Source organism: Phalacrocorax aristotelis, chromosome 4 (assembly GCF_949628215.1).
Source record: "Phalacrocorax aristotelis chromosome 4, bGulAri2.1, whole genome shotgun sequence".
In the NCBI taxonomy this organism is placed as follows: domain Eukaryota; kingdom Metazoa; phylum Chordata; class Aves; order Suliformes; family Phalacrocoracidae; genus Phalacrocorax; species Phalacrocorax aristotelis.
In genome coordinates, this window is record NC_134279.1 from 68,177,946 (window position 1) to 68,250,034 (window position 72,089).

Consider the following 72,089-nt stretch of genomic DNA (forward strand, 5'->3'; position numbering starts at 1 on the left):
GGCTTGAAATTTACAGCAATTTGCAGGCACTAGGGAGTGTGCCTAATAAAGAGAGTGCATTAGCTGCTTCTGCTTTTTGAACTCCAGTCTATAAATACTGTAACATCTTCCTATTTACTTCAGTGTGGGAGGACCAGACTTTGTGAACCTGCTTGCTAAAATCAGCACTGAGTTCAGTCTAACTGACGTTTTTTAGCTATGCCTTGGTATTAATATTGGTCTAATCAGCATCTGACGATTGCTGTTCATGTCCCTGGGGACACTGTAGCTTGTGCATGCTCTAAACACAGCATGAATGTGGAACTGAATCCTTCCAGGAAAAGTAACAGGACCCCAGCAGGTTCCTAACCTCTCCCAGGGGCCACGATGCAATTCACTGGGACTCAATAGCATTACACTAGTTTGGCAGTGGTTATGCTAATGCTTGTGTTAACCCCCCAGGCACAGTCAATGCAAATCAGATATTTCTCAGAGTTAGACAGAGCTGCTTTCCAATGGGAGTTGGGAACACAAAGGCACTTCAGAAAGATCCCACTCAGTATCACCATCTGCATCTTACAGTTCCCAAACACACTTAAAAATCAGGACCTTGGGGCACAGTTCTGACTGAAAGCCATACATTGACATTAGGTAAGATTAAATTCCCAAGGGCCTGACTCACAGAAGACCCTATATGCTTGCTTTTCATGGAATAATTATTCATCAGCAAGGAGAAGAGTCAATGGATAAGTTAGCAGGGGACTGACCTTCAGGGCAAAGTTCCAGTCCCCTTCCCAGTCACTGTTCAAGTATTTTACACAAAGGAGAACAGCCTTACCAAGGAAGACTGACATCCTCTTGTTTCATGTCTAAGCCTGGAGGCCTGGGAGGCTGGGATGCCCGCTGAGGATGTGGGCATCCACCTCCCTCCAGGAGCAGAAGGCTTTGACCCAAGAGTGGGTCTACCCACGAGGCCACTGGTTAAAAGGAGACATTGCCACAGGCAGTGTCCTGCTGGGACCTCTGCCTGTGCTAGCACTGGCAGATGCCCTACAACAGCAGTCAGAAAGAGTGTAAACTCAGCTGAATGGTTTGCATGAAACAGGCACAGAGGATGGCCTGAGGATCAGAGACAGACTGACATTCTCACAAGCAACTACTGTAGGATGGGATGAAAAATTTTTAGGGCACTGTCCTGTCATTCTGGGGGTGTGCTTCCATGGCATTGCTCCTCTCCAACCATGCAGAAAGAAGTTGTCAGTCCACCACTTTTCAGGGGTACTTTGCCCTTTTGTTTTTGTAAAGCTGCATGGAAAGTGGTAGGTAAATGAATGTGTCTCAGAGAAGTTAAATGAAACTACTGTGCATTGGGTTTGTACAGTTTCCTTCCTGTCACATTCAAACGCATCAGCAGCCCAGTCCAAGCACACACTGGGGTAGGTTAGCAAGCTCATCAGGCATGCTATCCTCGCCTTCTGACTTCCTCTTGCAAATAAAAACAGTGGCCCTAATGAGAATTAATTAGGGCTGGGGGTGGAGAGGGGGGGATCCATCGTGGTTTTGTTTGTATTGTTTGTTTTCTGTAAACCCATGGAGAGGAAAAAAATCATATTACTTCTCCATGCAATATAGTAAACGTAATAAAAAATGAACACATGGTAATTAGCTTCTCCATTAAGTATACCAAGCATAGACAATAGCAATTGTGCAGTGCTGATTACAGACATTATCCTTGCCTGGATTTTTTTTTTCCACCATTCAATCAACACTGCTAAATAGAAACTTCAGTGTTCAATATTATAAGACACTAGCTGGCAGTTATACAAAGATGCCTTACACAATGTCATCTGGCTGCTTGCCTGATTCTCATATTACCTTCCTGTCTTGCCTTATACACTAATACGCATGGCTGATTAGAAGAAAAATGCAGAAGCTGCTTCCTTCTTTTCTTGCTTTTTTCTCCAGCTTCATGCCTTGAGGGAAAAAAGGAATCACATTTTCTAATTTCACCAGCAGCACTTAACCTGGGGACGGAACAATTCCCTTTCAATTCTGCATTAGTTATAATTCATACACAGACACTGCCTTGCACCAGACTAATTGGGCAGTGTTTGATTCACTCTGAGAGAAATGTTGATTACTGTTGTTGTACAGAAGTCCTCTAATAGCCTCAGTAAAGAGTCTTGGAGTTCAAAATAAACATTTTTGGGGGTTGTACAGTATGCAGGGGTTAGATGTCTGGAAACAGGATTTCAGACTGAAAGTCCCAGAAGCTCAAATTACTCTGGAAAACATCTAGGAACTCCTTAAGTGACTGCTTTTGGGTGGATTTGCTGATATCAGCAGATCCCTTGGGGAGTCACAGTACAGTTTATGCCATTTTCTTCAGGAGGATAAGCTTTCTTGCAGGAGGAATATTTTCATATGTTGAAAGAATGCAGTTTTCTATATCCTTGTTTATACATATCTGTTTTATTTTATGATTTCTTATGGTAAAGCTATACCAAAGCAGGTGGTATACATCCAGGTTTCTCTGACCAGCCTTCATTTTAACATGGATATTTTAGCCAGGTTGAATTTGAAGTCTGGTCAGGTGTCCAGGATTTCCAGATGACTGGCAGCCATGTCAGAGCTACTTCTATGTATCTGAAAATCCTGGGTCACTGAGCATACATACGCACAGAGTTTATAGCAGAATAATCAGCGCCAATGATGCCTTAGACAGATGTCCAGGTGCAAGTCATCTTCACAGCAAACATATCACAGGTCAAATAATTCCTGGTGATAGCACACCCTCAGTGAACCTTCCAGGGAAAGCATGGGGAAAAACATAAGACTTTTATTTTAGGGATAGGAATCTTTTGACATCCTTAATTGATACAGCTATGCATAGGTATAGATCAAAGTCTACAGGCTGAAATCTTACCTCACACCTTAGCAATCAGTTCTGGAAGCAGACTGGCTTGTGAAAATGTGCGTCTGAGCGCATATGGAGCAGCTGGCCCTGTGTTGGACAGGATGCCCTCTCTGAGGGACTGGACACTGAATGCTGCAACCTGTCAGCAAAAGAAAGCTTGAAAAATAATTTTCCCTATTTACTCCACCACCATAACAAATATGTCTAAAGTTAGTCTAAGAATTTCAGGATGGACCTTCAGATTAACACCTGTATATTTATATATGCATATATAAAAATTTATATACAAATCTATGTTGGTATACATTAAAATATGTGTGTGTTGCACAGATGGGAGAAACCTTAGGCCACCTACAAACCTTCTTCCTTTCTAGCTTTATGACTGCTATATATGAGTTTATGCAAATGGTATGCTACACAGGCAAAGGACTGAAAAATAAGTGCAAGGTGAGTGGAGATTCTCCTTGAAATATCTGTTTCTTCAAAATCTGTGCCTATGAAGGCAAGTTTTCTGTGGCCAGCCAATTGCCAAGCACCACAGCAGACATTTTCAGCTCTTGCTTTAGCCTGCATTTGATGGCATGGGAAAGTCAGGCTGGGGATGCCTCTGTTCATCTGTGATGGCCCAGGGATCCTGTGCGGGAATTGCTCAGGTTTGACTTGACACAAGAGATATAAGCAGCTGCAATTAGGCCCTCTAATGAAAGATGGTGGCAACAGCTCACAGCCCAACAGTATCATACGTCTCTGAAAAATACTTTAAACATCAGAAAACCTTTGTTTTCTGACTAAAACTCAGTTAAGCAAGTCTGTTTTGGCAGAAACATGTTCCTTCGATAAGTTCTCTGCCATTCAAAGTGTACAGAGTGCAGTTTCACTGCTGTTGCTCTTCACTGCTCTTCACACATTATGATTGGGGGGAAAAAAAAAGAAAGAAAAAGGCAAGTCAAATACTGCATTTAAAAATATATTTTAAACTGGCCAAATTATACACCCTTTTTTTTTCTACCTTACTTACACTTCAGAGGGTCGTGCAAAACCCTGCACAGTTGGCAGCATCTGGACTTGTTTTGTTCCCATGAGCCAAGCAATAAGTAGGACCTCAAAAAACCCACCTGCCTCCTACTATTAGAAGACAAACACCTCAGTGCTTAGATAAAGACAGCTTTAAGGGATGCCAATCTGCTTGTGTCAGTCACCAAGTGCTGGCTGTTTTCTTAAGAAGAGATTGAAAGTCGGCTGGGGAAAAGAAAACTCATTATAAAAAAATGAGGTTCACACTATGGTTATGAAACATGTCTTTTTATTAATCTCCTCTCACTTCCTTCAGCAGCTCCACTTCTTGCAAATCAGACTGCTGCACTGATCATAAGTTCAGTCTGGTCCTCCATGCAGGTCATTTTCAGAATTTGGAGACCATTTATTAAATACCAGGCCACTTAGCTAGATGACCTCCTAACCCAGCAAGTGAAAAGCTACTAGTGTCATGTAAGAATGCTTCAGACCTCAAACCCAGCCCCATTCCACTGAAGATGATCAAATGGTATATGAATGCACGAGCAGATTCCTGCAGAGGAAATACCTGGTGCTAAAGTGTTCTTCAGTGCAGAAAAAAGCATCAGGGCCTGTGGTAAAAAGCTAAAGTGAGAAAACTCAAAATTTTTTGCTTTTTTAAAAGCAAAAAAAAAAAAAACAGCTAGGGAAATTCATACATGTCATGGTTTTAGCTGGGACAGAGTAAATTTTCTTCACTGCAGCTGGCATAGCGCTGTGCTTTGGACTTAGTATGAAACTAATGTTGATAACACACTGACATTTTAGTTGTTGCTGGGTAGTGCTTGTACTAGTCAAGGACTTTTCCAGCTTCCTGTGCTTTGCTGGGCACACAAGAAGCCAGGAGGGGAGGGGGCACAGCTAAGAGGGTAGATTCAAACTGTCCAAAGGGATATTCCATATCATGTAACATCATGCCCAGTGTGTTACCTGGGAGGGGCTGGCCGGGGGAGGCAGGCAGCAATAATGGCTCAGGGACTGGCAGTGTTGCTCGGCAGGTAGTGAGCGGTTATATTGCTTATGGGTTTTAGTTTTTCCCCTCTCTTCCTATTATTATTATTAATATTATCATTATCATTATCATTACTATTTTATTTTAGTTATTAAACTGTTCTTATCTCAACCCACAGGTTTTCTTGCTTTTGCTCTTCCAATTCTCTCCCCCATCCCACAGGGGTGGGGGGAGTGAGCGAGCGGCTGCGTTGTGTTTAGCTGCTGACTGGGGCTGAACCATGACATCTCCCTATGTCTGTCTTCAAACCAAAGCTGCATACTGTTATGGAATATATCCATCAGCAAAGCACAAATTACTGATACCAGAGAAAGGGTAACTGAGTAATACTTTGTGATGTGCAGCTTAGAGAAACTGCCATGAAATGATTCTTCCTGTCCAGAAAGATTGGATTCTGTCTGATTTAGAAACCCAGGAATAAAAAATTATGTGTGCATGTGTAAAGCATGAATAAATAAACCCACATTTTCACAGAGGTTGTGGTCTGAGCATCACTTCTGTCCCCTGGACCCTCAGCATGTGTCAGAACTGTTTCCAGCAAAGACCTTGCACTGCGCTCCTCCTGGCTTCTCCAACATCACCACTGCTCACGTCTTCTTGAATGTAGGCACCTACAACGTTAGAGAGTAAAACATCCCTCCTACACCACCAACTGTTCCAAAAATATTTTAAATGAATGTATTTTGAAGGCCAGATCTCACATCACTCAAGTTCCATAAGCAGCTGAGTTCATGGCACCCTGTCCAGCATCCAGCTTTTGATGCTGCTAAATAAGCAGACTTACTGTTCCAGCCATCTACATGACTTACTATGATTTAGATGCCTTGTAGGTACTTGCTTTAGAGTCTTAGGTTTCAGTTCTTCCAATTTAACAGGAAATGAAAGTGAGAAAAAGAAAAGGAAATGAAAGTTTCTCCTAACTAGATCTCTCTGTGACCTCAAATGATTCTTAATTGTGCTTTCCTGTGCAAATCTTTGCATTAGCTAATATTTTGAGCAAATTTCCTCAAAAGGTATTTTAAATGTGCATCAGTATTTACTTCAGTAATGCATTGTGAAGCTTCCTGCAGTCTTTTCATGGTGAAATATCCTGCTCTTGTACATCTTACAGTAATCTTATTAAGTGATTTGCACCTCTGATTTCTTAAGCCAACACATGGCATAATATGACATTGAATTACATCTGACCTTCTGTGTTCCCTCAAAACCACAGTTCAACATAGAGATATGTGCATTTTACAGTAGGTATCTTTTACTTTAAAATGTGGTCACAAGAAGCCAAAGGTTGCCAGTATTACCTCTATTATCTGTAGAGCAGCTGGTAAATGCATGGATAACCAGACTGTTACAGTCATTTTTCATCTCCCTATTTTCAAGCTAAAATAATGTTATAGCTTATAAGCTACAACCAAATAAGGCAATGAACTCAAATAATGCTAAGGGGGGATGATAGATCAGATATCTTGGCACAAATTAAGCACAGTCATTTAGGATCTGTAATAAAATCTGGCATTTTGCCAGTTTGCCAGCCATTAAATTAAGGGTCATTTAAGCCCCAATCGATTTTTTGTTTGTTTGTTTTAAAGAAACAACGAACTAGTTTGAAATCCGCATCTTAAATCCTTAGAAGATTTTTGTCTGTTCAAGAGGTATTTTTGTACTAAGCTGGCATGGGTACTTCACCCTGACAGACTGTTTTCACACTGTGAAGCAGATTCTTCTGGACAAAGTTTAGCACTAGGCTGTAATGTATCAGACCAGAGACAAAAATGCAATGAGGTAATGCTATGGGATAACACTGAAATATTAGTGAGGAGAAAAGCTAAGTGCAGAGCCTCAGTGTATCAGGCTGGGGTTTTATGAACATCTAAGTGGACTGAAAGACTCACCAGTGCCAGCAGGCAAAGCCTGGCCCTTTCTTTCCCCTGCCACACGGTTCTTCCTCTCCTGACACTGAGAAGAAAAGCACTATGAGCCATTTTTACACCTGTCCTTTAGAGAGTGGAACAGTTTTTGCCCTGTGCCCTGTCCTTTGTGTTGGTGGAGCAGAGGCTGTCCCAGCACAGCTGTGAGTGCAGCTGCCTGACTCTTGCCCCAACTAGACCCTGGCTTAGGTTACACCAGCAAAGGGGCCATCCCCTATGTCAGCAGACCCAGAATCATACCTGGTTCAGTCACTTTTCCTCCCTGTCCCAGCACACTCTGAACATAGGGGATTGATGGGAGAAGGGACATAAGGACAATAACTAGCTCTGTGCCAGGCAGGAACTTCTTCACTCTGAGGCAAATGGAGTAAACACAGCATTTATAAGAGGGAGATGCAGCGCTACAGCTGGTAACAATAAAAGAGGCTTCACTGTATGAAAAGATCAAGTTTTACATCTGTATCGTCTAAATCAGGTTGGTTTAAATGCTAATGCCTTCAGTACTGTGACACTTTTTCCCCTTAGTTTAATATTGCCTTGGTAGTGTGACCTTCAGCTTTTTTCACAAAACCCCTTTCTCCAGTCTTTTGGTGAGAGAAAATTAAGAATAAAGCTCCTGTGTAGGAGGAATCGTGGTATGAATAAGCTTGTTCAGAATGTAGTATTGAATTTTGCCCAATTTGCATGAATTTCTCAGTGTATTTTTTATATAGGCCCAGAGCTCTGTGTGTATTTTAACTACATCTCAGTATATAGAGTGCCGGCTCTCATTGTTAATGTTGTCAGAGCCATAAAGTCAATGGTATGCAAAACAAGACTGAAGGAAATTTACCTCAATGTTGTTTTTTCTAGTTTATATATAACTCGCTTGGTTCCTTGCTCTTTCATGAAAGGTCTTTCTTTACCAGCAGGGCTGATAAATCTTATGGCCTGAAAAACTAAATGAAAGAAACTATCACAAATACATTAATTTATTCATTTGAGTAATAAGTTTGATTTTATTTAATCAACATTTCCTCTCATATAGCTTATTTCTCAGATTTTTTTTTGCATAATTGAATAAGTCCAAAGAAAAGAATGGTGAATTGCATAGTTGCTTTTCTTTTGTTATGCCATTTCTTATTCCTTTTCCAACTAATCTACTCAGCTTCTCTCCTTTTGATTTTTTGTTTGGTTGGTTTTGGGTGTTTTTTTAAAAAATTTTTATACCTTTGAGTTCACGTGTTACACTTACCCTGTGACTTCACAGCACCTAACATACCAGGGTACTGACCTAGTAAGTTTGCCTTGTCATTTAAATGCATTATTGCAGCACTTGTGGTTATTGTTGTTTTTATTAAGGAGCAAATACTCTTTGGCAATTATATTCATTTGAAAGATTTTTTTTTTCAGTTGTATAAATGTATTCATGAGTAATGATTATCATTACCATGGTAACCACTCCACTGAGACATTAACAGACATTTTTCCTTTAAGAGTATAGTTTGGTAAGCAACCAACTGTTAATATATGAACTAGAGGAAATGCAGTCGAGAGAACAGAAGCTCCTGTATGGCTAGCAGCTATAGATATACCTTTGAAAGTGAATCTGCAGTTGGACTAGACAATCCATGCAGTTGCTGTAGCCCCAGGCCCAGTGTTTCATCTAAATCATGGTGCTAACTCAGCATTTGCAATAGAGCATGCACGCATGTGGAGTTTCAACAGAAATGTGCCAAGGACTCACCGAAACAGGAGGTGTCAAACTGGATTCAGGCTAAAGCGAATGAAAGCTTGTCATTTTAGCCTTTAATATAGCAGGGAACTAAAAAACATTTCAGGATATGCATCATGTAAATATTTGTTAAAGCCTGGCTAATTACAGATGAACCCAGCGTGGGAGTGGGATGCTACCTTGAACTATGCCTTAGTTAAAATCAAAAATGACAAACGGCAGCCAATGGTATTATCCTTAGCCACCATTACCATGACCATTTAGTCATCATTACCAGCCATAGGAAAAAATCAACTTGCGAGTCAGGAACTGGTCGGGGTTCAAGTCTGGGTTCAGTTCCCAGTTCTGCCACAGGGGCTGCAAGGCACAGGATTAGATGGTAATATCATGGCTAACAATGGCAGGTGATTTTTCTGAAAGAAACAGGTACAGAATAGCAATTCAGTCTACAATGGGCTGATTGCGTGTGAAATGAGGTGCTGGAAGACTTAGTATATGCAAACCCAGTCTTGGCCCCACATGAACCCACATGAATGAAAAGCATTAGCTGTGGTAATAAGAAAAAACCCTTCAGCTCTCTACATATTTCACACCTAAATAAGCAGAATAAGATTATTATACTGCTTCGAATAATAATTATTTTTTCTCTCTTACTAATATGGACACTTTGCGTAGATTGTCTTTTCCAGCTGCAGAAGGAATGACGGTCCACCAGAAGTCATCATTTCATATCAGAGATCCAAGCACTACTAACCTACAGAATAGAATAGAATAGAATAGAATAGAATAGAATAGAATAGAATAGATGTAATTTCTTGTGTTCAGTTGGAATTTCATGGTTTTTCGTTGGTGCCCATTGGTTCTCATCCTGTCAGAGGTGACCACGGAGAAAGGTCTGGCTCCCTTGCCCTCCTTCCCTCCCATCCAGCATGCACGCACCGAGGCGTCTTCCCCTGAAAATGGAAGCAGAGTAGAAAACTGGAAACAAAATGGAAAAAGGGGCCTGGGGAAGCACTCTGGTTCGGTACTACTTACTTACCGCAAAATGCCGCCCTGCTGCTTCTGCACCTGAGCAGGCAGCAACCCGCCGCCTGCCCACGTTCCCCAACAGAGTGTTGCACAGACACTCAGGGGCAGAGGGTTGGTTAAAAGAACCCAATTTATTGTCATCTTTGCACCGCGTAAAAGTCCCAGGTGGGAACAACTCTCTCCAACAGGATGGGTGGTCCCGTCCTGTTACAGGTGGTAACAGGAGCCTCAGTTGCAGCGGCATCTTCAGCTGGCCCGGTGGGGATTCCCCAGACTCTGCTTAGGCTGAGCTCCTCTTGAGCGGTGTCATCTCCGTGCCTAGTGTGCTCAGATCTGCAGCAGAGACTCCCCAGGCAGTCTCTGGGATGAGCAGGTTCTCTGCCCCAGTGTCCAAAATTGTCCTCCGGGCCCCACCAGTGTGAGAGGAAAGTAGGTCCTCAGGGTCACAGGCACGGGTGCAAAAGCCTGTGACCACCAGAGCTGCAGACCTCTGAGGCGGAAACCGTCGCGCCGGGTGTGCCTCGCCACGAGTCTGAAAAGCGGCACCGCAACGAGAGCGCAGCTCTGCGGCCGTGGTGTGCTGCTGGTAAAGCTGGCCTCTGCCTACTCAAGGCTCAGGTAGGCGCCTGAGCTGCCTTGCTGCACGGCAAAGATCATCTCAGTGCAGATGTTCATCTCGGAGGTGCTTGTCAGCTGGAACCTGCAGGACCGGGAGGAGGGCAGCACCGTTAGCTGGCAGTGGTGCGACTGAGGCAAAAGCCGCCAGGCTGATCTCACCAACACCTGGACCCAGCAGGCGATCTTCTCCACGTCTAAGTAGGAGCACGTGCAGAGGGTGCGTAGGAGGCATGAGCTCTCCTCCCTGGGCAGCTTGTCGTCGGGGTGGTGGAGAAAGCACAGAATATCCCCCAGCAGCTGCTCCCTCGAGCACGTGCAGTCCAGCACCACGTGGATGCTGGAGTGCCTTGCTGGCAGCTGCGCCGTGGTGCCCAGCTCCTGGCTGAAAGAGTGCCCGGGGGGTGGCTGCAGGACCACGAGCAGGCAGTAGGTGATACTGTTCTCGTGGACGCGCCAGCCCTCACAGGTGCCGTCCGTCTCGCTGGCTGGGTGCATCTGCGGCATGAAAGTCCTCTTGCAAAGCAGTCGGCAGACCCCAAGGAGGTCACCCACCAGCTCCTTCAGCACTTTGCACGTGTCAGGCAGGCCCTGCGTTGGCGATGGGGTGGACACAGCCAAAGACCTGACACCACTGAGTGCACCACTGAGGTCTTCTGCCTCCGCATCATCCTCCTCCTCGCGGTGGAAGCTGTTCTGCTCCCTGCAGCTGTCAGAGGCAAGCTCCGTTTTCCCGGTAACCCAGCAGACCGCCACAAGCAGGGCCAGGACTCCCGCAACGGTCCAAAACGGCCACTGCTGCAACAGAGAAAGGAGCGTGGCTTCCTCCGCGGCCCTGCTCTGTTCAATCTCCTGCAGCAGCCGAGTCATCTGCTGGTGCAGGTACTCCTCACGCTGCTTCATGTGCTCGACAGCGGCCACATCTATCTGGTGATCGTGCTTCAGCTCGTGCCAGATGGCCAGCACAGCCAGGACGAGCGCGATTGCCGCAGCCATGGCCTGGAGGGGGTGGGAGAAAAGGGGTCTCAGCAGGGCTGTGTGGGAGGGAGCACGGGGCTGGGGGAGTGGGTGGGGAGCCGCCTGGAGCTGGGGGCTGGTGGGAGAGGGAGTGAGGGAGGCGGGAGGGAGCAAGGGCAGGGTTAGTGAGCACTGCACGCATGGGAGCCACGGGCTGTCCCAGGAAAGCGTTTGGGCACTGGTGTCGACAGGCCTGAAGGGGCCGCGGGCCCTGGCTGGAGGCAGCATGGGGCCCATCCTGCCCAAGCCGCCCTGATGGCCAGCCCCTGGCTGGGCTGTGCCCCATGAAAGGGCAAGGGACACCCGAGCAGAGCGTGCCGAGGCCCCATCCCTGCCACCCAACAGCGTCCCGCGGAGCCACGGGCAGCCGGCACATCCCCCAAGCCTCTCTGGGCACCTGCCACCGCCGGGAGCCCCGAGCAGCTCTGGCCCCAGCCCCGAGGGCGGTACCGTGCCCTGCCCTCAGGGGCTCGGCTCTCGCTCTGGGTTAGAAACCCCCTGGCCATCTGCCCCGTCCCCCAGCCAGCCCAGCCTTCCCCCTGCATGCTGCACTCACCGATCGCCCAAGTCCAACAGCAGTGGGGCTGCCTGGTGACGCCCCTAGGGGCAGCTCCCATTGTGACCTGGCCCCTGGGCTGTCACAGCCACCGGGGCAGCATCACCCAGGCGGCAAGCCCCAGCCTTCGTCCCCACCGCCCGCCTCAGCAGCTCCTGGCCACCACACCAAGTACACACCCGCCCTGCAGGAGCGAGCTCCCGGGGGCTCTTGACAAAGCGGGCAGACGCGTGCACAACCGTAACCAAAATGAAACCGGGCACTGGAGGTGGATCCCCCTGACTCACGTAGAATGGTGCAAAGTCTTCTTTTCTGTCTTGAAAGGAAGAGCTACAAGCCCTTGGCCAGAGACAAAACTCCACCTCCCTCTTCTCCTCTAGGATTCCTTCTGCCAGGGCAGGACTTAGCCCTGCAAACCCTGACGGTCAAGCCAAATGCAAATCATGTCCCTGGTGCAAGTGGAAAAGGTCCTATGGCTCCTGTCTCCGGCTACCAGCTTGCCCCCTGCAAGGGCAAGCGAGGGGACCGGAGGGACCACGCCAGGCCCTGCATATCTCTGCTCCCCTGAGGTTTCCCCGGTTCAGGAGAGCTCACTGTACACCGCGCCGGAGCGCTTTGCTGTGGACTGTGCCTCCCAGAAACATGGCCGGTACCGCGTGAGTGCATGCCTTGGGACCCAGGCACCTCAAAAGCTTTCTTAAGCCCTACAGCATATGTGCCAGGACTGACACAGGTGCCATGTTTGTGTCAGTTCAGCATGTGCAGAACTATACATCCAATGCACCTCCTGTCCAAAGCCTTCTGAAGGCAAGAAGTGGGAGGGGATGCCAGGAAGTGGGACGTGCTCTGAAGGCCCTTTCTGTGTTAAGCCTCTTTTGCCGAGGTGGTGGGGACCTGAGCTCCCCAGTGAAGGGAACATATCTTTGCTCTGTCTGCCTGTGACCACAGGCAGGCCACCCAAAGGAATTCAAAGCGTGCCCGTGTGAGAGAAGGTGGCGTGGCCCGTGGACGGTTTGCTCCTTCTCTGCCACCCTGTGAAATGGACTGACTCCCTTGGTGCTGGCCTTTATGCTTGTAGACAAGACGGTGCTCTTGGTGCCTTCGGGACGCTGATGGGGGCTGATGGTGTCTGTCCCTGTGGCGGGATGGGGCCTCTCCGTGGCAGGGTCTCTGTCCTCGCTGTGCTGGTGAGAGATCAGTGTTCCCAAAGATGCATTTCCCAGTGGTGATGAGGGGGTGCAGGACGGGAGGTGCCTCGTGCTGCCGGACACTCCTCCCTCCTGCACCTGCACCTGCCCGAGCTGTGCCTCCAGCTCTCAAGCTGCTGCTCTGCATTGCCTCGTGCCCAAGCCTCCCAGCGGTTACAGCAAGCAGGACATCCAGAGCCCTGCTCCGCACTCATGGTGCTTGTTCCCTCTGCAGAGGGCTCACCACTTGGAGACCGTGATATCCACCTCCTCAGGGGGTCACCCCAGGGCAATGCTGTCGGGCTCCCAGGGGCTGGTGTGCCCCAGGTTCGTGTGGTGCAACCCCACTGCTCAAGCACAGCCACCTACAAGCAGGCTGCCTGGCACCCTGTCCAGACGGCTTTTGAACAGAAGAGAAAAGAGAAGAGAAGAGAAGAGAAGAGAAGAGAAGAGAAGAGAAGAGAAGAGAAGAGAAGAGAAGAGAAGAGAAGAGAAGAGAAGAGAAGAGAAGAGAAGAGAAGAGAGAATCATTTCAGTTGGAAAGGACCTACAACAATCATCTAGTCCAACTGCCTGACCAATTTGGGGCTCACCAAAAGCTAAAGGTGCTACTAAGGGCCTTGTCCCAATGCCTCTGAAACTCTGACAGCGTTCAGGCATCAAACGCCTCTCGAGGAAGCCTGTTCCAGTGTTTGACCACCCTCTCGGTAGAGAAGAGCTTCCTAAAGTCCAGTCCAAACCTCCCCTGGTGCAGCTTTGAACCATTCCCGCGCGTCCTATCACTGGATACCAGGGAGAAGGGACCAGCACCTCCCTCTCCACTTGCCCTCCTCCGGAAGCCGTAGAGAGCAATGAGGTCACCCCTCTGCCTCCTTTTCTCCAAACTAGGCAAGCGCAAAGTCCTGAACTGCTCCTCGTGGGACATTCCTTCCAGCCCTTTAACCAGCTTTGTTGCCCTCCTCTGGACACATCCAAGGACCTGAATATCCTTCTTAAAGTGCGGGGCCCACAACTGCACACAGGCACTTGAGGTGAGGCCGCACCAACGCTGAATAGAGCGGAACAATCACCTCTTTTGACCAGCTGGTTATACTGTGTTCCGTGCAGCCCAGGATGCAGTTTGCCCTCTTGGCTGCCAGGGCCCACTGCTGACTTGTATCGAGCCTGCTGTCGACCACCACCCCCAGACCCCTTTCTGCAGGGCTGCTCTCCAGCCACTCCTCTCCCAGTTCACACTTGTGCTTGGCGTTACTCCATCCGAGGGGCAGAATCCAGCATTTTGACTTATTAAATTTCATCCCATTAATCCATGCTCCATTCTGCCTAGATCCCTCTGCAAGACCTTCTGTCCCTCAAGCGACTCAACAGCACCTGCCGGTTTGGTATCATCGGCTCCTGTGCTTGTGAAAAGCGGGTCTTAAAAGCTGACCAGTGCTCGTGGACTCCTAAGCCCTTAAAAGCAGATTCCCAGGGTACTCAGCTTAAATAGCTCCCTCAACAGCTTAAAGTTTGCTTTCCTGAAGTCCAGGGTAGCAACTCTCATGTCTTGTTTTCTCACAACACTAAAAATTCTAAACTCTACCATTTCATGATCGCTGTGGCCAATACAGACACCTACCATCGCATCTCCCGTGAGTCCTTCACCATTCACAAATGGCAAGTGTAGGAGGGCACCATTCCTAGCGCGCTCACTGAGTGCCTGTGACAAGAAGTTATCTCCTACAGACTTCAAGAATTTCCAAGACTTGCGCGTCCCAGCGGTATGACATTCCCAGCTGATGCCTGGGAAGTTGAAATCTCCCGTAAGGACAAGGACTGCCGATCCAGAAATTTCTCCTAATTGCCTGTAGAATAACCCACTACATTCTGGGTGGGCAATCAGTAGTAAACACCCACTACAACACCTGCTTTGTTTTCCATCCCCATAACCCTCACCCAGAGGCTCCCAACCGTATCATCACTAACTGCAAGGGCAGCACAGTCAAGCCTCTCCCTTGCATATTACAGCGCGACACCTCCACCTCGCCCGGCCTGCCTATCCCTCCAGAACAAACTGTAGCCCTTCCATCCCAGCACTCCGGTCACGGGACTCATTCCACCAAATCTGAGCACCCTCAGAGTCAGGACGCGCTTTCTTGTGCTCAGTTGGAATTTCATGGTTTTTCGTTGGTGCCCATTGGTTCTCATCCTGTCAGAGGTGACCACGGAGAAAGGTCTGGCTCCCTTGCCCTCCTTCCCTCCCATCCAGCATGCACGCACCGAGGCGTCTTCCCCTGAAAATGGAAGCAGAGTAGAAAACTGGAAACAAAATGGAAAAAGGGGTCTGGGGAAGCATTCTGGTTCGGTACTACTTACTTACCACAAAATGCCGCCCTGCTGCTTCTGCACCTGAGCAGGCAGCAACCCGCCGCCTGCCCACGTTCCCCAACAGAGTGTTGCACAGACACTCAGGGGCAGAGGGTTGGTTAAAAGAACCCAATTTATTGTCATCTTTGCACCGCGTAAAAGTCCCAGGTGGGAACAACTCTCTCCAACAGGATGGGTGGTCCCGTCCTGTTACAGGTGGTAACAGGAGCCTCAGTTGCAGCGGCATCTTCAGCTGGCCCGGTGGGGATTCCCCAGACTCTGCTTAGGCTGAGCTCCTCTTGAGCGGTGTCATCTCCGTGCCTAGTGTGCTCAGATCTGCAGCAGAGACTCCCCAGGCAGTCTCTGGGATGAGCAGGTTCTCTGCCCCAGTGTCCAAAATTGTCCTCCGGGCCCCACCAGTGTGAGAGGAAAGTAGGTCCTCAGGGTCACAGGCACGGGTGCAAAAGCCTGTGACCACCAGAGCTGCAGACCTCTGAGGCGGAAACCGTCGCGCCGGGTGTGCCTCGCCACGAGTCTGAAAAGCGGCACCGCAACGAGAGCGCAGCTCTGCGGCCGTGGTGTGCTGCTGGTAAAGCTGGCCTCTGCCTACTCAAGGCTCAGGTAGGCGCCTGAGCTGCCTTGCTGCACGGCAAAGATCATCTCAGTGCAGATGTTCATCTCAGAGGTGCTTGTCAGCTGGAACCTGCAGGACCGGGAGGAGGGCAGCACCGTTAGCTGGCAGTGGTGCGACTGAGGCAAAAGCCGCCAGGCTGATCTCACCAACACCTGGACCCAGCAGGCGATCTTCTCCACGTCTAAGTAGGAGCACGTGCAGAGGGTGCGTAGGAGGCATGAGCTCTCCTCCCTGGGCAGCTTGTCGTCGGGGTGGTGGAGAAAGCACAGAATATCCCCCAGCAGCTGCTCCCTCGAGCACGTGCAGTCCAGCACCACGTGGATGCTGGAGTGCCTTGCTGGCAGCTGCGCCGTGGTGCCCAGCTCCTGGCTGAAAGAGTGCCCGGGGGGTGGCTGCAGGACCACGAGCAGGCAGTAGGTGATACTGTTCTCGTGGACGCGCCAGCCCTCACAGGTGCCGTCCGTCTCGCTGGCTGGGTGCATCTGCGGCATGAAAGTCCTCTTGCAAAGCAGTCGGCAGACCCCAAGGAGGTCACCCACCAGCTCCTTCAGCACTTTGCACGTGTCAGGCAGGCCCTGCGTTGGCGATGGGGTGGACACAGCCAAAGACCTGACACCACTGAGTGCACCACTGAGGTCTTCTGCCTCCGCATCATCCTCCTCCTCGCGGTGGAAGCTGTTCTGCTCCCTGCAGCTGTCAGAGGCAAGCTCCGTTTTCCCGGTAACCCAGCAGACCGCCACAAGCAGGGCCAGGACTCCCGCAACGGTCCAAAACGGCCACTGCTGCAACAGAGAAAGGAGCGTGGCTTCCTCCGCGGCCCTGCTCTGTTCAATCTCCTGCAGCAGCCGAGTCATCTGCTGGTGCAGGTACTCCTCACGCTGCTTCATGTGCTCGACAGCGGCCACATCTATCTGGTGATCGTGCTTCAGCTCGTGCCAGATGGCCAGCACAGCCAGGACGAGCGCGATTGCCGCAGCCATGGCCTGGAGGGGGTGGGAGAAAAGGGGTCTCAGCAGGGCTGTGTGGGAGGGAGCACGGGGCTGGGGGAGTGGGTGGGGAGCCGCCTGGAGCTGGGGGCTGGTGGGAGAGGGAGTGAGGGAGGCGGGAGGGAGCAAGGGCAGGGTTAGTGAGCACTGCACGCATGGGAGCCACGGGCTGTCCCAGGAAAGCGTTTGGGCACTGGTGTCGACAGGCCTGAAGGGGCCGCGGGCCCTGGCTGGAGGCAGCATGGGGCCCATCCTGCCCAAGCCGCCCTGATGGCCAGCCCCTGGCTGGGCTGTGCCCCATGAAAGGGCAAGGGACACCCGAGCAGAGCGTGCCGAGGCCCCATCCCTGCCACCCAACAGCGTCCCGCGGAGCCACGGGCAGCCGGCACATCCCCCAAGCCTCTCTGGGCACCTGCCACCGCCGGGAGCCCCGAGCAGCTCTGGCCCCAGCCCCGAGGGCGGTACCGTGCCCTGCCCTCAGGGGCTCGGCTCTCGCTCTGGGTTAGAAACCCCCTGGCCATCTGCCCCGTCCCCCAGCCAGCCCAGCCTTCCCCCTGCATGCTGCACTCACCGATCGCCCAAGTCCAACAGCAGTGGGGCTGCCTGGTGACGCCCCTAGGGGCAGCTCCCATTGTGACCTGGCCCCTGGGCTGTCACAGCCACCGGGGCAGCATCACCCAGGCGGCAAGCCCCAGCCTTCGTCCCCACCGCCCGCCTCAGCAGCTCCTGGCCACCACACCAAGTACACACCCGCCCTGCAGGAGCGAGCTCCCGGGGGCTCTTGACAAAGCGGGCAGACGCGTGCACAACCGTAACCAAAATGAAACCGGGCACTGGAGGTGGATCCCCCTGACTCACGTAGAATGGTGCAAAGTCTTCTTTTCTGTCTTGAAAGGAAGAGCTACAAGCCCTTGGCCAGAGACAAAACTCCACCTCCCTCTTCTCCTCTAGGATTCCTTCTGCCAGGGCAGGACTTAGCCCTGCAAACCCTGACGGTCAAGCCAAATGCAAATCATGTCCCTGGTGCAAGTGGAAAAGGTCCTATGGCTCCTGTCTCCGGCTACCAGCTTGCCCCCTGCAAGGGCAAGCGAGGGGACCGGAGGGACCACGCCAGGCCCTGCATATCTCTGCTCCCCTGAGGTTTCCCCGGTTCAGGAGAGCTCACTGTACACCGCGCCGGAGCGCTTTGCTGTGGACTGTGCCTCCCAGAAACATGGCCGGTACCGCGTGAGTGCATGCCTTGGGACCCAGGCACCTCAAAAGCTTTCTTAAGCCCTACAGCATATGTGCCAGGACTGACACAGGTGCCATGTTTGTGTCAGTTCAGCATGTGCAGAACTATACATCCAATGCACCTCCTGTCCAAAGCCTTCTGAAGGCAAGAAGTGGGAGGGGATGCCAGGAAGTGGGACGTGCTCTGAAGGCCCTTTCTGTGTTAAGCCTCTTTTGCCTAGGTGGTGGGGACCTGAGCTCCCCAGTGAAGGGAACATATCTTTGCTCTGTCTGCCTGTGACCACAGGCAGGCCACCCAAAGGAATTCAAAGCGTGCCCGTGTGAGAGAAGGTGGCGTGGCCCGTGGACGGTTTGCTCCTTCTCTGCCACCCTGTGAAATGGACTGACTCCCTTGGTGCTGGCCTTTATGCTTGTAGACAAGACGGTGCTCTTGGTGCCTTCGGGACGCTGATGGGGGCTGATGGTGTCTGTCCCTGTGGCGGGATGGGGCCTCTCCGTGGCAGGGTCTCTGTCCTCGCTGTGCTGGTGAGAGATCAGTGTTCCCAAAGATGCATTTCCCAGTGGTGATGAGGGGGTGCAGGACGGGAGGTGCCTCGTGCTGCCGGACACTCCTCCCTCCTGCACCTGCACCTGCCCGAGCTGTGCCTCCAGCTCTCAAGCTGCTGCTCTGCATTGCCTCGTGCCCAAGCCTCCCAGCGGTTACAGCAAGCAGGACATCCAGAGCCCTGCTCCGCACTCATGGTGCTTGTTCCCTCTGCAGAGGGCTCACCACTTGGAGACCGTGATATCCACCTCCTCAGGGGGTCACCCCAGGGCAATGCTGTCGGGCTCCCAGGGGCTGGTGTGCCCCAGGTTCGTGTGGTGCAACCCCACTGCTCAAGCACAGCCACCTACAAGCAGGCTGCCTGGCACCCTGTCCAGACGGCTTTTGAACAGAAGAGAAAAGAGAAGAGAAGAGAAGAGAAGAGAAGAGAAGAGAAGAGAAGAGAAGAGAAGAGAAGAGAAGAGAAGAGAAGAGAAGAGAAGAGAAGAGAAGAGAAGAGAAGAGAGAATCATTTCAGTTGGAAAGGACCTACAACAATCATCTAGTCCAACTGCCTGACCAATTTGGGGCTCACCAAAAGCTAAAGGTGCTACTAAGGGCCTTGTCCCAATGCCTCTGAAACTCTGACAGCGTTCAGGCATCAAACGCCTCTCGAGGAAGCCTGTTCCAGTGTTTGACCACCCTCTCGGTAGAGAAGAGCTTCCTAAAGTCCAGTCCAAACCTCCCCTGGTGCAGCTTTGAACCATTCCCGCGCGTCCTATCACTGGATACCAGGGAGAAGGGACCAGCACCTCCCTCTCCACTTGCCCTCCTCCGGAAGCCGTAGAGAGCAATGAGGTCACCCCTCTGCCTCCTTTTCTCCAAACTAGGCAAGCGCAAAGTCCTGAACTGCTCCTCGTGGGACATTCCTTCCAGCCCTTTAACCAGCTTTGTTGCCCTCCTCTGGACACATCCAAGGACCTGAATATCCTTCTTAAAGTGCGGGGCCCACAACTGCACACAGGCACTTGAGGTGAGGCCGCACCAACGCTGGATAGAGCGGAACAATCACCTCTTTTGACCAGCTGGTTATACTGTGTTCCGTGCAGCCCAGGATGCAGTTTGCCCTCTTGGCTGCCAGGGCCCACTGCTGACTTGTATCGAGCCTGCTGTCGACCACCACCCCCAGACCCCTTTCTGTAGGGCTGACACGGTGTGCTGGTTTTGGCTGAGAAGGGGTTAATTGTCCTCACTGTGGGGGTCGGCTACCTTTCCAGATTCCCGTGCTCTGTGCGTCTTGGTGGGCTGGGAGGGGGAAGACCATGGCGGGGGCAGCGAACCCGGCTGGCCAGTGGCATGTTCATTCCATACCATGTGACACCATCACCAGTATATTAAGGGGGGGGGCAGGTTGCGGCTCGGGGGAGGCACGGTTTCGGTTTGGTACGTGGTGAGTGGCTGCGTCGTGTGCGTTTTGTTTTGGCCTTTAATCCCATCCCTCCTCCCTCCCCCCCCCCCCCCCCCCGGGGCTTTGCACCTCTCGTTGTTCTCTTTTACATTGCATTTCTGTTGTTGTTTATTTTAATTTTAATTATTAAACTGTTCTTATCCCAACGCACGGGCGTTACCCTTCTGATTCTCTCCGCCATCTACCGGCTGGGAAGTGAGCGAGTGACTGTGTGGGGCTGAGCTGTTGGCTAAACCAATCCAAGCTAAATAATAACAGTCGTAGATTATTTCCTCATTCCTTTCAGTGTTTTAGGAGTTATCTTTTGGGAAAAGCCAAGATCAGCCTTTCCCTGGAATTACTGAGTTTTCAGTCAAGTATGGTAACTGCAAAACCATCTGAGAAGCAGCTTTCAGGCAATACATACACAGGCTCCTGATTAACCTCAGGTTGTAAAGTAATATTTGAAATACAATGAAAGAAGGTTTTTTGAACCAATCATCTATATTTTAATTCCCTAAATTAGAACAGGATTCATTAAACCACATACTAACATTCTAGTATAATATATGCTTCCTCCTCCCCATCTCTCAGTCTTCTCAGTCTGCGCGCACCTTCATCTGCTGGTGGAATATAACAAAACTTTTTATAAAATTCATAAACTGGGGAGTAAGGGATTTTGACTTATTTGTGCTTTCCAACTCGGACCACCACAAGAACTGTGAAAATAAAATTGTCAGTGATATAGCTGCAATCCAGAGTGAAAGTGCTTGAAATCTCAGGAGAAAGATCTTCCTTCCAAAATTTCCAACCTGGTTTTCCAGAACTGAGGGCTTCAGTTGAATCTGTTCATATTGGGGGAAACTGCAGCTTTGGGGGCATAACTGTTCTGTCTCTCCTGTACCCCAGTGATCAGCCACAAAGTGTGAACATCTCCCAGTGAATTCATGGAGTTTCTTCTGTCCACAGAAAAGTCTAAATCTTTGAAGACCTTTATTCAACTTGAATCTGAATGCTAGATTTCGGGCAAATTTTTATTTACAAACAGAAACAGTCTCTTTTTTCCTCACAGGCAATATTCTAAGGCTTCAGGGTATTACTTATTATTATTCCTATAATTTTATCTGGAACTCATCAGAATTTTTAGCAAGCTTACAGAACTCTTGACTTTGCACCTAATGATAAATAAATGCTTTTTTTCTGAAGACTAATGAAAATTGCTGTCTACACTTTATCCATTAAAGTTTAAGCAAAGACCCTTTGGCATGTTGCAAGCACTTTTACCTACAGAATAATAACATTTTCTTTGATTAAAGCCTGGCCATCTTACAGATCATTGATTAATAGGAAAAAAGTGTGACAAGATTTTCAAGGAAGGAGTGGATATTGAATGGATGTCAGATTTTGTGAAGGACTCAAATTTTTCTTTCTTTATAAGGAATTGTTTCCTGGTGAAAGATGGAAATGAAATCAATCAATTTTTTTAAAGAAATGTTCTTTCATTCACTGTGATGTGTGTCTTTACATAAATACAAGTTTGTCTAACTCTCATTAATTCTTCTGCTAAATCCAATATCCTTGCAAGCTGGCCACAAGGTTTTTGCATTAATCAGTCATTTCATAACTCCAGAGACATTCCCCTTTTTACCTGATCACTCTTTTCACCCCACTTTTTCCTACTAAATCTCCACGTACATTGCAATTGGCTGTCTCAGTAATGCTTTGTGGTCCTCTGAGACACAACGTTTTTTTGCCCAGAAGTCTTAAACTGACTCACAGGTGAGCATGTACTAGGCTACGAGTATTACACTGACCTACTAGCAGCAACAGAAGGTGCTTATTTTTCATCTTTTTGAGTGGTTAGCCTTTATTCAACTGCTGAAAGAGAGGCTGATGTTTCTTGCCGTTTCTGCAAAAGGGTCCTCCTGAGAGTTCGGGGCACTTAATTTCTTGGTTCAATTATGCACAGCCCTTTTTTGTGGCTGACTAACATACATGTATTTCAGTACTACATGCACTGCAATTCTCTAAAAATTATCTCGAGATTCATTAAATTTAAAGCCAGAAAGCACCGTTAGATTGTCTAGTCTTTATATCACAGGCCAGTTATACGTCACTTTTACATGGAGCCTAAAGACTTGTTTTTGACAAAAGCATAGTTTCTACAAAGGTATCAAATCTTGATGAACATACTACACAATGGAAAAAATCCACCTCTCCTGTGAATAATCTGCTGCAGTGGAAATCACTACTAAAAATCTGTGCTGTTTTTCAGATTAATTTGCCTGCTTTCTGCTTCCAGGCACTGATTCCAGAGGAGCCGTTTAGAAAACCAGATTTTTTCTTCGTTAAGATATTTATACACTGTCACCAAGTCTTTTGTCTGATAAACAGACTGAGGTTGGTGAGTTTTTCTTTGTGAAGCATTTCCTCCAGGCCTCTCATAATTTTTGTGTCTCTCTGTCCCTAATTTCTCAACAACTTTTTAAAATTAAGGTGCCAGAATGAGAGGTGTTATTCTGGCATTAATCTTGTTCTAGCACGTGGAAGTTAAATAATTTCTTCATTTCTCATTAGTGATCTCCAGCATATACATCCCCGGGTGGCACTTCTTGGCATATCGTGAATGCAGTTTTGCAGTCAGGACTTTATAACCCTTAAACCCATAGAAGAATCCCATTCAGTGACATTTCCCTGAGTGCATTTATTCCTTGAGATCTATCATTTAGCTAGTGCTTAATCCCATTTCACTTATTCAATGCTGATGTTGTAAGAAGCAATTTTTTAAATGAGGGTCAAATGTAGTACTAAGTCAAACATCTTAAAGAAGTCTATCCATCTGCCTTGATAAACCAAATTTAAATTAAAAATAAAAAAAAATACATCAGGTTTGTTTCACAAGAGCTCTTTGTCATAAAATCAGTTTCATATTTGCATATTTTATCCTTTATCTTTTATTTCTTTCCAGATTTAACCTTTTCTCAGATTTTCTGGTGTTCCACCTTGTACTGATGACAGGTTAGCCATTCTCTGTGGAATCTATTTTATCCCTCTTACTTTTGAGTATTATCGTAAATTTAGTATTCTTCCAGCCATCTGCCTTTTCCCTGGGTTCCATTATACATTCCTAGCCAGCTCTTTTGGAGATCTTGGAAAAGTTCCCATCTTTTAAACACTTATCTTTAACAGACACTACTATCTTCCTTAGCCACTACTGGACTGGACAGTAATTCCTAGCACTAATGCAGTGAAGTACCTCTTGCTCCTTCTTTCCAAATTCTCCAGAGCCTGTTTGCCTTTAGCAGTCAGAAAAAAGTGTCAAATATTTTATAGGACATTTGCACATTTTGTCAAAATACTCTTCCCATGGTTTTTGTTGCTGGTGGTATTGGACAAGTACATAGAGTTTGGTGGTTCAGTCTCCTGCCAGTACTGGATGAAGGGGTCTTATGTTCCTGTTTATTAACTAAGTTTATTAACCAAAACCACTTTTTATCAAACATTGACTTTCTTGATTTGGAAAAGAAAACTCACAAACCGTGTGACCTAAACTATAAACTCGGACTTCTGTTTCCTACATCCCTCTGAGATTCCCGTCTCCTGGTCAGATGTCCTTGGACTCACACAAGGGTTCGAAGTTATTGGGAGGCTATACACAAGTGTATGCACTGAAGGTTCAACCATCCAGAGTGCTGTTGGGCAGGGAGCTGAGACATACCAGAAGTGACATGAGATTTTGGCTTCTTTTACATTGGCAAAAGAGAGTCTGAAATTAAATATAATAATATTGCATTCAATAAAATCATCTTGGGAGATGGGCCAGTATCTCTGAAGGAGAAAAGCTAGTTAAAGAAGCAATGGGTAAATACTGGCCAGAAAGGGATGTAGGCTAAAGTCTCTAATGTGATATCGCACGCCGCAGTATCCTGGCCCTGGCCCTCGTCCTCAGCAGCTCTTCTCAGTGGTGTGTCCTGTTCTTTCATGGTTCTGCATAAAACCCACACTTTTTGTGAGTTACACCAGTCTACCAACCTCTGTTGTCCTTGAAGAAATAGCCTCAGTCTCAAAGCAAGGGCCACTTTTTGTCACTTTATTTATCAAATGACATAAATAGTGTCCGAACAGAAGATAATTTCTGAGCAAAAATATCAAGAAAGACTACACAATAACCTGCCTGAGTGCTTATGCAATGCAAATAAGGATTTCTTTGGGGAAGGAATCAGGATTGCTTTTCATATTACTTATTTTTGTTTGCTTGTTTGTTTTTTCTTGTTAAACCAAAAATATTTTTCATCTCATTTGAATAATCATGATTACTGCAGTACCACCTGTGACAGCTGTAGATGTTATTTAATAACAAAATAGACAGAAGATAGAAATAATGTGAAAATTCTGTTGCAAGTATAAAGAAAAATAAAGGAGAGTTCCTGTACACTAGATGAATGAAATGAGCAAATGAGTATTTACTGTTCAGACATGTAGTACTCTTCATGCATATTAGAAATGACCTTTCCTCCAAAGTTGTACCTTTTCTCATGGTACCCATCAAGTATCTTATACTGAACCAATTAAAGTATGGGGACATCCAGAAGGCAATATCAAAAAAAGAATAGCTAAATTAAAATAAAATGGGCTTACAAGCAAACAGGAAAAAGCATTCAGGTTTGAAATATATTTCTTTCTTGCTAAGCTAAGCAGGGTTAAAAATTTACATTATCAAAAGGAAGAGAACACGTAACTGCTCCCCATGAGCTATAAAACAAAACTAGATTATCACAAAGCTGTTTATCATTAGTGTGGGAAGGGAAAGGAAAGAAGAAACTTTGAGAAAATTTTGTAAGCAGATTTTAACTTTTTGTAACATATATGCCATTCTTAATCATTCAATGACTAGTTTTCTACTGTAGCTTTTGGTCCATACCTCACTTGGAAGCTGTTAGCTGCAAGTGTTAGAGATTTGAGGCCTTTAGATGAGAAACAACCCCCCATGTAATGAATAAGAGAAGCATAGTCCTTAAATTAAAACCACTCTTAAAAATACTACTCTGATATGAACACTTAAAACCTGGAGGGTTATAATTTTATAGTATTTGTTCTCCACATTTGTTTTCTCAGGTATCTGCAACAGATTAAATTTATCCTGCTCCAGTGATCAAAATGGCCCTGTATTCATCAGCAGCACTTTCTGCAGACAAGAAACAGGACTCACAGCAGCATATTAGGACTTTTTCTTTCCATGTAGGTAACTGCAGATATCCATACTGGATACCTGAAGTCCTGTTTTGACCACTGCCTGTGTGCAAAAGTCAGCATGAGGCCTTCACCTCACTAGCCTCCTGTTTGATGACTGCGGAAAAGCAAAGGCTTTGTAGTATCCTTTGTATGGCTGAACTTCTCTTTCAAAGCAAAGAGCTCAGTAAGGAAATATAGCATCACTTTTTATCTCAAAATAATAATCACACAAGTTACAAGATGTTAAGGTTGTGTCACAGCTCTGAGTAAATCTGAGATGGTTTTGGTGTCTCCTTTCTTCTGCCCATAACAAAAGTCTGGCTGTTACTACTAGTTTTCATAAAGCACCGTATTTCCAAGGTGTGGATATCCCCATATGTCAAACATTTTAGTTGTTATGCTGCCCAAATGCAGTCAGATCATCATGGCTTTTTAATTTAATGGCAGTGACCTTAATTAGATCAGATCATCAGCTAGAAAATTAAGCTACCACAAAATAAACATGTTAACACAGTGGGAAGTATCCTGCTTGCAGAGTGCATCCAGCACTGCTTTGTTCTTGGATTCAGTCTCCAGGTGGCTTCACATGCCCCTGCTTCAAGTTGACAAGGCTGTGGAGCGCTACAAAAGCAAGTTGAATATTCACTAACTGTCCCAGGCACCAAAGATCTTAGTGATGTTCTGACAAGGGAACATATACATGAAGGCTAAAAAGCCCACCAAGCTATAATGCAGCTCAGTAGCAGAGTGCTTACAAATTTGGCATACATACTGACAATTATATTGGCCATCAAGACTTTTTCAGCCAGTGAAAGTGACTCAGTTATTTGTAGATTTTAAGACCAGACGCTATTTCCCTGTTCATTTAGTTGACATCTACAATGTTGATGAGGTCAAGGGGTCTCATGCAGCAACATCTGCATAAAGGCTGTAACTTCCAGGTGACTTCTAGCTATAACACATAATTTAGAAGGACATCTAGCTCTCTTGAAAGACTTGAAATGGGGAAGTCCATCTACCATAGACCAGTCTAAGGTGTTCAAATATGTAAATAAAAGACTACACTGCATACACTATTTCTTCCCTGCAGAGAAGCTGAGAAAAAGAATGAACCATAGGTAATGTATATCATTTGCCTTCCTTAATATGAAGGCAAGTCTCCTGGGCACTGAGCTGCCTTCTGAACAGAGACACAGCAAGCTCCAGCAGGTAAACTGAGAAGTGAAATACGTTAGTGCTCGCATAGCAGCAGACTCTTGTGGTTAAGCTTTCTGCTACCTGTGCATGTCTGCCAGATTTACCTTGGGTACCTATGTACAGTGAGGCCCTGTGCTGTGTAGAGGTAATCTGAGAACAGCATGAGATCTAACAGCAATGCGGAGTTAAAATATATCATCATTGTCAAAGGATTCTATCTTCCTTTTAACTTCTGACTTGTCCAATACCCGCAATTTTTGTTTCTTTCTTCTCCTGAGACGATGTATACTGACATTCAGTGCTCAATCATTCCTCTCTCAATAGGCAGGGTAATTAACAGTCTTTTCCTCCCAATGTACAGGGTTATCTTCATGTATTTGAAAGTTGTTCACCAGGTCAAACGTAAATGGGTGGAATATTGAACACTGTAGCACAAGACACAAAAGTTCCTAATATATTTTCCATTCTCACCCATTCCCCCTTGCCTTCCTAAATCTTATGTCCAGTAACTTGCAGGTAGCAGAATTTAATTACTGAAGCGCATCAATCATTGGTTTTAGGTCCATTGTGAAAAGCAAATTAGATTTCCTTGCGTATTACAAAGGCCCTTCCTTTGTTTTGCAATACGAATGACATAGCCCAGGCATGAAAAATGCAGACAGAAAAAAAGACAAAAGAGAAGAACTGTGAACATAAAGGGCATATTTATACTGACAGACACAAGAACACCTCTGGAATCAGAACTTTACTGGCCTGATACATAAAGGCACATTAGTTAGTATTGTGTTAAATGCCATCTAGCAACTTCATTAATATTAAAAAAAATAGAAAGGCCAAGAATCACAGAATCATTCAGGTTGGAAAAGACCTTTAAGATCATTGAGTCCAACCATTAACCTAGCCTTGCAGAATCCACCAGACTTGAAGAATCCTTACTTCACTAGGGCATTGCTACTCAATGAATGTAAGAATAGCCAAACTGGTGAGAGCCAAGGTTAACAGGAGAGAGGGTTTGAGGTTACAGCCGCCATAAGGGGGTAAACTAGGGAGGACTAAGCAAAAGGCAAGAACAGACTGTCCCTCTATGATACTTTCCCAACCACCACCTATCTTCAGCTCAGGAACTTCCTGGGTTAATTCTGGCTTCTGTGTAGTTGGTATTCCCCAATGTATTTCTCTTACATTAACCTGTCCAGTCTCTCCTCAGTCCCTCCTAAACCTTTAGTATTCACTGCATCCTTTGGCAGGCAATATTACTAATGTATTACCTGCTGCATGAAGAATAACCTACTTCTGTTTGTTTTGAACCCTGTTGCTGCTGTCTTACTTTGAGGATCCCTAGTACTTATAGTGGAAGAGACAGTGAACCATCAACCCCCATCCATCCTCTCCACCTCACTCCTGATTTTATAGCTCTCTAGCACATCCCCTGTAATTTGTCTCTTTTCCAGAAAGAAGAATCTTAGCTTACTTAGTTATTCCTCGCACAGCACACGTCCCATAAATTGATAGCCCTTGACAATCAAGGACAATTGAACCTTTTTCCAGTTCTACTATATTCTTTCTGAGATGAAAAGAACAGAACAGCACAAAGACACAGACGCGCCATGAATTTATATAAAGGCATAATGATGAACTCTCTTTTGTTCTCTATTGCTTTACCAATAGTTCCTAACATTTGCAATTTTGTTGTTGTTGTTGCTGGTGCTGTTGCTGTTGCTCTGTGCTGAGCACTGGGCTGTCATTTTCATGGAATTATCGATTGTATCCCCAAAATCTGTCTCCAAACTGGTAAAAGTAAGGTCAGAACCCCTCATTTTACAAATTAAATTGGGGTGATATCTTTCCTACACGCATCACTTTGCTTTGACATGCATTTAATTTCACCATCTATCCAGGTTGTGCAAAGCCACGTTTTCATTCAGCTCTGACTTTTCAGTTATATTCTGTTCTTAGCAATGTTTCAATAGCTGTTAGGAGCACAGCACACCAAAGCATGCACACAGAAGCTGGTATCTCCATTGCTCCATTCACACACTGAAATATCAGTGTGAGCAAAGATGAGACATGGAGTCCTAGGAAAAAAATTTGGTCAAGGAGATACAAGAATCAAGCTGAAAAAGCTTTCTGTCTGTCAGCCATTAATAACTCACCTCTTTTTGGGAATCAGTCATTTTATAAAGGAAAAAAGTGAAATTCAGCATCTGTGTGTGCACATGGAAGTCTGGAAATCAAAAAGAGGAAAAAACTTATAAAGATTTAGGGTATTTACAGTGAAGTTTCCTCTGGGCTCATGCCACTGCTTTCCTTGTAAAACTTGATAGTGTTTTTATTGAGATTAGAGGAAGTGTTTATTACACCATTATAAACTGGAATTTTTTGCAGCCACAATAAACAAAGGCCAGAAGATCACTAGGGAAACTCTGCTGGTAAGACACAGAACAGAAATCTTGAACTTGTTTATTCTGAGCTTAGGGAAGAGAAATTATACACAGTTTTATAAGTTTGTGTGAACTCACGGCACTTTGCTATCATGGTAATGCAGACCTATCCTATGTTTCAAATTCTGTTTATCTATCTAATCTATCTATCTATCTATATATCTATCTACCTACTTACCTGCTATATTTGAACTGCTGTTTGGAAGCATGATCTGGTTTCTGGTACTTATTTTAGGTGTTGTCTGCAAGGATATTGCCACTTACATATTTTATTCTTTTTTTGCTCATATGCATTACATGTCTTATCCAAAAGACTTGGATGGGTATATTGGAGGCTTATTTTCCACTGTTGTATGTATACTTATTTCCTCTACATTTTGGCTCCAGATAAAGGATTTCCACTATAAAATTCCACCAGACAGCTTTGTGACATAGTTTAAATGTTGACAGCTCGTGCAAAGAAAATTACTTAGCAACAACCGTAGCAAAACTATTTTTTTACCCAGAATAGCTCTCTTAGCCAAATTCGACTGAGCTTTTCTAAATGCCTTCCTCCCTCTGTCCTGTCCCCCACATGCTTCAGAGGGTCACTTAACATTTCATTTGTCCTGAGTTATTGTAGTGCTGCTGCCTGCTGTTACAATTGCTGCATTTCATCTCTCACTGCAGGTTTACTGAACTCTCTGTTATGTTAACATAAGTAGCAACATTTGCAAAGTGCTTAGGGATCCATCTGCTTAGCTTGGTATATATGTAGGATCATTACCATCACTAATAGTTAACAACCTCCTGCATCCTCCCAGAAATACCTGTATTTATTTTGTCTAGAGCCTGTCTTCAGGAAATAAAATGGCACAATTCATCATGGTCCAAGCATGCAATTGTGTTCTTAGGTCAGAAAAAAAAAAGCGATGCAGTCTGGGAAGTCAGCCCAAGAGCTTCTTAAACACAAATAGTGTGAGGGCTCCACTGGGGTGGCAGGGCAGGGTCTTTCCAGCTGGAGCCCATCCCATTGCCTCAGCAGGGAGCAGGGCAGCTGGGGAGCTGCTGAGGGCACCCCCAGCCCAGGGCATCAGGCACGTCCCTGGGGAGAAGGTTGAGGCCAGGCTGATATGTCAGCCTGCAGGTGGGGGTCATCTGGGCTGAAATGGGGTCCTGGGCCACATGCAGGGTTGGGGGCACCCCAGGAGAGGCTGTCAGGGACAGTCCATCCCATTAGTGCCCTCAGGCCATGGCAGTGTGCCCTTGGGTGAACTCCAGCTAAATTCATCCTTCATTCTCTCCATCCTCCACCACCCACACCTCTTTTAAAACTCTTGGAAACTGGTACCAGCAGGTTGTAGCATAACAATATACCTTCTGGGGTGTTGGTAGGCCAAGCTTTAACTGGTGCATGACTGTTTCAGTCCTGGCTGCATGTTTGGATGTTAAATGTGTTTGTCATGCTACGTAAGGGCCATGATCAGCAGCTGGCCTCAGGCAAAGGGAAAGTAATCAGTCTTTTGGAGAACTTTTCCAGTGGCTGCCAAGAATTTTCTGCATGAGGAAGCCTATTAACAAGCATCATGTGAGAGAGTGTTTACAGAAAGCCAGAAAATGCTGACCTGGGATAAGGAAAATGTCCCCTCTGCGTAGTTTCACAGCTGAATAACTCTCTGATATTTCATTGAAGGGATTTATAGATGAGAGTTACAAAATAACTGTACAGAAGGGCTTTCAAAACACGTTTACACCAACAGCGGGGTCCGTATGATAATTTTTGAGCAGAGTTTACATTTCAAGGAGCAAAGGAATGTTCCTGGGGTGTAATATCTGTGCAAAGTAAGATCTCAAAGGTCAGATGGAGCATCTGACCCGATGAGCTTCCTCGCTGCCTCACCTTGTGATTGAGCTGGCATAATGATAGGTCTGCAAAAGCCTTGTGCACAAGTTAACTTGATGTGTTCCTAAAGGAAACTCAATAAAACCTCAAGTCATGTAATGAAAATAAACTACACAATTACCAATGGCAGATATTCTATTATTTATAACCCATAAGGAAAAGGGCATTTTAAAATTCTTTTCCAGGAGCTTTGCCAGAGGAGCGAATATTCACATAAAATATGTCTTTTAATTCTGTTACAATTTTGCTTTTTTTAGGCTATAAAAGTATGTTCAGGCTGAAATGTGGAATTTAAGCATTTAGGCTTTTTCTCAGGCCAAATATTCAGTATTTATATCAATTCAACTATATTCTCAAGCTTGTCTCTATACTTTCCAATGACGGAAGTGTACCAAGTCCTCAGGTGCTTGCCAGTTGCCTGCCCTAAGCCTGTCACCACGGATTTACAAAACCCTTGGTGGAGCCATGCCAGTGATCTGTCATATCATGCTTCTGTCACCTGTGTGATCGTCCTCTTGTGACTGAGCTCGGCAGGGAGGGGCACAGGCTTTGTGCCCCATCTGCTGCTATTTGTGCACAACTGTTGAGACTTTTTTTATTAGCCTGATTTAAACTTAAATGAAAAAAAGAGGAACTAAACCAGTTGTTACAGAACAGATTAGTCTGACTTGTTGCCACATGACATACCTGAAGTTAATACTCAGCATTGCTGCTTTGAAATAGTGACATTTCCATTTAAAAAGCTAGTAATCCAATCACCCCGAACTAAACCTTCTGCCTTTGTAACTGAGATTCTATCTACAATGGCATTTAACGTAAACTGTAAACACAGAAAATGAATTTTCCTTTTATGTATTACCTTGTGCTCTTAGAAGATAAATTTCAAAAGGTTGTATGTTTTATATCTCTTTCAAACTTCTCCACCTTGTGCCTGTCTGTGCCTATGGAGACTGATGCACACGTCCTTAGGTAAGTGTTCTATTTATGCATACGGTGGTGACATTATAAACTCAGTTTCAGAGCAATTTAATACATACCCTTTACCACTGCAGGTGAGCTCTGCCAACTAATTGTGTCTACATCATCTTCTAATGTATCCAGTTTTCATTCCAGCAACAGTCAGAAATAATAAAAAAAAAAAAGACTGATAAATGTTCCTGCTTTTCTCAAAAATGCCAAAGCTGAAATTTCCTCCAAAAATTATACTGGCTTGAATTTTGAAGGATCTTGGTTGGTTTTCATTCCTTGATTTAAGGGAAAAAAAATACTAAAATCAATGATTTATGGTGAGGGGAATAAAATAAATAACAAAACTGCACAGAATTGTGTTTTCTTGACCTTTCTTATGCACCTACTGATGGAAAACAGTATAAATTGCCTATACCCCACACTGCCCATGCAGACACTGAGCAGTGTTTTAGTAGCACTCCTCCTGGAGCTGTGTGCACAGAGATGACAGAGCCGAAGGCTTTTGAGAACATTCCCTTAATGGAAGATGCATCCCTGACCACCTCCTGAAGAAAGGTGTTCACTGAGCGACAGGCTATGTCCCTGGCTCTACTGGGGGCTGCACACCCCGGGGATGCTCCACTTAGAGAGTCGGAGGCAAAGCTGAGCTCAGAGTTATAGCGTTGGCTGTGGATTGAGCAGGCAAAAGGCTGTACCCCAGCAGGTGGTATGAATTCCCTCATATGGGTTTGCAAGCGTGCTAGGCTGCCCCCCCTTCCCCCGCTAAATATTAATGATTAACATTGCTGATGAAAGTGAGGAGGCCAAAGGAGTGATTCTAAATGGCCTGGACAGGTCAGAAATATTGGCAGGAAATATCAGACCCTAGTACAATGTGAAAAAAAATAAACAGGCATGCTTCAAGACAAGCCTGAATGCTGAGTGTCAGAGAGATGGATAAAACTCCACTGACTTCTAGAGATTTTCATGTACGCAGTCAAGGTACAGAAATCTTGAACTCTGACTATATATACAACATATATATGAAGCAACGAGCTTAACGGTAACTAATTAAAGCTTTTGTAGGAAAATTCAAAACATATTTAGTTAAAATACTTGTCAGGTTTAATTCTTCCTACAATAATAATTTTAAATTATTATTTAATATTTTTAATATTAATTTTTTTAATAAATGGAATTATAATGACTACATCTCTACCATTAAAAAACTCTTCATGACAAAAGCTTTGCTTCTGTGAAAACAAAATAGTCTTTTCCAGGAAATATAGTTCAATTTTAAAATGTATAGTTCAATTTAAAAATGGTTGAAAACACACCTGGTTCCTGAAAAATATTTTAACGGAAACCTCTTGTCAGCTATAGGTAAACATTGACTTCAGACTCCTACACTACATATGACAGAGCTAGCTCATTTTTTTGTCCAAGAAACACCTGAACATAACATCAGATATTAATATCTCTGTTATCATCACCTGGATATGAGCACAAAAGTTTTAAATTTAAAAAAAAGAAAACAATACCGACATGAATGTCTATCTAAGAGTTACATGACTGGTTATTCCTAAGAGTCGTAAGTTTTCCATCTGAGCCTACAGACTCTGCAAAATAAGTTCCACATGCATGTTTTGATCTGTGAATGGTGGCCATCATGACCGGCCCCACTTGGAATCAGAGTAATACAAACCATTGCTGCCATCACCGAGGTCTATCAGCTTGGTAGTCACGCTGAAACATGTTTGCCTAGAAGCCTTCTCAGGGACTGCTCTGGCTGTGCCAAGCATAATCTAGTGTTTGCACACTCTGCATGGCATTAAATGGCTCTTGGCAGAGGTGTGCTGGAATCTGGGCCATGCCAACTCATTCCATCACCCACTTTTTACCTCCTGGAGTACATGATTTTCCATCTAAAAATGCCAGCAAAAGCAATCTTCAGCATTGGACTGGTTGACACAGGCAGCTCTTCTGGGATGCAGCATGGATGAGGTCTCAGCACAGATCTCATCATCCCCTTTGCTCCCTATTGTATTTCTCATTGCGAACCAAAGTCCTTTTGCTCCTATTTCCTACACACTTCCCACACATTTCTATGACACCCTCATCTCAATATATACAGCTTCATGGGATCACAGGACAACTCCGGCTGGAAGGGACCTCAGGAAGTCTAACGTCCAATGTCTTGCTTAAAGCAGGATAAACTGGGAGATCAGACCAAGTTGCTCAAGACTTGACCCATCTGGTCAAAAATCTTTGATGGATACTGCACAGTCTCTCTGTCTCTGGAGGGCAACCTCTCTTCCCACTGCTTACCTGTCCACATGGGTATGAAAGCCCTAAACTACAGAGGTTTGTGGCAATGGCTTTCCCTCAGAAGCATTTAGGCACATATGGTCAGAACCCGAGCTCTCATTTCCATCCAGTGTCCTCAAAAGCTGCATACTAAACAGCTCTGGACTGAGCTAATGGCAGTGTGACCCCTGTGCAGCAGCTTTTGTGGATCTGTGGCCAACAGCAGAGCCGTTGCAGTGCTTCTACCTGACACCTAAACATGTCCATTTGGAATGCAAAACTCCATGTCTTCTGTTGCTATTGCTACTTCTCTTTGTTGCTACAGTGATGGCAAGTAAGGACAGGGACAATGGTCATCACATCCTAAAATATCTCTGGGATTTTGGTGCTGAAGCAGTTAAATGAGCAATGGCAAGATCTCTGCACGCGCAGAGGTGGTACTTGAGGAGAACAACTATGAGAGTGATAGAAGTTTGCAGGCTACAAGGCTCAGTGCAGTAGGTATATTTTCACTGCTTTGGAACGACAGTTTAGCACTGTAAGACGAGAGGCTTCCCACAACTATTTATCACAGGCTTGGCAAGATACAACTGAGAGAGATGCACAAAATCTGACTGACCTTTTGCGACTGAGACCACCCGAGCTCATGCAATGCTATTACCTTGTGTTATTGTGATGAGAGAAAAATTCAACACTGGACCCAGACAACAAGTGTTCCAATACCATATTTTTTTCCAGGAATGATGTCTGAGGGAAACTCTGAGTCATTCAGAGAGGGAAGAGATTAATAATATCCACTTTGAACTCTAGACATAGATGAGAGCCTTCCAACATGTTGGGAAGAAAAAGTCTCTCTGCTTCCAATAAAAGGAGGGTCGTATTTTGTGAGAAAAAGCAGAACAGGGGGATACAGAAGCCATCCTCAACCTAACTTCTCAGTTATTGCACAGTTATATCTTCCAGCATCTTCAAGGCCAACCAGTTTCAGCCAGTGTCAGAATACTGGATTAGTAAATCCTCAGCTTGATTCAGTGTAGCTCTTCCTAGAAAGGTTGGACTAGATGATCGCTGAGGTCCCTTCCAACCTGTGATTCTGTGATTCTGTGATCTCTCCTCCATTAGAGACATGCTGCAGGGCAGCCAGATTCATATGAATTTTGGTTACAGCAACACTTTTCTTTGTATATACTCTGTCACAGGAGCTTGAAAGAGAACCACAAAGTAGAACACTGGCTGGCTTGTTTGCAAATATGGGAGCAATTCTGCAGGCAACTTTGCTGTATACCTTCTCCTACAGATTAAGAGCACTGCTATCAGGCACACATTGTGCAGTATGTACAGGTTTGTGCTGAGAGTTTGCTTAGTTCTTTTTTGTTATTTACCTTCCTTCTGATTCTTAGAAGCAACAAAAATCTCCTCAGAAAAGGTGAATTGCTTTAGTTGCTAGATCACAGAGTAAACCAGGTTTGCTCAAGGTCAGTTCCAATAGTCTGTCTGGCTTACCAGTGAATGTCTGACAGTTGCCAGTGAAACAGTTAAATTTGTTGTATTTTTTTAATGGTTGAAGACAGGATTTTCAGAATCGAGAGATCAATTTGCCTGTGGGAAGGACCTCTGCAGCATCCTAGATCAATTGGAGCTCTTGCATGTGTGCAAAAGATCTCAAAATGTGCAGCAAGCATTTTCTGAAGGGCTTGCTTGGATTTCTAAACCCAGAAGTAGCAACTCTGAGGAAAACACAGGTCCAACAAACTATTGACCTGAAAGTCTGTGCCATTTGTGCTATCAGAAGGGATAATAAAAATAAAGAAGGCTTTCCCAAATAAAATTCCTAGACTACTTCTGTAAGTCATGCCAAGATAAATGAGAAAACTGAAATACCAAGTGGTGTCATTTTGTTCTATCCATTTTAGGATCAGAAAATCAAACTTGGCCTGTGGAGGGGACTGTAGGGAGCTTCCCAGGGTGAGAAGGGATGCCCAGCGCTGGGGCTGAACCTGAACTTTGTGGTTGTGGCACTCCCTTCTGCGTCATCCCATGCAAAGCAAGAGGAAGGGTTTCAGCAAAAATGGAGGTAGCCAGAAAACCTGCAACTCAGAAGCTCTCGCTCTCTTCATAAACCCACTTTCTGCAAGATCCTGGAGAATAGTCTTTAGCACATACTCAAGGCCTCGTCTGAGGCTGTTCTTTTAATTCCTCCCCATTAGCACTTACAAACCCTACCAAAGTATGATCTGTCTCATTTGGGTAAGTCTTTAGTGGCTGCCCTTTAGTCACATCACCTGTTATTCCAACAAACACTGCAATCTCAAGCTTTACTTGAGATATTCAGCGGTGGATGCATTCCTTATATGACACAATGATAATATGAAAGCACCAGTCTACGCCTTTATGGTCTTTGGGTTAAACTGATCCACTTCGAATTACATTTAAACAGATTCAAATGCACAGCTTTTGGCTCCAGTACAAATGAATAAAATTGAAATAATGCCTACCATAAAGGTTTTGCCAGCTTCTTAAACAAGGCTCTGGTTGATGCTGATTTCATGCCAGATGTCATGTCAAGATGCATCTATAGGGAATTTAATTTAAAATCCTTTGAGTTTTGAATGGATTGAAGAACAGGAGACTTACACCACCAGAGCCCAGGAACCAGCAATGGCCTGAACTTTCTAAGCACTACACCATCTTGAAGAGTTTTGTAATCTTCATTAAGTCAGCAAGACTGTCAGGGAGCATTTTAGACTAACCAGCTAGACTGCCACAGAGAAGGACAGTGCCTAAGCCTTCGTGGCAGTGATGGCAGTAAGCTGGAGAAGCAGCATGAAGAGGTGACAGCAGAGCGGAGAGGAAAAATGACACCCTAATGCCCTCCTGCCTGTTCCTGGCTGGTAGGCACCAAGTTGTGATATTTCCAATACTAACAGTTATTACTCCACCTATGGACAGACAAAGTAGTCCCTATTAAAAACTGATAAGTCTGTTTTGTCTTTGTCTTTGTGAAACCCTTTACCCTTTTTCTTACTCTGAAAGACAATTAAATAAGATTTTCCCCTTGACACACACAGAGTGAAGCTGTTTCCAGACTATGGAAAGGTTACAAAATTGTTCTACAGGCTTTGAAGAGTGAAGGTAGAATACCAAGAGGCTGGAAAATGTTTATACACTGGTGAACACAGGGCAGAATTAAAGTGAATGAAGAGAATTCCTGGAAGAGTAAATGCACTCTCCCTGAACCGTCAGATATTTCGGTTCACTTAAGCTGTGTGTTTATGTTGCTATTATTTCCTAAGTTCGCCTTGTTAAAAACTAACCGACTCTGTCTTGATACAATGAGAAACAATTGAGCAGGATAAAGTGAAAGAGAATGAACAATGACCTTTCCTTCTGCAGAGCCCATTGCTGAGAGAGGCAGGAAGAGATCTATCTGGTAATATTTATCTGACTAAGGCAATTTACTGGATGATAGCTTTCCCCAGAAGATCTAAGGACAAAAATGGCATAATATCAACTCACAAGGGACCCACTAATATGAGCCCTAAAATGAAGCCCTCTGTGCTGAACCAACTGTATATTTCACATGTAAGCCATGCCATTGAGATGTTTAATGTTCCTCTGGAGAGCAATAGACCAGTGACAAGAAAAATAAACAAGAGCTAAAGATGAAGATGTCCTTGAACTGAAAGTGCTTCACTTTAGGAAGCCCAATAAAGTGAGTGAGAAACTGTGAAGCATGATTGCATTAAAATAGGCAATATTTTTTGTGTCTTCAGTGGGATGACTTGGGTATTTTATACTGTATGTCTCCATGCAATTATGAGGACAGTGTTTTCAGCTCACTGTGGTAGAACTCCAACGCCTGATGGCAAAAATTCATTCATTTCAGTGAGACTGGAGGCTGCACCTGTGGCTGCCTGTATCTACCCAGGTATCCTCAGCATTGGGCAGCAGTGCCCGTCTCTCATTTCCTCCTCATGCATGTGTTCCTTGAATTTCAGCGTGTCAGTAAGTGTGTTGCTGAATCTGACTTTTTCCTTTAGAACATTTGATTTTTAACCAACAATTGCTTGTCAGAAAAATCCCTGCGAGCACCACATGAAATGTACTAACAATCAGGTTAATCTAATAAATACCTGTATTCTCATGCAGTTCATGCCCACAATAACCCAAGCTAAACAATCCAAAAATACACCCAAAGGTTTGTTGACCTTGTTTTCAAATCCCTGCCTAAATGCATCAAGCCACTAGGTCTGGAGTAAATATAATTAAGTGAGCAGAGGTGCAAGGGTATGGCTGGTTTCATAAGGCATGTGCACAAATAGACACATATAATGGTAAATAACCTTTTACCAGGGTGAAACAGGAAGCACAAAATGTCCAAAGGCATAAGATGATACAGTTTATATAATACCAAGATTTTAAGTGCAGTGGTTCCTTTGAGGTTGCTTGCAGAGAGAAAATGCAGTTTCTAAAACTTAGAAATTGTCTAGGAAAAGGGTTTTTTGTCTATATTTTCAGTTTTCCATCAGTTTTTCAGCATTTCTAATCCCAAATTGTTAGAGATCCCTATTCTGTGAGGTAAAATATATTTCCATTTGTCCTCTTCACTTAAAAGTTAAACAGAAGTCAAAGTGTCAGAGTGGTAGAAAATTCAAATTTTTTTCTGTTCTAATTTTAAACTTGGAACTTGTGGCCATTCTTAAAATTAAGGTATTGATCATTATTTCCAATCAGTCATGCTACAGTCCTTATTTTCATGCCAAGGTCTTTTTTTAAGCGTGTCGAAAAGTAAGCTGCACTATTACTTTCAATTACAGCTTAATAATTTATGAAATTACTTAGTATCATACCTGCAATATGTCAGTCAGGCTTCATTACATTGCAATGAGGTCTGATTTAACACAGTCATTATTGCTGCTGTTAAGGGTTTGTGGGGGAAAGATTCCTGCAACTGTATCAATTTTAGCCATTTCAGACTAAAATAAGCAGCTACAGATAAATGACAGTATACAGTGGGGTACTTAAGCATACCTAAGACTATGATGTCTCCTAATTGCAAATACTTGCCTCTTGGAATAGCTCCATGTTTTGCACTCAGTTAGGGAAACGTTCTCCTAATTTCTTACAGCAAATTGTTTTACAAGCAAGGATGAGCTATGAAAACTCATGAGGAAGGCAAAGACCTGCATAGCATTCCCTGGCAGCTAATGTGCAGACAGTTTAACTAGCACAAAAGCTCCTTGGAAGTGTGGATAAGGACATCACCTTTCTACAAAGCATGCTCAGGTCCATCCTTTGCCTTCGGCTGGCCCCTGTGCTGAGGTTATGCTGACAGTGGGTTTGAGTTTATATCCCTGACGTATGATACCATTGGTGGTACAAGGTGAAATAGTGTGCTAAATAATAAGGAAAAACTTTATTCAGTTCAAAGGAACTTTGAATAGGACAGTATCTGGGAAGGAAAAGCATGAGGCTTTCTCCTTGGCATTCGTTCTGAAATATACTTTTAGGGGGCCAGAACTAAAGGTTTGCCAACCTTGAGATCAGGGGTTATTCCAAACTTTTAAATTAACTCAATAGAACACAGGTATTTCTCATCTGGGCTTCTCAGGGCAAGTCCTGATTTGTATTGAAGCACGAAATCCTGCAAACATGTAATTCAACATATGCATCACGCAATGTTTAGAAAGTTGCACTTATTTTTCACTGCTAATATGAAAAACTACTTTCTGGGGTATCAGTCTTTCCACAAAAAGCAATCTAATTTTCTTGATCCCGTGTGTAGTGCCAGGCCAGGGCAAGGACCCACTTTCTTGCCTGTGTATCCTAGATGGAGATAAAGTAGAGGAAACAAAGCAAAGCAAAAATCTTTTTATTTTACCTGGGATTTCAAAAGGAACAGAATTAAACCAAAATTTAACCCTCCCAAACAATTGCAAACAGTCTTTGCTCCAAGGTTAATACTTCTGTCTGTGAGCCCCCGAGGCAATATTTTCTTCTGTTTGTATTTGATACAGCTCCAAGCGCAGCACATTGAAGAAATAATCAGCATAATTCTTTGCTGTTACTTTCATCTTATTAGGAGTTTTTTTCCAACTCAAGCACCAGTGGCTGAAGACAATTTGAGGCATAAATCGGAGGGGCCGTTCGGGTGCTGTGCTGTTTGGGAACCATGACAGCCTGGCAGGATGGGAAAGGTTAACTGAGGCTTCTGCTGGGGAGGGAGACGGCAGACTTGCGTGTAGAATTAGAGTAGGAGCAAATATAATGGGAAAAATGAATCACAGTATTGATGGCTGGAAAGAACAATATTATGACTATATGGATTTAATGACTGCTGATATCTAGTTCAGTGACAGGTAGTCTCATCCACGGGGACAAAAGTACACAGTGTGCTTCGAGGAGACCTGGAGGCAATCCTTCAACTCAAATCCCATGATAGGATAATATGCTATGGCTCCTTTTATGCTGGAGGTGGCATCCTTTCTAGATCCCTTCTGAGTATGTCAGTTGATGATAACAGCATAATTTGCCTTAGAAATTTTAATTCCCCCCACACACCCTTTTCCTTACAAAGAAGAAAAGCGTGAACATTTCCTTTGAGCTGTCCTGAATAAATACTTTAAGAATATTAAAAATGAGAAGTGGATTAAAGCTTTCTGACTGAACTCCAAACCATGTAGGGTGCTTTGTTAATTTTAAAAGGAGGGATGTTATAACCTTCAGTGCTCACACTGTGTGACAGACAGACGTCATCAGTGTTAAAAAGAGGCAGAGTATATCTGTGGCTACAGCCAGATGAATAATCTGTCCTGGAACAACATCTGTCTCTCCCCTTTCACATAGGAAATTTAGTGAGGAGCAGGTAAAGCAGTTTTGTGACATCATGGTTGTTCTACAGGAACTCTTGGATGTCATTAGCTGTTGCACTTTGTTTCCCCGTATTTTATATTCAGCATGCATTAGCGGTTGCTTGTTTTGAAGTTCTCCAGGGTATTCTACAACGAAGTTGCCTGGTAGCAGAACAATCTGTGTTCCTCAGATATGCAAGTGACTAATTTTCCATCAATCAGAGATGAGACTTAAATAAATAAAGGTACTTCATGGGGCTGCTGTGCCTAATGATAAGCAATTATATAAAGTCAAATTAAGGCAGTTCTTTGTGAAGGTCCTGTGAAATTGGTTAAGCAAAAAGAATAACTGCACCATTTCAGTGATTCATCCTATTGCTCATTTCAGTGGGAGCATTATCTCAGTTAACTGATGCAATTAATATGAAAATGAGGAAATCATTGTTTAAGGAGATGAGGAGAGAGAGGGGGTCTTAATGCGGCAGCAGTGAAGAAAAAGAGTCACAGAGATGGAAATTTGCATAGGTCAATGGTAATGTAATGCATTTAGCACATATTCAAAGCTTAACTTGCATAGTAATACAGATCCATTAAATTCTCATTATGATGACCTGTGTCCAACACAATTCAATTTTTCTGAATCTTAATGATAAAAAGTTAATTACGGTAAGGTGAAAACCTTTTGTACTTGGTCTTAAAGCATTGAAAGGGCATTGAGACTATCTTTTAGATATGGCAGGTAGTTTCACTTCTGCTTAATTCAATAGTTTATTAAGCATGACAAGATCTGAAGTTTGGCTTCTGTGTGCACTGCAGATTTTTAATGCAGTCAGTGGCAATAAATAAGCCTTTGTCCGTACAACCACATTCTAGTGGTAGTCATTTTCCTCTTACAGGCTTCAGTTAAAGATCACATTCCCAGTTTATCCTGGTCTTCTTATTTTTAGTAACCAGAAATCCTATCCAAATTTGGGAAAGAGAGGGGAAAAGACATCTTTTCCCTTTCAGCACTGTATATATATATTTCAGCTTTTGTTCACCAGACATGCCTTTGACCCCAATGACTCTTAACATGGTACAGTGTGCGGTCTTCAGCAGCTGTTTCTTGTCATTACCTGATTTTGCTTCTCACCACAGCTACAGGTGGAAGATAAGTGTCTGAGTGCTGCTCAGCCTCACACCATTTCCTTCCACTTATCCTACATTCACAGTTAATGGTCATTCTTTGACTTACTCATCTGAGGCAGGGAGCAAATGTGCCAGTTTCCTAGTGCTCTGAATCATCCTTTGGATTAAGCAGAAGGTGCGGAGATACACCATAATCAGATTCAATAAGGCAGGCTGCCCCGTGAAACAGGTTGTTGTTCTTAAAAGATGAGCATGCCAGAGTGGCACCTTCCTTAGTCCTTTACATTAAAGCCACCATACATCATGCAGGCCATGTCAGGCTTTTTAAAATTGTGATTAATTTGCATTTAATGGATTTGTAAGGCACTTTTATTAACATCTGTGTAATGTAAATTGAGTTTAGTGCAAACAAAAGCCAAGTCCTGCACATACTATTCTCCTTGTCAGATTATTTATCCTGAAATCTGCATTATAGTCACTACAGTACATGACTGGTGTTTGTGGAGGTGATTCAGGTGACAACTTTAGCCAGCTAACGCAGAGCCAGACCTCAGGATTCATTTGACAAAATGCAGACATCTGCAGAGCAGATGCCTGTACCTGAGCTAGTCATGCAGGGCTCTCTGTGCAGGCAGCAAAGGTACCCAGCCTCAACACATCACAGAGCAGACGGCCGCATGTGGTCCTGGGCAACAGCCCAGCCCCAAAGATGCAAAGCTACTTGAAGAAAAAATTACACTAATTCTCTAAACCCAAACCTGACATCCAATCCCTGCATCATTTTAAGGCTACAATTTGTAGTAGTTTAAATTGCCACAGTCCCCTGAATGCTCCTAAGTTCTGCTTTTTTACCTCCTCCAGTGCTTGTCGGAGTCCCCGACGAGCTATTTGACCTCCCAGAGAGCCAGTTCAGCTCTCTCAGCCAGCACAAAACTCATCCAGCCCCTGCCTGTGCATGCACACGTGTACAAAAAATTATTTTTCCCCCCACTGAGCAGGCACGAGTCAGAGCAGCACCAGGGCTGGTGCAAGGCAGGGCACAGGCTCACCTCTCCCAGGCACTGTCCTACGATCCTCCTTTGATCTCTCATCTCCCATGATTCAGTTTCTTAGCACAACACAAAAGCTGTACTTTTATAACTATTTCAATGCTTTTAAATGCAGATAAGCCTCAGCATTTCAAAGTGAGAGTTAGGCAACTAAGTATGTTGTTGGGCCAGAATCCTAGTAGACAATAACTGATCTCAGTAAGAGTTAAATGTCCATTGTGGTCCAGCCTTAGGCATCTAAATACTTTTACAGATTTAAGCATATGAGCTTCAAAGGTCCAGATCTTTACAGACATTTTTCAAATCACAGTTTTATGTTTTAGAAAAGGTGAAAGATAGATATGGCATGTAAGCTGCAAGGTTATACAATCATTCTTCTGGCTGCTCCTGCTGTTTTCATCAGCCTCCTTTCTGGCAGCTTGCTGGCAGTCACTTGCTGTCCCCCACGAGGTGGTTCCATGTGTGGCTGGTCAGTGAACAAAATCTAGTTGAAAAGTAATTTGGAAAAAAAAAAAAGTCACTCATGAATACCTTGTTTTTAATCTTTCCTGGTTTGTCATTTCACAACATAAGAAAAGTAAGAAGCACTGGATGAAACCACATGGTCAGCCTTGGAGTATGTGGAGAATTTTAAGAAATCGTTATATAAAATTAATTGTGATTAAACCTAGTAGGAGAAATAACTTGTAGATCACACTAGTCTTGCTTAAGGGCAGCATATTCACCATGCTACTTCACAAATACCACTCTAATTAATAAGCTCCAGTTAAAGAAGAATAATCAATAAATACTGCTATTCATAGAAAATTGGTATTATGTGAGGAGGAAGATTGGATTTTAAAACAGGTCGGTTTCCCCCAAGCACAAATTAAGATTCTTTTAGGGAAAAGAGAAACACCAGGTAGTGACAACTCAAGGGATAATCCAATTAAAGTTTCATTGGTTTCATTGTTTATGAAGATCTGACAAAGGCATTTTATCCCAAGCATTGATATTTACCAAAAGGGGAATTCAGTTTCTAAAAATAGAGAAAATCCACCTTTCAACACAAACACCGATGTATATTGCTAAAAGAACCTTTAATGTGCTGTATAAACAAAGCAACAAGAAAAAGCAATGCTAGGAAACCCTGATGACTGCAAATGGATATCAAGAAACTCACAGGGCATGCTGTGTGACATGAAATCTTTGAGATTAGATTGATTTCCTTTATTGTCACTACCCAACATTACAAATCAAAGATATCCTGGAATGAGAATCTTTCTTTGGTTGTACAGGTGCTTGGCAACAAACACAGCAACAATTTGCCAACAAAACAAGGGACCTGAAAGACGTTCTGTGATTCGCCAAATTATTTGCAAAAAGTTGTCCAAAAGAGGTATTTTATAAACCATCAAAATCCTTTTCTTTATATCAGGCTTCTGTGAGTTGCTACCATTGAGTGACAACATCATGACACATCACTGTCCAATTTCACTTGCAACCTCCTTGGAAAGTGAGGCTCTGAAGCCAAGTGCTTTGCTGGTATAGATGATCCACTGGGGTCTAAGAAGCTACACTAAGTACACAAGGGGAGTCTCACAGCTGAAAAGCAAACACCCAGCTGCTTCAATACCCTGTCCTAACCAGTCTGTGGCCAGGGATAGAGTATAGGAAACAAGAAATGGTTGGAGTGAACATTTCCCCTTTACAGCTTCTAGGTTTCAGGGCCTTCCTGAGCTGGATTTGGCACCGGACTTCCAGTACAATTCGTTCTGTACGAGAGTTGTCTGACTCTCCATGAATTGGTCTAATCTCCTTGTGAGACACTTTTGGCCCGTGCAACACCTGGTAGTGAGGAATTCCTCAGCATCTGTGTTTTAGGCCCTGTGAAGATGTCTCTCTTTCCACCTCTGTTTTGGAGTTCTTTCCACTTTCTTTTCCATCAAAGAGTTGTCCAGGTATCTTTTCTCTAACCACCATTATGTTACCCAAGCCAATCAAGGAGAATAAACTATTCCTAAATGCCAAAGGATTCAGGAACCTTTTCACAATATGCCCACAGCTCATTGGTTCTTCAGTGCTCACCAGCTTCCACTGTAATCTGCAGTTGTTCTTTGACATCCAGGTCCATCTGTGTTTTCCATGGCTGTTCAATATCTTTGATCATCAATGATCCCAAATGGATTTGTCTCCCCTAACTTCAGAGGTCTGAAATTAAGGCTTTTGTCTACACTCCTTGTCTGTGCTTTGTCTTTTATCAGATCCCTCTAGAGGGGCATTCAGATCACTTATCTTAAGCCCCTATTTTAGAATTAGATTAACTGCTGCCAATGAATGCCTTTCCCTCTCTCCACTGATGAGGTGACTGGCTTAGACCAGATACCCAGGTTTTTCATAGCTAAAATTAGGAGAGATGACTCTCATGTTGGGTGCCTTCCAAAAGCCAACCAAAAAAACCCAAACCAACCCTGCCTTTCATTTGCATATTGCTACAAGTATTAGAAAACTATGTAAAATATTGGCATGGACCCACATTCCCATATTTCCTTAGCTCCTGGTTCTGCAGTACTGAGATCAATAGGGCTCCATGCAGAACACTTTAAAGCAAAAGTTGCAATATCATTATTTCTATTTCAGAACTAATAGGACACACAGACCCCAAGTGTCTAAGCAAACCCTCTGGAACTGACCTCCTGCCAGTCCCTTCAGCATCTGCTCTCTGCAACCCTAACCCCTGCCTATAAATGCAAAAATCTTAATTCAGCCATTAGAACCACATTCAGATTTCAAACCTCCTCAGAGTTGAAAGGGCAGGTCCACAGACTCAGGTGAGACCCATTTCTGTTTCTAATGCCACCAGTAAACTAGGGCTGAAAGACACTGTCTCCCATTTCCTCTCAACAAAGCCAGGCAGATACCCTTGCACAGCTCTGTAACCTCTCCACCTCGCTACCTGCCAATACCAACCCTGGGAAATCAGAGCCTTTGCAATCAGCAATTCTCAGGGCACTGTCCTGCATGTCATAAATAGGATTTCTGGGTTTCTAAAAAAAACCAACTTGCCTCACTACTGAAGTCCTAGAAAATCAAGGGAGACAAAAAATGGCATCTTGCCAGGCTGTCAGTTCCCTTCTCTGTTCATTCCCAAGCTCTTGCTTTTGGCAAGAACACATCCCTCTGCTGCAGTGATCCCTGCATAAAATTTAAGTTATCACCCTGATAGTGTGCTAGACTAAATTTTGCTGGATATGCATACAAAAACTATTTTTGTGCAGCAAATCTTGCTCTGTTCTAACTCAACAACAGAGAGGATGGTAGAGCAATGGGGGGAAAGTTACTGCTGTGAGAGAGGCAAGGGGTCTTATTATTTCACCTACATCAGTATAAGGCAGCTGCCTCCTTTGCTAGCTTTAATGCAGCTTCTTCTAATTTACATCGGTGTAAGTGAAATCAAATAAAGCTCATTACGTCCCTGAACCCCAGTAGGCGATCAATGTAATGCAGACTTTTACAACCCCAATTTCTTTCTGTAATAGCAAAGGAACAATATGGGTTTACAGAAGGGCCAGGCTAAAGATAAACTTTCCCTCCCTTTTCTTTCCTAGGCTGCGATCAGAGGAATCTAAGTGGCCATTTGAGTGTGAAGACTAAGGTCAAGAAGGACAACAAAAGATCAAATGAGAGCCTGGGAGCTGAACCTGGAGATAATCCTGAAACTGAAAAATTCTCACTGCACACAAGATCATCTATCAGTTATGCAAAGATACAGAAAATCAGAACATTAATTAAGATTATTTTATTACTTTAGTAATAATGAAGTCAAATTGAGTTATAATGAGTTAGAATGTGAAGATGATTTCTTTGTATTGTTAAATGTACTTGTTTCAATTTTACTGCTTCAGAATTGCAGTATAAAATGTATTTCAAAAAGAATAAGATACATTTGTATTAATTATAGAATAGGGGCACACTCAAAGCACTTTTAAAATAATGCACTCCGTGGACTTGTTTCAGCATCTCTTCTCTTTGCCTATTTTTCTCTAGTTCTCCTTTCATAGCACTGTCATCTTCACTGTGAGTCGGCAAAACCCCCACCATTTCTGGTGCCAAAACCTCCTCTGCTGCTCTGCAACTTAAAACAGTCTGCTCCCTATTTCAGCACTTTTCTGATGTCCTCAGAAAACAATTAGTAAGATGGACTCTTCACTGGGGAATCTGCAACTCAGGATATTTCCATGGGCTTCAGAGCAGCTGACTGCCAGTTTACTTCAGATGAAAGTTGCCATTCCCCATTCTCTTTTCCTCCTCATTCCTTCCTCCTTTGGTAATTTTTCACTTTGCTGCTCTATTTAATGCAAGAAGTGTTGTAGGGACACTGTTTGTATGAAATACATGATGTGAAACACACTATATGCTAAACAGTCAGGGAGAGACAATGCCCTTCCTTCCATACCTACTTCTGAGTCAGTGAAAGTGGCTATTGTACAGAATATTCAGAAGTCAGCTCTCTAATAATAGCAGTTTGCTTGTGTTGACAGTCACAGATCCAGCTTTCTGGGGCTGGGAGTGACTTGTCATACATTATGAATTTAAATGAGATGAAGGTATCTTAAAAGTAGTGACTTTCACAGGCAGCTTGGACTGTCCTTTTTGACAATGAAGCACAAGAGCGTCCTACATGAAGTGCTTGGCCCCAGCACAACAGCCTGGGCGACAAGTAAGGAAAGAAGGTACCTCAGATGAGGAAAGGGTAGCATTGCGCATGGTCCCATCAGTCCAAAATTTCACTTGCACAAATGGAGAGAGAAAAAAATCCAGCTCCCCAGTGAGACCCAAGCAGGCTGAGGAAAGATATTTCCTGATTCGCAATCTTGAATTTCTTCTGAAATGAAACTCTGTCTACTTCCACAGTCTCCTGCTTCAACCTTTGCATTTCATTTCAGATATTGAAATCACCATTCTGTTTTGACACCTAAAGATGCTCTAATCAATATCACTGGAAATGTCATTTAACTTTTCACTTGGGCGAAAGGTGATGCTGACATTCTACTTTTCCTGAGTTTCCCAGGAGAACATTTAATCTCCCTGACCTTGCAGATATTTAAGGAACCATTCACAAGATAACATTGCATTGTGACAGCCAGCAGGGACTTTCTCACAGACAGCATTTTGCCTACAGGGACCACAGAAAACATCTGGATTCAGATAGTATATAATAATAAAAGAACCCACATTATTGTTGTTCATCACTCGGTGATATATTATTATTTCTGCCCATTGGAAACAACGCTGTTGGGTTTTTAAAGCAAAATGATCATGACCTATGAATACAACAATAAAAAGCTGTGGTGGTAAAAGGATATGAATAAGAGCAACATGCTGCTGAATAGAGACCAGCCCCTGCCATCAGTTCTAAGTTCCTCTTCATGTTTCTCATCCCTTTGGAGGGAATGTGAATGTACTCTGTGGATGTGCTATCAGATTCAGGGGTCAACGAGGATGGCAGTCACTGGCAGCTATATCTAAAGAGTTCTGGCATAAGCCTCAGAGGAAAGCTGTTTGCTTTGCAAATCAACAGGAAGAGATAGAGGGGTTAAAGAGTAGAGATCAGTGGAACCTAAGTGAAGCTGCTTTGGTTGGTCAGGTGTGGGCACAGCAGAAAGCAAAATAAATTAAATTCCTCCAGCTGGAAAATAAATATGAATCAGCAAGTGAATTTGTGCACTTCATGACTGAGTGAGCAAAGCTTAATTCTCTAATTATTACCTCTATTCTACCTACTGAGATAAAGAGCAAGTTTGGAGAGATAATCAGGTTCTAAAATACTGTGCCCTCTTGAATTCAGCCCAAATATAACAGTCAGCAATCATTCAAAAACTGATGTAGTCTTTTGAAAGATCTATAATAACATAATATCTGCTATTTTGCAATTTTATATGTCAGTAGCAAGTGAAGAAAATCTTCATTCTTGTTTATTTTTTAACCCACTTTTCATTGCTTATTCAAATGATTGATTCACAGAATCATGCATCTATTGCACAAAAGTCTGGTTAATTATTCTACGTCACATTATTCTAAATATTCATATTCTTCTAATTTAATATAAATTCTGCTAATACCACTCAGATGTCATCTTGCATTCACAGTCTTTAGTTACATCAACAGCATATCATGTTAGGATTGATCATAAAATTCCCTGATTTCACAAAGGCACTTCTGTGCATGTAGCTACTCTACAATAAAAAAGAAGAGGGGGAGGTTCTTTTCAGTTTTTGCAATATGAAAAGAATAAAAGATATCAATAGATAATTCAAAATGCTACTTGCAGTCAGATTATGCATTAATTATCCCATGACCCGTAAAAGTGCCTGATAGCGAAATAACACTCTAATCATTTGTTTCAGCACTTCAAGATGAAATTCTATTCATTTAGTACCTACACTGGATAAAAGCAAAAAAATGGAAGAGATTTGATTTGGGTCCATACAATTAAGAAGGGTATCAAGGAAGCTGATCAGTTCCTCCTCCTTATCTTTTCCCTTTCTTCACAAAAAAGAAAAGAGCAGTTAAGAAATAAAGGTCTGACTGAATAGCATCTAAACTAAACACAAAGAGGAAGACAGAGAAGTTCACGCAGGATGTAGTCAGCCAGCAGAGCCAGCTGCTGCAGGCAGCCAGACACCAAGTCAGCAGGCGGAGCTCAGTTTTGAAGAGGTGACACAATTCTGACCGTGAACAAACCTGATACCACAGTAGACGCCTTTGCAAAAACAGTTGTTACTGTGTGTTGTGTGTAGGGAAAGGAAACAAGGGAGGGAAGCGTGTTGCCTCAATAGCCATAGGTGACTGCAACAGTGATCGCCACTCTTCCAGATGGCCGTAGTAAGGGGAAAGTGTTCCCAGCTTCCTTAGCACAGCTATGTCAATTAATGGTGCTAAGAGCAGCACAAGGAGCTTCTTGGCTATAGGAAGAATGAAGCCTGAAATGGCTTTATAAGCACAACAGAAGTGGGTCTGCAGAGCAGATTGCTCAGTGGTACACAATGCACATCTCTGTGTTTTACTTCAGGAGGCTCTAGGCTGACCCTATAGATTCAGCTTTAGCATGAGAATGGGCGAGGTGCACTTGTGGAGAGCACCTTCCTGTTTGGTTTCATTTCAAAGGAACCCATTTTTATGCCTCAAGGCTGCTCTGTGATACTAATCAACGTGTATGAAGTAGGAACATGTGGGAAATTCAAGGTGAAAGGATGCATAGGTTCCAGGATAGGCATATTTTAAATTATTTATAATAGGAATTAATCCAAACAGCCAAATAAATGGTCGTGAGTGAGTTAGTGCAGTGTTGGGTAGGAAATACCTCCCATATGCTCTCCTCAGCACAATAACAAAGCTTTTTTTAATTTCACCTTCTTGTTGATTCAAACTGGTTTCCAGACTCTGGTAAGTCTGGAGTCTATATTTGTTCATTCCTCAGGATTTTCCTGAACAAAGACTGAAGCAGGGTTGCCCAGGCTTTCTCCATGTGCTACGTGACATGCTGCCCTGGGGCCTCCAGCGCTGAGCTACAGGCACTGCTGTGTGGCATTTTCAGAGCAACCTACCAACAGGTGAGTTCCAAACTGGACATCAGGAAGCACTTCTTTAGCAAGGGGGTGGTCAAACACTGGAACAGGCTTCCTAGAGAGATGGTTGCTGCCCCAAGCCTGTCAGTATTTAAGAGGCATTTAAACAATGCCCTTAATAGCATGCTTTAACTTTTGTTCAGCCCAGAAGTGGTCAGGCAGTTGGACTAGATGGTCATTGTAGGTCCCTTCCAACTGAAAAATATTATTCTATTCTATTCTATTCTATTCTATTCTATTCTATTCTATTCTATTCTATTCTATTCTATTCTAAAGTAAGATACAGAGGAAAACAGCACAATGTTAACCATCAGCTCCCTCAGTGAGATTTGTGGGGGCTTCTCCTATTATCTGGGATTATGATCCACAAGCCTGGAGCTAATGTTTCTACCCTGTTTGCAGAAAGAAAAGCCGGGGAGATTCCACCTCACAGGATCTGATAATACAATTAGAGCGTCCCTGCAATGCCAAAGAGCCAGGTTCAAACCACTCTTCTGGATGATTTGATTTTTGCCTCTTCTATGCTAGGGATCCCTCCTGTGGGAGCTATTCATTGTGCACACAGCATTAAACATTTAGCAGGGACTGAGACCTCAGCTTCCTAGATCTCAGCTGAGTGCACTTACCTGAGGGGTACAGACTCTGTCAGACCAATTAGCACTTAACTTAGAATTGATCTGAATCGAAGCTAGTCGAACAGCTCCAACAGGATGAATAGCCATAGAGAAGGTCTGATAGCCCAGCATGCCAAGTCATTTTGCTGGGATATGAGACACCAAAGCCTGCTTCGAAAATAGAAATTTGAGTCAGGGCTTTTCCTTTCCCAGAAAGCTCCAGGTCATTTTGGGAGCCAAGGACTGTAACCCATAGGTTACAGGTGATTTGCATCCCTAATACCTCAGGTCACACTGTTAAAAATTGTTGGGAATGGCTATTCTGAGAAAACAGCTCTGGGTCTGCATGGTCAGGGGATGGGCTCCAAGCGAGGTGAAGGAGTGTCTGCACCCAAGTTCACTCTCCCTTTCCACATTTCGGGTGAATCTAGCCCTGCTGTGCAGCCCATACCAGTCCTCTGCTTGACAAATAAATGGGGCAAATGAATTGGACAAAGATCAAATTCTTGCCTCAGTAATGATACAATTTCCCAAGGTTTCTGACGCTGTCAGTCATTTCAGGATTACAGGTTTTCAGGACAAAGCAGGTAGACAAATATGCCATCAGTGTAAAAACGTTGGTCTCCGCTCCCTGCTGTATTGTTGCAGTGACAGATACGCATTTCTGCCATAAGAAGAGTTACAGAAACAGACAGGTCACACTGACAGGGCAATACATATATTTTGTGGGAGAAGTTAACTGTGCCAGAAAAAATGGTCCTGCTATTTCTTTAAATTTGAGTGATTACACAGATAATCTCGTGTCTCTTTGAATCACAGTTTACAGGTCTTCACTGAATCATTTAATCTCAGCAAGCACTGTGTTGTTCTAGCATTCTGATGGCATATGTTGAAATTCAAATTCAGTCCCTGCCCCGTGCCAAAAAAAAATTATCTAGACTATGAACTGGAGCTGTTTATTTGTCATTATCAGCTGACATTTGAGGCATGGTAAGAATTTTCATTGTATGGTGTATAACAATGTACTCACATGTTCGCCCTGCAGTGGAGACAAAACCATTCTGAAAAAAAATAGATTCTCCAAAGATTTGCCTTAAAAAAAACTTTCTGTTAAATTTACGTTTTGTTATTTTAATGGGTTTGTGCTTTTTCCATTTCTCTTCTAAATTTGGAGAGAAAATTATGAAATCACAAAAGGCTGCAGCTTCAAAAATCAGGGAATCTCAGCAGCTAAAAGCAAGAGCTTTGCTGGGTGACATATTCAGCTTCACTTTCAGACCAAGAAGTCTGAAACAGCGTGGGACTTTTCTGGACTTCTGAGTGCTGCTCATTAAAACTTAGCATAAACTTTATCCCATTTTGAGATTCTTCTGTATTAGTGCTGACTGAGGCATTAAGCAGCTGTAAAATCTGCCATATACAAATTTTTGAGTAATATAAACTACTAGCATATAAAACTTTCATTAATGTAACATTCAGGTTACAAACAATAATGCCTGAAAATCAGGAAACAGCAAATTTATGGCAAAGTCAGCCATTAATTCCCTCCCATTTGCTCCATTATATGGATTATAACACAGGATTTTTCTGCCTGTTATTTTATGCCATCTTTATTCCCACTGATTGTTATAAAATAAGACCGTTACAGCAAATTATCTGTAATCATAAGACTAACTATTTTTCCCCTCAAATAAAAGAGTATAATCCCATAAATACAGCTGGGCATGCACTGGATTTCTCTTGTACAGACAATTCTTTAATTAAAAAAATCCTAATCCAAGATAGAATGAAAACCAAAATGATAAGAGAAATTAAATTCTGAAAGAAAATCAAATGGCATGGGTCTTTTAGCATTAATATTAAACCATTTTATCTGGAGTTTGACTTTCTGCAGGATGTTGCAGTTGCTAGAAGTTTGTATGACTGCAAAATGCATTTCAATACATTCACATAAGAAGAATCTGTTGAGGTCTATTCAACACAAAATCCCTGCTCTGCCTCACAAAATTTCTAATCAGAAAACTGTTAGAGGCTGCTAAAATCTTCTGTGAAAGCATACCAAAGTGTTTCCTGGAAGTGGAACAGTTAAATTTTTTTTTCCCTAGATATCTGATATCACTACTGTCGGAGACAAGACAGAAAACTCTAGCATCAATGGTTGGACTGGTGTGCTGGTCCCTTGGAACCAGTAATGCTGGTTTACCATAACTTTCTGTTACTTGGCACTTCATTAAATTAAAACAATAAGAGGGGAAAAGTAATCAAAACATGGAAGTGAGCTGCTCTGTGCTGAAAAGACCAGAACCCTCCCTTCTCAATCAGCTTTCCAGAGCAGAATGACCAAGCACTTTCCAAAGTACGAGGATTACACCAGAAAACATCTTATACCCGATGTTCTCTATCAGCTTTGATCCATAAGCTTTGCAATTAACAGTGCAGAAGCTCTTGGAGCGAGACAAAAATTAACAACCTTTATGTTTGTATGGGACTAGATTTCGTTGGATCAATGTTTGTGAATGGCTGGAAATTACATAGAAAGAAAACCAAACTTAAAATTTCACAAATAAATTGTACATGTTTAAACTTAAAAGTAATCATAGGTCAGGTCTTTCAAGAAAAGAATGCCCAAATATAAGATTCTACTTTCATAGTTAGTCTCCCAAACACATAGCCTCATTTTGCTAAGGTGCTGTAGCTGCCATTCATCTGCACATCCATTCTGCAAGACGAAATTAGAGACCATGGACAGAAGTACATGCACGCAAGTTTGCAGATTTTGCAGTAGTTTGGTTCAATTACAGTTACTACTAGGAACAAACAATATGCTTAACACATTAAAAAAAAAAAAAGAAAGAAAAAAAATGAAAACAAGGCTTATCCAAAAGGTCTTAGAGTAACAAAACTAGGAATCGTTAAGCATCCTAAATGGAGAAACAATTTGGAGTGTTTTCATCATATTCTTATTACTTTTAGCCTTGTGGACCCTCTGGAAGATGTCAGTGTTTAGAGGTCTCTAGTATTATGCTTTAGTCATTATTGATGAGTGTTTACAGTTCTCCAGGTGGAAATAAAATGTTAGAAAATAGTCAGCACCACTGCCACATCACTGGATAAGATATTTTCCATCTCCAGAATTCAAAAGCACTACAAATGGATAACAGCCCAACTTTCCACAGGCAGGAATTTAAGAACTTGCAAAATATGCAGGGTTTTCTCATTGAAGAATAATACCATTACAGCTAATGGAGAAGCAGAATGATTTGTTAGAGCTATTGGGAAAATTATTTCAGCTATAAATGTTGAAGGAAAAGAACAGGAACTAATGAATGTAAAACTGTCTATGCAACTACAGAGTCATGCCTTATAGTGCTATTGGCTTGGCCCCAGCAAATGCCATCTCCAAGAGAGAAATTTACACTCAGCTGTCCAACTATTTTCCTCCAGGAGATGATGACGAGAGAATAAAAATTAATCAAGTTGCAACCAAAACATTACTCAGATGCCGAACTTAAAGAGTTCCTGTTGCAAAATAAAAGAACAAAGCAAAATAGGGTGGTTTTCCATTTCAGCCCTAGCTGCCAGAGTGATCCTGGGCTTGTTTTAATGTCTGTTTCAAATTAAATATATTTTTTAAAGCCTTTGAAAGAGGAAGAGGTACACAAGATTCCTTTTCCCTATGTGTACCATGCTAGTGCAGCTTTTCTATTTCTGACCTAATTAATGTTTAATTAATTTATGTAACTTCAAAGGATGAGGGTGGAAAAGGTTTCATCTCCAGCATTGGATGAACAACATCTCCTCTCTCTACTGCTCTCCAAATCCAGAAGCACACTGGAGCTTTGGTCCCTCTGCCCTGGCACAGGAGGTGGGGTGCTGGGTCTGCTCGTCAGGAGCCTCCTGGGCACTGCGTGAATGCTGAGCACTAGCCTGGTATTTACACAGGAACTGCCAATGAAATAACTGTGGTGGCTTTAGGGAAGGACCATGCCATGATGGTGAGCAATGGAAGAGACAGTGGTATGTAAGTCTGCATTCACAGGAGACAGATAAGTTAAAAGGAAAATTCAGACACCAAGATGATCCCAAGATCTGGGGCTCTGGAGGCAATTGACAAGTCTGGATCTGAAGATTATGGCGTGTAGTGCCTCAGAGAGCAGGGAGTTGAGAAGGAAACACTTTTTCAGGCTTAAAAATAAGTGATACGCTAAAGAGGGGCAAAAATTTATGCAGTCAAGCCTTACACATGAGGTAAGAAGAATAAGAAGAAAATAAATTAGCAGATGACATTTTACAGTTTTGTGGGTCAATCCCCACGTATGGAGCACCCACAAATAAAAGCTTCATATCCATTTTTAACTTCAGATTTTAGGTGGTGAAACTTACTGAAGCAAAAATAAAGTAATGAATTAAAGTAGAAGGAAGCAGACTCAAATTCTTAACAGGCTAACAGCATGGCCATTGCCTAAGGCCAGAAATAGCTGATGGATGATGCGACAACAGTCAACAGACAAATCCTCATTACAATTGTAAATTTTGTGTCCCAAACAATTTACTCTCTTCACTATCATCCCTACACTCATTTTTTGCAGCAGCTGCACTACCACCTTTCAGTGTTGGCATAGCTTGCTTATTCTGTATCCCTGGCACAGACCATAAACTCAGACATTGCCACCATCAAAATAAAATGATAGTTCTGGAGGAACATTGTGGCAGAGGGACCAGAGGAAATGTCCAGGTGTGTACTGGCCAGCCTACAGCATGCTGACAAGAAAGGCTGCCCAGTGGGGGATTTTCGGAGGAAAATAAATAGGGGAAGGGAGCACCCACCGAAGAGCAGATGCAGCGCACAGTCCTTGTCACATGGCAGAGAGAGGACGCACAGCCACAGTGTGTCTGGCTGAACTGTACTGTCAACTCCTCAGTTCACAGCAAAACAAAAATAATACAATAGCATTTGAGTAGAAAAGTGACAGAAAAATTAGGACTCGGAAAAAGCCACAATTAAGTCTGACCGAAAAAATATCTTCTTGCCTTTTGATGCACATAAATATGTAGTTGCATGCTCTTATCCACCCGGCACTTTTTTTACATATGGTCACATAATTATAGACTATATCATAAAGTACACACAAAGGGATAGATGTAAAGATGCCTGGGCAATCTTTATTCCTTCCCTAAGCATCTGGTGGTTTTACTTGCAACCTGCAGAATGCTTTTTATATGTAGCACTGCCGTTGCTCACATTACAAATAGGTGAAACAGAATATAACATGCAGAGCTAACTTCCAGTCTGCTGTAAACTCGCTGGAGTCACTAGACAATCACAGGTTGCAAACGTGGTCCGCATATAAACACAGAATGTTTTTTTCTTGGCTCATGTATATTCTGGTTGGGCATTAAGACAGACCAGCTCTATGGTAGAAACTTAACTTACCTTTCTTTCAAAGTGGTGAGGGTTACTATCTAGCTGCTTGATTAATGAAGATAGTCTTCAGTGTGAAGCCTATGACTAACATGTTCAATAGGTCTCTCTTTATTGATAAATTACCATATATCTCCAAGCATGCTATAATTAGGTAATAGGGCAGAGCTGTAAATCTAATTCAATTTTTATTGATGTATCTCAGCTCTATATCCTATCCTGTGGGACCACTAGAAAACCAAAGGCTTGTTTTTGTACCTTTCTAATTTCAGAGAAATTTATCCACTGCACTCATAGAAATCTTCTGGCTACAAGCTATTGCTGAGTGCATCAAACAGGGAACTTATTACTCTTGCACCATTTTTTGTTACTTCTTCACCTCTTTCTGTTTGTTCCTGCCTTCTAAGCTCACATGAAACAGAGACAAAATGGGAAGGGACTTCCTTACTGCCTAGATGTTGCTGCCTGAGCTTCTGTTTCCCATTTCATCTGAGCTTGGATTCAGCTCACCTATAAATTCATTGATATGTTGAATCTGCCTGAAACAAAGAGAAGTGCCTGTGAAGCAATGGGCTGTCCCAACATATCAAGGTCCTAAACAAAAACGTATCAACCTCCCTGTTCCAGCTGGAAGGATTGAACCTCCTTTTTTGTTTTGGGTTATTAGCCCTTGGTTTATAAGAAGTGCAACAGTTTGCTCATGTGCTCAGCAAGGTAACCTGAAAAGAATTAAAAATTCACCATTGGGATCTAATTATCTCAGCCTGCATGTCATTTTACACAGTTCAGGAGGCGAAATAAATAAATAAATAAAGATCATCAAAATTTGCACATTGGAATAGAAAAGTTACTGATCCAGATACCCCCCAATTTATTTCACATGGAAGAAGTAATGACTGGAATCATTTTAAAGGTAAAATTCAAAAATAAAGCACACTTTTGACTAATCCTAGCTTTATGTATTGTCCTGACCTGTAAACCAAACTGTGTTTGCCATTCAGGTTCCCCCTACCAGTGGCAGAGTTTCAGCTAACAAACATTCTCTTCGTTACCCTCCACAGTTCTGCATTTTTCTGTGCTTGCCTCTGCGCACAGCCTAATCATCTCCCCAGGTTGCTCTGCAGCTAGTTAGGGTCAGACACCTGGGTAATGTAAAGCGATTTATTCTGCAGACATGGAAGAAGCCAGGACAATGCCACACACCTACCAGCTGAGAACCTGGGCACTCTGTACATCTCTCTTTCTCAAGCACTGGGCTCCCGTAGCACACCGGGATTCTTGGGTAATAAGTTCCAAGGGAAACATCAGAAAGGTAGTTTGACTGAATTAGTTTCTCAAATGTTACAATACCTTGATATTTCCTTACAAAGGCAGATTGCAAAATTTAATTTCTGAATGTCTGAGTTCCCTCTGAGAATTGGATGGAAATTATTTTCATCTCTTGTATGAGTGCAGAGAGGCAATTTTTGCAAACTGTATAACACCAGATATTTAACTATTCTTTCATATGACAGTGAGCAAGCTAAAGACTCCTTGACTCTGGATTTCTTTAACAATCTATAGTTAGTCTGCCACTATTTCACTTCAAATATTGATTTATTTATTTTTCTGAGTTGTCCGTTGCCTTTCCATTATTCCTTGCCTATTACTCTTTGGCAGTCTTGCATATTTTTTCCACCAGTCAGTTGAGTTTAAGGGCTGATATACAGATAAATCAGACGCTTCAAAAGTTGTGGCTCTTGGCCATGACTCTCTTCCTCAGAGCCACTAGAACTGCATTCTCTTCTGTTGCTATGTCTAACTGCTTGTGCACAGAAATATACGCTCCTTAAGTTATGAGATGTCGGAAGGCATCAAAGAAAAGGATTGTAGGTATTAATAAGAAGCTGCTGACAAGATGGCCACTGGCAGAAAAAAATCACCCTTTCGTATAAGACATAGGAAGCTGGGATTTTACTTGCTGGATAGAAAGACAAATTATAGATAGGAAATAAATTTTATTTGCCATTTTATGATCTGGATTCTATTATTTCAAGACTTGTAAACTGATAAACAATAGCAATAAGAGAGGACTGGGCATTTTGAATATTACTGCAGGGCTTATGTTATGGCTTTCTTAGTTTGCAGGAATGTATGTTATACTTTCATCACAAGGTAAATCTCAGCCTTTGCCTAATTTATAGAAAGATAAAACCACCACTGGTTAGAACCAGCAAGCTTTTTCAGAACGAAACACAATAAATCCACAAAACTCCATACTTTTCAAATGGCAATACTAGATCATTTGAAAAAAAAATGGCCATTTCTATCTGGTCAGCATCTGTCAAGCTCCATGTCACTACAGAATGTGTAAGGTTTTATTCCTCTAGCATTTGCTAAATTTGACCCAGTTTCATTTCAAAAATTTCAAAACCCAAGCAGATGTAAATAGCGGGGGGGGGGGGGGGGGGGGGGCGGGGGGAGGGGTGGTGTGGGGAGAAAATCTTCTTTATACATGCCCTCAGAGATACCTGTACTGATCACCTCTTGTATTAAATACAGCTGATTTACTTGGCCCCTTCTATGTGCTGAGCCCAAGTCTCTTTATTTCAGTTCTCAGGTATGCTGTCCCTTAATGAAAACCACTATGGAATAGAAGATGTTTTACATCCTTTACTTCTTATTAGCTGAATTCATTGGCCAGTGATTGTGCAAAACATGTAACAATTTCTTTGGTCAAGGACAGCTTCCTAAACTTGTGAGACAAACAAGAGATGACATGGGAAAATTGGCATACCCAGGATCCCATGCTAGGTCAGGAGCAGCGCTAATTCAGCCTGTCCCTATGTCCCAGCTCAGTCCTCTGTCCCCACGCCAGGCATCTCTGCTCATGGTGTGGTACAAGTAAGTGGCCGGCTTACAAGCCACAGTTACTGATCTTACATCTATCACAACAACCACAAAGCCTTTTTGTAATTTGCTTGGTTCTTTTAACATGAAAGCTAATCACAGCAGTGAACAATGCCAGTTTTACCTGTTAGCATCATCTGATTTTAATTCATGTTAAACATCCAGCTTAATCTTTTGCATCTTCAAGTATTGTGAAATTTGCCCTTTGATAAAATACCAGTGACAGAAATACATGTGAAATATATGTCCGTTGTATTAGCAGACATAGCATATTTTTTGGCATCAGTGGGTTGTCAGCAGGGCAAAGCGGCACTTTGTTTATATGAAATGCATTTTCATCCAAAATGCCTTATTATCCTGTTTACTGGGTCACTTTCACCTATTTTGTGCTGTTGCTATTCCCCTTTCCTCAGGGAATCACTACTGATTTGAAGCAGTATTAGATAAAGATGAGGCCGTACCATACCTCAGAATGACTTCAAGTTTCCTTTATTTTGTGAAAGGTTGATTTAACATTAGATCAAGCATCTCTTGAGATCTTTTCATAAAATTGAAGTTCTACTGAAATATCATGTTTTGAGATAATCACATGCCTTAGAAGTCATGGATTATGTGTATCATGTAAGATATTAAACCTGTCAAGATGTTGTTTTTAATATGTCTTTTAGTTAAGACCGTATCTTGACATGAATTATTCCTAGCATAGTTTCTCACACACTGGTTCAGCAAGCAATCATCCACTACATCCATCATTTCTGTTGCTGTCGCACCATATGTCTCAGAGGGGGTGGAGGGGGGAAGTTTCCAGCTAATCATTTTTTGCATTTGGTATGCAAATCACTTATAATTGAATGATGTGGCAATTTCAAACAGTATTGTCCTAAGAAAGGCTGAAGTTTTAGTACAGAGTTAAGTTTGATAGGCTTACTGGGTGGGGGTTTTTTTGCTTGCATCTTAACAAAATTTTATGGCTAGAAAAAATTCTCATTATAATCTCTAGCCTATTTCCTCCTCAGAGATATGTTTGCAAAAATTGGTTTTATATTATCTTAGCGAGAGGCTTCTGCTTGTAATATTTCAAACCTTCATCTGTCCTTGGCTGCCATGACATTCATCCATCTAATGAAATGGAGAAAAAAGAGCCAGCCAACAAGTGAATGCTCCTTTAAGTAAATTTGTTAGCCAGGCATAAAGGGTACTGTGCTCAGTGAGGCTACGTTGGCAGCCACATCCTCAAAGGTCTTGTGACTCCTACAGGCAATGGGTAACACAGGGCAGCAAGACTCACCACGGGACATTAGAACAATAGAGCTTTTGCTTTTAAGAACAATCTGTTTTCATCAGCCGTGAATTAACCCACAGAACAGTGGCACAGCGTAGGTTGCTCTTGGCTCTCTGAAGATGCATATAATGAGATAAACAATGGTTTGTTAAGTTTTGGATTAATTTTCTAACCTCATGAAAAGCTCTGCTTACTGCTTCTCAATATTGGGAATTGTCCAGCCATAAATGCACATCAGTAAAGCACAGAAGGCTAGAATTTAGGAAACAGAGCACAGCCTGAATAAAATCTTTGCACAAAACCAGTGGGGCACTGAGGCCTGAATTTCTTGGCTGCATAAGCCAAGATGTCTGTGCAGTTAGGCCTCAGCTGGACACAGAACAAGACAGAGATGGGGAGAAGGGACATCATGAATTTTTATCCTCCTGAATTTTTTCTGAGGTGTGTGTGCTGTGCATAGACTAGTAGGTAGTGTCTCAGGCTGCCTGCATCTTCCTTCTCTGTAGATAGCACAAGGGATCCATGTAAGCTATCACCACCAACAACAACTGGTTTTGATTTCATACTTTCTCTGCAATTAAGACATATTTTATAAGCAGCTCTTTGTTTTGTGGGATCATCAGGTCAGCTTGGAGCTTAGCTCATGAGACAGATACAGCAGCTTACTGAGCACGTTTTCCTCTTTCCATTCAGCAAGAAAGCTTCATACTGATAAGCGTTCCTCCTACACAGAGCACTTACACACAATCCAATTAAACAAAAAGTGGAAACAAAGAACACAGGGTCAGATAGGGTTTTTTTAATGTTATCTAATGATTTTTCCGTATAAAAGCATGCAGATATTGTAGGAGCAAGGATGGTACACAGACTTCCTTCTGCCAGGTGACTGCACAAACTGCTAGATGATACAGTCGTATTTCTCCTTGGTCCCTCTTTCATTTATTGAATTTTGAAGGTTTTTCTGTGCAGTGGAACAGCTTCAGTCAGAGACACAACAGATGCTCTCTGCCCCCTCACACCCTACCCCAGCTTCGTAGTGGTTGGGCCTCTCATAGGGGGGAGAGGTGAGAGATTTGAGTTTGAACCATCTCCAGCAGGGCAGGAAGCTGAGATGGAGTCTCTAAGACTCTTCACAAGTGATTCAGCTTTCACTGTAAAATAAAAAAAAAAAAACAACAAACCAAACATATAATATCAGGCAGCTGTGGAGTTTAGGTTCCTCCATATGTAAGTGAGAGCTGAGAAAACAACTTCAGAATTACAGTTTTCAATATATGCACTTCAGTTTTGCCTATTTTAGGCATCTACATCATTTGTGCAGGACATTCCTATACTGTGTCCTGAAAAGTAGTCCCACTAATTCCTCAGCAGAAGAGCTACAAATGCTATATTCCCCACTATCGACAGAGAAGTGGCTCTTTCTCAAGCTGCCTGGCTATTACCAGTGACCAAATTTCTCAGCTGAGAGTATTTCTGTTATTCAGAAACAGGAGGTCTTGTGGTTTACTGCCTGTGAGGGCAATTTTGTCCAGCATAAAGTAGTCTTTTGGCTGTGCCATTGTGCCCAGCAATTATTAGGCATTTCCCTTAATACTTTGAAGCTGGGCCTGAATGCTCCTGAGTTACAGTGTTGAGCTCCAAACCTCTGAATCTTCATTAAAATACTACTTTCTGTTTCACACAAAGAATATTTGGTCGTTGAACGGGCAGTCTATGCCTTCCCCATATACCTGCCTGAGTCCTCCCGCCTCTGGTCGCGGAGCCATTAACAGTCCTGTTAGTGAACCACAGCTCAAGAACTGCCAACCAAAGCCTCTGTGGGTCCTGTTGGTATTTGGGTCTCAAAGTATTTGCCTTTCAGGTGTAGACCAGGTAGGTACAGAGCAGCCTGAGGCAGAAATGTTTTCTCCCATGGCATCCCTGTGCTATGTGCAGGAGGATGTACCATCTTTGTCCTAGATCAGTTGGAAAATTACTATTTTGCTTTCCTAAAAGCTATAGCTCTTTTTTATTTTACTGTGAGAGCAGGGCCTGCAGATGTGACCCAAAGCTTGATTCACCTTCTACAAAAAGAACAAAAAAACCCAGATGTGGATGGAAAAGGCAGAATAGTCTTTGGCCAGGAACCTCAGCTGAGGAAGGCCTACAGAGGGCTCCATTTCACACCACTCCTAAGGGGAAAGGACACTTCTTCTTTAGCTGAAAATATAATGACCACTCTCTGAAAACCATATATTTTATTTTCCCTGGGTAACTCACAGACATTTTACAACGGCAATAAAGTTTTATTTAAAGCATCAATGATGCAATCCTTCAAGATGTAATGCTTGGTTTAGCCTCTGGCAGCTCTTCGGTCCAAATCTTTTGGTCTTCACTTTTCATGGGCCATTAATGAAGAGATGAACTGCAGAAGAGAAACTTGATCCATTAAATCCATGCCATTAGTTCTTTTGTCCTCTTTATCAAATGTATCCAGATCCAGGTAGTGACTGGAATTTTCCACAAACACCTATTGCTTGTTCCATTTTTCTTTCCTCTTTGGGCAGTTGTTATTTTAGTCTAAGCATAACTTTTGCCTACAAGATCTCTTGCATGGAGACAAAACTTGCTATGAATGCTGATATTTTATTGACTTATTTTATTTCTCAAAAAAAAAATAATGCTATGACTTTGCATAACTCTTGATCTGGAATGTATTGTTTTGTTGCCTAAAGAAACATTAATCATAAATTCAAGAAAGACAGGGGAACAGAAATAACAAAGATGAAACTGGAACAAGAAATGCATAAAACATTGGAAAGATGTAACTAAATTCACCAAACATGCCTGTTAAATCCTAAGAATATAAATGATTTTATAGAAATAATTGCTTACATGCTAAAGCAAAATGTTTCTGATCGTGACTGTTGTATTCTGTTTTGATAGCCTAAGATATTCCACTGTCTGAAGCATCTGAAGCATTGAAGTAATTTTCCTTTCAAAGTAGAAAAGAAATATCAGATACATAAATAGAACTAACAATAAAGGCTTTTTTCTACCAAAAATCCCCAGTTAGAACAGTTTTGAGTAACTGATTTTAAAGAAAGATAGTAAAAGCAGATTTCCTTTTATTCTGAAAAAAAATGTTATGAACATTTTTAGCATAAATATATATTCATTTTAAAATTTATTTCCTTGACAAGCTATTTTCTTTGAAATACGAACGCAGAAAATTCTAAACCATTTCAGTATCTGAGATCCTAAAAGGCAATACTTTTGCTTGGTGGCAATTTCCCTGTGATAGCCATTTTGCCATGTATAATACTTATCACCTTGGAATTTGAAAGTTCTTTAACAATACTAAAGAAAGACAAAAACCATCTTCCAAATACAATGGGGGACACTAAAACAGACATGGTCGAGCCAAAGTTTCAAAAAGATCTACTCTATTTTGGATGCTCCGTTTGAATTCATCCAAGATACGCCTAGAAAAGATAGAGGATCTGAAATTAACAGGCCTGTGTTAATGTCTTAATCAACAACACCCTGAGGAGAAAACTGCAGAAACACACATGAATCCACTCAATGCAGGACCATTCCCCATCCAAGGCTGCCTTCCCCTTCCCATCACAGTGTGGTGGGAGGGTCAGTCTAAACTGGCACTCATCCTTCTTCACCGCCCTGATGGAGGGTGATTTACCCATACCAATGGCAGGAGGAACCAACAGCTGTTATAAGGGACTGGTCAAAATACCTCAAATCTTGCAAAAACTGGCCAGTTGAGGAACCTCTGTCTAACCACGTGGAGGTATGATGGAAATATCACTCAGAGGCTGTAACCAGGGACATGGCCCTTCTGGCGATGGTCCCCTTCCTTCCTTTCTGGGGCAGCAGGTCCTGGTCATAGGGCTGGGAGAAGCATGACAGAACAGCTTGCAGACCTGTGGTGTTTGACCACACCGGCATCCCACTATGTGGCCAGAGTCACTAGGGCATGTGTAAGGCAGGGAAGGAAGAGCAGTGCCCATTTGCTCTTCTGGTGCCTCTTCTATATTTACACATAGGCAGGGGTTTCGGCATCAGGTCCTTACGTCCATCAGGTTTGTCACTTAAATCTAGGAGGTCTAGCAGTGTTACCCAGCATGGAGGAGTTCAGAAAATGCGCACCAGAAAAAAAGTACGTTTCCAATGTTATGAAAAAGAAAGAGAAAAGGATTACGAGAGCAGTGAAAATGCTATACAAAGGATTTACCTATTCTCTATCTGTGTCACTTGTAGAGGATTTGGATAGATTTTAGCTACAGGGAGTCAACTATTCTGACTGTGTATGCATAAGGACTGCACAGGCAGGCATAGTCTCCATTCAGATAATACAACCTCTTATTTCCTTACATTACACAGCAGCACCAGAGGCATGTGTTATCTCAGTTTGCCTCATAGCCTACCTGCTTCCATGCTTCATCCAACACTCTTCCTCTGTAGGAAATTGAGCCTAGAGTCTTCTTTGGCATATGGTTCTCCTTCTCAGGGGCTGCTAACATCTCATCAGTTACATCAGGCTACCAACCAAAAAACAATACACTTTTTTCTGAAGATAAAGCAAAAAAATCCAGCAGCAATGAAAATTAAATTATGCTTTTTATCCAGTTTATTAACTGCTAAATTTCATTGTAAAGAAGCTTCTAGTGTGTATCACTCTTTCTCTGTCTTTTCTTTCTTTCCTACAAAGACATGGGTAACTCGCATCCTATCTAACATGGCACTGACCTGTAAAAACCACAAAGATCATTTTCAACAGAAAGGAGAGAAACACTAAATAAGTGTATATTTATTTAGTTTTTCTCTCAGAATATGCATGTGCGCACACACACAGGGTTTCCAATGCTGTTTTACTAAAACAAATCTTCAGACCCCCAGCAACAAACAGCCAGTTACTTATTAGTAAGAATCCAAATGGCTATTACAGAGTCTGACTACTTGTGCTTTTGAGCTGTAAATACCAAAATTGCTTTTTGAAGAAGTAAAATGTAAAAGCAGTTAAAGTTCAGGATTCAATTTTTCCTCTTCTTTTGATAAATGCATTTACATTTTAATTTTCAGTGTTTTCAATTTTCATCAGTGAAAGGCTGTATTTCTGAATGAAAAGCACAGTAATATAATGTTCTCTAGCCCATAATTTTATTGTAATTCACAGAAATTATCTGAGGGCATACAGCTCACGACAATATATATTATAGTGTTCAGTGCAGAGAACTCAATTGTTAGGGCTGCAATTTCAAACATATGTATATTAATGAACTGGCTGTGGCTTGATTAGAAATACCTAGAGAGTTTTTTGCTGACATAGAATCATCGTCACTGTAATCTTACAAATCTGCAAAGATTGTCAGAACTGTGCATGTTATTTCATTTATTCAATCAATATAAATGTCAATGCCAATTACACTGCAAAAATCCATATAATAGTCCTACTTTTTTAAGTCCATATGGCACCATAGATTATGAAAGGAACAGAACAATGCAACATGCCATGTCTTACATAATTTGGCAGAGCAGCGTGGCTTTATTTATAAGAAGAACATACTATAAATCCTCTTCTGCTTTTATTGCAATCAGTTTCCTTCCTGCACTTGAAATGATAAAGCAGATTTTCCTAATGTAAAAAACAAAAAAGGTCCAAACAAACACTGGAAGCTGTATTGGTCTTTATCCAGAGCATGGGAGAGATTTTTGCTACACACCTTAATCACCCTGGCTACTAGAAACTGAAGAAAAAATTATTGTAACTTGCCAAACAGACAACAGCACCTACAGTTAACAACTCTTCAATGCGGTACCCATTATAAAATGTAAAATCGGTGTGCAGAGCTATAAAAAACATACAGACTCTATTCTCAAAAAAAAAAAAAGGTACATCAATAAATAACATAAGTTGAGGAACCAGAGGATAAGGCAAAATATGTAGGAGGTCAACAAAAGTCTGGTAGATAAAGCTCAGAAGTGAGGCTGAAAAACAGCACAGAATGGAGAATGCATTCAGCACACTGCTGAAGAATAGAGATGGGCTGCAAGTAATAACAGGCTTCCTTGGGGGAGCCTGTGATTTTATCTCAGCATGGAGAGCTTGCTGCCGTAGGGAAGTGTCCCTCTGCCCATGCTAAGGAAGCCCAGGGAGCCTTTTGAAGGTTTGCTCTTTGGGGAAACTGCATTCTTCTTTATTGCAGATACTGCAACGGGGGGCTTTTTCTGCTTGCAGCAGACACCTTGCTCTGCTCACTCCTTTGTCTTTCCCTCTCTAAAGCTTTATTTCTCCCTGCCTAGGTTTGCAGAAGCTCCCACCAGCACTCCTTGCACCTCATTTATTTATGTCTTCTGGTCAAGTTTCATTTTTCAGGTTTGGTCAGCAACCTCCTCTCCACATGGCTGTCAGGTTTGTTACCCTCTTTCAGTGCAGAGAGATGGGACTAAGATGGACCTATAGCCCTCCCTCCTTCAGCTCTGGTGCTGTAGAAAGCATTTCCCATAGGTGTCCTCCTCCACCTCCACATCATCCCATCTAGGAAGAAGAGAGTCTATTTTAGAATAGGAGGTGAAAAAGCCTGACCTTAGCAAGCCAGTGAGTGAGAGCTGGCTGATTTCTGGAAATACATCTAAGGATAAGCAACGGGAAGATCTATTTAAGCTAAAAGTTAGAATTGGCACTAACATCATGGTTATAAAGAAGGCATGAACCACATCATACTGGAAACAAGCACACACAAAAAAAAGGTTGGTCTAGGAGTCAAACTTGTTTTAAGAGAAAAGTCAATAAACATAGAATAAGATTATTTAACACAATGCTTGCTTGCTTCAATCCGGAGCGTCCCCAGCCCTGATACAAATGATACAATTTCAAACGCGAATATCAAAGGAACAGTGAAGTACTTTAAAAATAGGAAGGAAGCACGTTCACTTCTATAGTACTTATTCCTCATTATATTTGCATAATTACACTTATTATTCTAAACATACATGTATTTATTGACAGAGTGATGTTGTCAATACATTTTTCCTGAGAAAGTATCTACTGAATTAGTGCTGAAATCTCAGCATTTTAGTGGAATTGAAAACATCACACTTGTTCCCTCACAAGATCATGTCCTTCACATTTTTGGAAATTTAGTCAAGATTGTCGTGCGCACTCATCCTAAATTTATTTGACCTTAATCCATGCTTGATGATGTACTGAGAAAGCCAAAAGGGACATAGCAGACATAATAAGAGATGTGCCTCACGGCAGGGAGCAGTTTATTCTAATTATTTATAAACCCCTTCAGTTCCCCAAGATGTAGTTTAGCAGTTGATTATAGCTTTTTTTCAGCATTTTAGAAGCTGTTCCTAATAACATGGCAGATTTTTCTAGCTGTTAGAATTGTTTGAGTTTCTGATTAATTTCCTATCAGTTGTGATAGTAAGAGGAGATACTTGCCCCTAGACACAGCTCGTAGAGCCAAAGAAAGGGAACTTTGCTGCTGAACACCTACCCCTAGCATAAGCAGGCAGTCGAGAGGCTCTCTAAGATAAAACTCCCTTTGATTTCTCCAGATACTTTTTTCCCCAAGTTAAGGCTGCAGGACTTGGCCGTGAGTTTGCAAGTGCCAAGGAGCTGAACTGAGTTTTACTACTCCATTACTCATGTGTCTCTATTTTTCCCCAAACTCTTTATATAGCTGCCACAGTTCCTCTGCACCTTGCAAGAGATGGATGAGCCAAGAAACACCTCTTTAGCAATACCTGTAGCACTTGCCAAGTGCCAAGTCATCTATTTTACGTAGGATATAAGAAGTAGCTCTGTGTGCTAGACTGCAGGCCAACTGCCCGGTAAATAAATCCTGGTCTTTCCAAGTTGACCCTCTGCGCACATTTAAACACTTCATCCTGCAGGACTCAGGGCTGCACCATGACGCGCTGTGGCTACGAGAAGGGGTCTGCAGCCACAGACAGCCCTGCAGTGAAGTGCTGGGGGCATCAGCAGAGATGGCTTCCCAGAAAAGTTAATTACCAAAGTCAGGATTAGAATTTGACCACTTCTGCCTCCAACTAGGAGGTCGCTGCTCTCTCCTCTTGCCCAGGTACAACTCTGGGATTACAGGAGCTGAGGTTTCCCTCGCTGTCCTTGGCAGCTAGCCGCAATGGACAATGAGTCCACAGTGGAGTAGAGAGGGCAAGGGAACTAAACAGCGGGATAAACCAAGGTTTGCTGTTGTGTGTATATTGTATTCTCCGCTACAAATGTTTGGCAGAGATGTTTGTTTCTTAGGAACCACTGAAGCTATTTGCACGCTGCTTGTACCACAAAACGGCTGATTGTTCCTATTCAAAGGCTTGGCTAATTTACCTTTCTGCCAAAGCAATTTTCATGGAAAACAGAGTTTTAGACAACACTGCAAAAAATGCCGTCTTTATAGAAAGACACAACTGACAAGCAGTAACTTCCCTGACCCCAGTCCAAAAATGTAGCTTTTATTCAGGAGTCTGAAAAAATCTATAATGGGTGCGGAGAGGGAAATCACTGTGTCCTTTCAGGATTACTTTTTGCTTTTCTAGCACGTACTTCCCCAAAGGGCTGGATCCTGCAGGATGGCAGCAGTTGCTGTGGTTTCTGTGCATGCTCTGGCATCACTGCTGGCCCGACAAGGTGATGGAGGTTGTGTCAACCAGCAGTCCCACACAAGTGCTGTGACCATTGCACGCACAAAGACACTGGGCATTCAACTTGCAAAATTTGGGGGTGGGGGTGGGGGGTGGGGAGTGTGTTATAATATCATTTCATTAGTGGCCACGCAGTGACTTTCTTCCAAGATTAGGTTCTCCCACATTTGGGCTGCAGGTCTGGGTTTATAGCATGGAAATAGCGACCGCAGACAAAGTACAGTCCTGCTCCCACTGCAAAACTGCCTGATTTGAGCAGGATGGGCACATGTGGGACTGAATTAAGGCCACTCTCAATTCTGCAGTGCAGTCACTTCCCCTGTATTCCCGCCCCCCATCCCCCCACTTAAGCACAGGCACAGAAGCTTCTTGCTCAGATAAGGACAGTCTCCTCAACCCATGACCTGCGCAGAACATCGCAGCACATCTGAGCTGTGAATGCCTGCCCTCCCCGCGACCTTCTGCAGCCCACAGTACCATGTTGTGGCTTATCCCAGGTACAAAGAGAAAGAAAAAAATACTTAGAGTAGGCTTTGGTTTTCTTAGTCTGTAGCTTCTGGATTTGGTGGGCTTTTCTGCCTGCAGTTGAGCTGACTTTCACAGCAAATAGCATAGATTAAGTTCTATGCTCTGAGCAGGGATTTCTCATTTCATACATCATTTATAACTTTCTGCAGTGATTCCACAAAGTCAGTATCTCTCCATAACACAAAGATGAGAAGGATGGAAAATACAGCTGAAAAAGTGACAAACCTGCAAATTGCATTTATGTAGAGTTCTGGTGCCACAAAGCTTCTACAGCAATTTTATGGAAACCTAGCAAATTCAGTATAAATAAATTTGCAGTTTAGGAAAGTTATGCATTTATGGATTTCAGCACAGTGCCATATTACAGCTTACCAGAGATGCTAAATATCTCCCACACAAAATGGAAATTAAATCTGCTGTTCTATTTTGTCAGATCAGGTCTTTGCCTATGGTATGCTGGGCATAGATTTCACTGCTCTTCCCTCACAGAAGTTGCAGTAGCAGTGAAAAATCACACTAACAAAACCCACTTTTGCAAAGGTTGTAAACACTAAGTACATCAGATTGCTCTATAACTGGCAACTGATGTCTTTTTTCATTTTCTGTTTCTCTGGGATATTCCATCCATCACTTATTACCAGAAAGTAAACAGAGGCTACTACAGAAGCGCCCAAGTAGATTTTGGTGACATCCTGATTCCAGTCAAGTAAGCAGCAAAAATCCCACAGCTTTTATTAGAGCCACAGACTGCTCCTTTGTACTGAGTGCTTGTTTTTGTAGTCAGAGCCAGTTGCCAAAATATTGGTCCTGAGCCTGCTTCCATGGCTGGATAACCAGGATTTACTATAACCTAAATTAGTGAATTAAGAATGGTGTAAATGAGAGGAGAACCAGGGGCGTTTGCTGTGTATTTCCAGTCACCAAAAAGAAATTGAAGAAGTGAGAGATTTTCTTGCTAGCTTTCAATTCCTACTGGGCAAAGGTTTACAAAGAAAAGTCCTAGCGTGCCTGTCACCCATGTTTAACTGCATCTTAAGTCAGTAGGAAATAACGTCAGTAGTATACACACACTCACAAGCACACACATATGAAAATATAAAATTGAATTCAGGTTGAAATGCTTTTCATTTCAGTACAGCATATTGCCATCAGATAAAGAAAAATATATATTATTCTCTGTCTAGCTCTTCCAAAGGAAATAATACCAAAGGTTTAAGAACATGCATTGGCTTCCTTCCTGATAGGATTTAAAATGTTCTTTTCCAATATAAGTGCAAAACCAAACGTTAAGGTTGAAAATCAAGCACACTAGTCACGCACATTCAAAACTGACGTGAAAAACCTGGACCTGCTGAAGTCAGTGGCACTACTCCCACTGACTTCCATGAGGCCAAGATTCCATCCAGTGTTCCTAGGAGAGCATTAATTTGGCCACATTATGTATCTCATTTACTGGACTATGGTAACAGGCATGATTCATTAAGATCTACAATCAACAAAGAAATCAACTGAATTGTGGAAATTATTTAATGTATCTGTAACAATAGGACCTCTAAATTAAGGTAGCATTCAAAACCTTGTCTTTGGTACTGCCTGACTTGTTGCTTTCCAAAAAAGTATTTCAGTAAGGGAATTTTGAACTTGATTTCCCACTTTTCCCACAATAGAATAGCAAAGGTATCACTTACCATAGGAGTTTTACAAAAGCTTCCTTAAAAAACAAATGAAAAAAACTTCAAATCAGAATATATTAAGGCACAAAATGTACAGAGACATGAGTAAATTATTTTGTTCTTATTTTTCTCAAACCAATTCCCTGCTTATTTTTAACCCAATTACAAGTCTGCTGGCTGCCAGTAAAATTTGGAT

The 72,089-nt window shown here is 43.0% G+C and overlaps 2 protein-coding genes across 2 annotated transcripts; both read right to left on the minus strand.

Moving 5' to 3' along the window:
* Window positions 1-9,659: 9,659 nt before the first annotated feature.
* LOC142056647 (inositol 1,4,5-trisphosphate receptor-interacting protein-like 1) lies at window positions 9,660-11,863 on the minus strand. Its single transcript, XM_075091848.1, has 2 exons — window positions 11,818-11,863; window positions 9,660-11,243 (listed from the first exon to the last, which is right to left on the minus strand). Exon 2 carries the CDS (start codon window positions 11,238-11,240, stop codon window positions 10,233-10,235), a length of 1,008 nt encoding a protein of 335 aa, XP_074947949.1. The 5' UTR covers window positions 11,241-11,243; window positions 11,818-11,863; the 3' UTR covers window positions 9,660-10,232.
* Window positions 11,864-15,116: 3,253 nt separating this feature from the next.
* On the minus strand, window positions 15,117-17,587 carry LOC142056648 (inositol 1,4,5-trisphosphate receptor-interacting protein-like 1). Its single transcript, XM_075091849.1, has 3 exons — window positions 17,542-17,587; window positions 15,364-16,967; window positions 15,117-15,277 (listed from the first exon to the last, which is right to left on the minus strand). Exon 2 carries the CDS (start codon window positions 16,962-16,964, stop codon window positions 15,957-15,959), a length of 1,008 nt encoding a protein of 335 aa, XP_074947950.1. The 5' UTR covers window positions 16,965-16,967; window positions 17,542-17,587; the 3' UTR covers window positions 15,117-15,277; window positions 15,364-15,956.
* Between the last annotated feature and the right edge of the window lie 54,502 nt (window positions 17,588-72,089).

Excerpts from the sequence above, each read along its gene's own strand:
- LOC142056647 (XM_075091848.1), bottom strand. The coding sequence starts at position 11,240 with ATGGCTGCGGCAATCGCGCTCGTCCTGGCTGTGCTGGCCATCTGGCAC.
- LOC142056648 (XM_075091849.1), bottom strand. The coding sequence starts at position 16,964 with ATGGCTGCGGCAATCGCGCTCGTCCTGGCTGTGCTGGCCATCTGGCAC.